Consider the following 72,089-nt stretch of genomic DNA (forward strand, 5'->3'; position numbering starts at 1 on the left):
CAGGGTCTGTAATGGACGCCTCTTGCACTGAGATGCAGTGCTTTAGACCGCTGCGCCACTCGGGAGCCCGGGATATACTTAAATATTCATAGTCTAATTTACAAGTTATTCATAATATCCCCTTTTAGGTGACAGACTCAATGTCACCGTAAGATGTGTAATGTGTTTTAACACTTGGGGCTAAGCCTCCTTAAGTTATCAAGGGGGGTAGGATTCTATGAGAAACATGCACTGCCTGATCATGCATGCTTGAATTGTAATAGATGATTGGTTCTCTGCAATAAATATTTAGAGTGGAACCAGATGATATCTTACATAATGGCTGGCAGTAAATCAATTCACCAAGATCAGCAGCCAGCAGGATAGAGTGACACAAAATGACGAGGAAGCCAATCACATTTCAGGAATCTTGTTTTAATTGAACAAGCAAGGCAGTATATTTACAAACATACACACATGTATTTTGGTGTTGTTGACCATGAGCTTTCTGCCAAACCGTAGAAAAAGTGTGTATCCTACAACAAATTCTTTGGGTTTAGAAATCAAAACATCTAACAATAGTATTTCACCCTGATTTCAGCACTATCCATCTTTTCTGTATGATTAAAATGACTACAATTCGATTAAAATCAGTGTTCAAAAGACAAAAACGATTTTGCTCTGATAAAATAAACAATACTTTCCTGTTTTTCAAGAGAAACTCTTGGTAACACTGCTATGATGTCACAAAAATAGCATTAGCATATTCCGAGTCAGTATTCATGTCATAAGAAGGAATTCCCCTCAACCACGCCACAAATTGGAGAAAACAAACATTCTTTCCCATTGACCCCCACTGTAAAAGAGACAACTTCGTCGTAGATTTTTTTGTTATAAAGAAATAACAAACGTGCCGAAAAGCTGCTGTGTTGTTCGATCAAATTTGATTGTTCACGAACACATATTTGCAGATGTAATCACTGGTGTAGCGAAATTCTTACGTAGAGTGCAGTCGGAAAGTATTCAGACCCCTAGACTTTACCACATTTTGTTATGTTACAGCCTTATTCTAAAATTGATTACTTTTTTCTTTTTTTTATTCTCTACACACAATACCCCATAATGACCAAGTGAAAATCGATTTTTTGAAATTGTTGCAAATATATTTAAAAATTAAAACAGAAATACCTTAAGTATTCAGACTCTTTGCTATGAGACTCGAAATTGCATCCTATTTCCATTGATCATCCTTGAGATGTTTCTACAACTTGGAGTCCACCTGTGGTAAATTCAACTGATTGGACATGATTTGGAAACGCACATATCGGTCTATATAAATGTCCCACAGTTGACAGTGCATGTCAGAGCAAAAACCAAGTCATGAGGTCGAAGGAATTGTCTGTAGAGCTCCGAGGCAGGATTTTGTCGCGGCACAGATCTAGGGAAGTGTACCAAAACATTTCTGCAGCATTGAAGGTCCCCAAGAACACAGTGGCCTTCATCATTCTTAAATGGAAGAAGTTTGAAACCACCAAGACTCTTCTTAGAGCTGGCCGCCAATCGGGGGAGAAGGGCCTTGGACAGGAAGATGACCAAGAACCTGATAGTCACTCTGACACAGCTCCACAGTTTCTCTGTAGACATGGGAGAACCTTACAGAAGGACAATCATCTCTGCAGGACTTCAACAATCAGGCCTTTATGGTAGTGTGGCCAGACGGAAGCCACTCCTCAGTAAAAGGCACATAACAGCCTACTTGGAGTTTGCCATAAGGCACCGAAAGACTCAATCCATGAGAAACAAGATTGTCTGGTCTGATGAAACCAAGATTGAACTCTTTGGGATGAATGCCAAGAGTCACGTCTGGAAGAAACCTGGCACCATCCCTAAGGTGAAGCATGGTGGTGGCAGCATCATGCTGTTGGGATGTTTTTCAGCAGCAGGCACTGGGAGACTAGTCAGGATCGAGGGAAAGATGAACGGAGCTAAGTACAGAGAGATACTTGATGAAAAACTGCTCCAGAACACTCAGTACCTCCGACTAGGATAAAGGTTCACCTTTCAATAGGACACCGACCCTAAGCACACAGCCAAGACAATGCAAGAGTGGCTTCAGGACAGTCTCAATGTCGTTGCGTGGCCCAGCCAGAGCACGGACTTGAACCCGATCGAACATCTCTGGAGAGACCTGAAAATAGCTGTGCAGCGACATTCCTCATCCAACCTGACAGAGCTTGAGAGGATCTGGAGAGGAGAATGGGAGAAACTCCCCAAATACAGGTGTGCCAAGCTTGTAGCGTCATACTCAAGAAGACTTGAGGCTGAAATCGCTGCAAAAGGTGCTTCAACAAAGTACTGAGTAAAGGGTCTGAATACTTACGTAGATTGATGAGGATCAGTTTTATAATAAGGCTGTAACATAAAATGTGGAAAAAGTAAAGGGGTCTGAATACTTTCCGAATGCGCTGTACATGTTTATGTACATGTAACCAGGTAAATCCCGACCTACGGTTTGCAATGGTCCCACGTAGGGAAATAGAGCATGCGAGAAGAGCCCTGTGGCTTCAGACTATTCAGTGTGGGAGTGTGGGAAATTGTGGTGACCCAGTGTCCAAGTAGGCTACACATAGCCATTTGTTTGGAAAACATTTAAATCACAGGTAAGAAAGACATTTAACTAATGTAGTATAGTCCGTGTGTAACTCCAATCACTACTTTATAGTCCGTTTGTTTGTGTTGTTGGTCTTGGCTAGTTTAATGTTCTGGTTGGTAGCTAGCTAGCACTCACGTTGCTAACATTAGCACCTTCATGAAAAGGGGCATGAGGGAAGCCCTACAATATTACAATTTTCTAAGTAGTGAGAACGCTTGGGAGCAGGCAATGTTGAAAATTCATCCTTAGACATATTTTATTTTCCTTAACTGTTATTTTGAAATTGACAAAATCAAGCAGACAACAAGAAAATTGTGTTTGAAAAAAGGTCACGTTTTTGCTGTGAGCCAAGGTTATTTTCCCTACAGGTGGGCAGGGCAACAACGTTCTATTTAATACTGACTGGGACCATAACAATGGTGACCTTAGAACTGGAACCACTCGTCATAAAAGACAGATGGCACAATCATATTGTGACCGTGACAAATTCATCACCTGCCATATCAAACACTTAGTCAAGCCTTGACAGATATTTTGATTATGACGCTAATTCAAGTTCAGTTTCAAGATCAGAGCTGTAGCATTGGCAACATCATGCCCTACTTCTGATACCTTTCCACCCACTCCAGTAAAAGCACTGGAAACGTGCCGATGATACACTCTAACATAGAGCACAGGAGATTACACATTGAATGATAAGAGTGGGCCCATTCACATAATGTCCAAAGCAAGCACTCAACAGGTAGAAAACAAGAAGAATACTTAAATGTACTGAATAATATACAGTATAAAATCCTATTAAATCTGTAAGTATTTTGCAATCTAAAAAGGTTGTGTCGATAAATTGGCATGCGGATCGCGGTATTGGTGGCTGGGAAACAGAAAAAGGAAATGGATTAGAAAATATATTGAAAGCCATTTAGAGCAACTTCCCTTCCAGGGTTTGAGTCAACTCAAATTGAGCCGAATGAGTTTGTTTCACAACCCTCACCCAGTCAAGAGTCTCCGAAAATGGCCTCTATCCATGTCTAGAATATTCTAAAAGTGCACTTCTAGCGAGGAGAGACTGGAAAACGTTTTTTCAAAAAGCACAGAGTTACTGGGATAACAGTCCTGTCAAAATCGGCCACGCGACAGGTTTGCGTCATTCTCCACGACAATCATAAGGCAACCAAAACATGCCAAGCAAGGATTACAACAACAAAAAAATAATTGTTATGAACAGCTTTCGCCAACTTTCAGCTACCAATCTTTTGAAGGTGTAGATAGTGTTAAAGAAAGTAGAAGTAAAAGTATGAGAAGAATGTTGAAGTAAGAATATGGGTAACTTTGGCTGCTTTCAAGTCTCGATCTGAAAATGTACATATGAATGTGGTCTGCAGTAGAGTGTAGAGGAGCTCCAGCCCTATGGATCTCCAGGCTGCAGGGAGACCAGCTGGTCGTGGGACTCGGTTAGGTGGGGTGGTCCAGTAGGGTAGGTCTCCTGGTCCTGGATCAGGAGGGCTGGGTGTGGGTTCTCCTCCTGATGGGTCACTAATGCTAGGAGGTCTGGACGAGGCGTCTGTAGTGTGGCATGACCTCGTTCTCAGGCAGGTGCAGGTTGAACTCCAGGGCCACCAACACAGGGAACTCAAAGGCTATCAGCTCCCTCCTGTTCACACGAAACCTCTCCTCCAGTTTCTACACATCAGAGAAAAAAAGGGAGATGAGAAATGTACAAACTAACCCACTTTATTACTTCCTACATCCTGTAATACACACTGAGTGTACAAAGCATTCAGAACACCTTCCTAATATTGAGTTGCCCCCTCCCCATTCTTGACACACAAGGGAAACTGTTGAGTGTGAAAAACCCAGCAAAGTTGCAGTTCTTGACACAAACCGGTAAACCTGGTACCTACTACCATACCCTGTTCAAAAGGCACTTAAAATCTTTTGTCTTGCCCCTTCACCCTCTGAATGGCAACACATACACAATCCATGTCTCAATTGTCTCAAGGCTTAACAGTCCTTCTTTAACCTGTCTCCTCCCCTTCATCTACACTGATTAGTAGATTTAACAAGTGACATCAGTAAGAGATCGTACAGTGCCATGAGAAGTATTTGCCCCATTTGTCATTTTCTATACTTTTGATACTGAATGTTATCAGATCTTCAACCAAAACCTAATATTAGATAAAGGGAACCTGAGTGAACAAATAACACAACAATTACATACTTATTTAACTTATTTCATAAACAAAAGTTATGCAACACCCACTGCCCCCGTCTGAAAAGTAATTCCTCCCTTACACTCAATAACTGGTTGTGCCAACTTTAGCTGCAATGACTCCAACCAAACGCTTCCTGTAGTTCCTGTAGATCAGTCTCCCACATTGTTGTGGAGGAATTTTGGCAGCGACATTTGTGGCATTTCAATTCAATCAAGTCTACATGAAAATGGCTAAAAAGCAACAAATTTGAAGTTTTGGAATGGCCTAGTCAAAGTCCAGACCTGATCCCAATTGAGATGTTGTGGCAGGACTTGAAACAAGCAGTTCATGCTTGAAACCCACAAATGTCGCTGAGTTAAAGCAGTTCTGTACGTAAGAAAATCGGCCAAAATTCCTCGACAGCAATGTGAGAGACTGATTCAAAAATATACAAAAAAGAGAAAATCAGAAGGGGGCAAATACTTTTTCACGGCACTGTAGCTTTCACCTGGCCAGTCTGTCATGGAAATAGCAGGTGTTCATAATGTTTTGTAAACTCAGTGTAGAGTGACTACAAAAAATATAATTTTGTCTATGATCCCTATGCTAGCCACTTTGCCATCTGTCATGTGGTGCTTTTCTGTCACACAGATAAAAGCAGATTCTACACAGACTACATAACAGCCGATATCTTTACAACATCTGAAAAAGTGTGTAACTTCAAAGGAACCACGTCTAAAGGAATTCATATGATATAACAAATCGTATATTCCGTGCAGAATCGCTGTTTTGTCGGCGTGACAGGAAAGCGCCCATGATTTCCACCAGGCTGCTCAAGAGCCGAAGCCTAATGCACTAAGAGATGACGACGACACTCACATCTATGAGCTGCTTGACCTCATGCTTCTTGAGGTCTCCGCCGATCTTGGCGGCGAGCAGGACGCAGGCGCCGGCACAGAGTTTGCGGTTCTGCTTGTTGAGTTTCCCCTGGAGGACCAGCTTCTCGAAGTAGACGAAGGCCATGGCTACGGTGGGTTCCTCATAGCCACACTCCTCCTGGGCCAACTTACGGATCTCTCTCTTCAGACTGGTGAAGGGATGGAGAGAAAGGTGGTGAAGGCCGGGTTGATAACAGACAAATGCAGAGAGGTCAATGCTAAAGAAAAAAAAAGAAAACCCCAAAAGTACCAGTGTCCACAATGTCTGCCAGGAACTACTGTTGACACGATTAACCACAAGGGGTTCAAATAAGGCTGACACAAAACTGATCTTTTCAACATCATACTGAAACGTATGCGTCGTGTAGACGTCCCTACCTCCGGACTTTGCTGAGGGTCAGCCGTACGTGGGGGAACTTCTCCTTGAATGTTTCGTTCATGTCCTTCTTGAGGTCAGAAGGCTTGACGTACTCTATGACTGTAGTCTGAAAAGAGAGATCAAAGTATTGGTGTCAGAAAGACACGCTCGGATGTTAAGCTCTGCTGTTTGTAAAATTGTGCAAGTGTTACGTCATTGTGTATGTGGAAGAGGACACAGAGAAGCATCAAATCTCACTATGGAAGGTGATGTGACCTTTAGATTCAGGGTTAGGTTTCATTGAGGTGGCGGTTGAGTATCAGAGACGGTGCACGAGATATTGGAGTCAGGCAGAGGAGGCTGGTGGGAGGAGCTATTGGAAGGGAACTAATAGAACGAAGTGAAACGTGGTTTCCAATAGGTTTGATAGGGGTCCATTTATTCCGTTCCAGCCATCACAATGAGCCCTTCCCCTTATAGCTGCTCCAACCAGCCTCCTCTGGACACAGGTAATATTGGGTGGCACACCGTACACGTCCCACAATAAGATAGAATAATATTCCAGAACGTTTACGACACTTTACATTTCCAAGCTTTGTACGTTCCGTTGATGTACTTTAACTGAGCCATTTAACTTTATTTCAGGTCAGAGGTTCATGTCCGTTATTTAGGAAGATAGAAGGAGCACCCCCCCCCCCCCCCCCCCCCCCGAATCGAGGTATGTGATAGGAGAGTGATAATCAAAACATATTGCCCAAGTTGGCTCACGGTAAGTCATTTGCTTTGTTCAAACTTGCATTGCTCCCTATCTGAATCCAAAATATACTAAAGTATTTGCACCAACCAAAATATTTCTAAGTATACTTTGACTACTGCAGCAAATCTGTGGCTACTGTGGGCCCTGGGAAACCTGGAGGGAGCATTTCTAAAATGAAAGGACTGTAAAATGTATAGATTTATCTTTTACCGCAAAGGAAACTAAATGTACTAAAATGATTTCTATCCCACTCTACAGTTAGTAGCAGACTTGAAAGATCAGTTCAAGAAAGATAAAAGGCTTAGATTAGCACAGTGACTGATCGTGCAGTGAAACGTTCAGCATCTACTGGTCACATTCCTCGAGTGAAAACACAATAGCTATTGTTGTTTCGCAATGGGAGGAAGATAAGAGAAAAAAAATAAACTGTCTAGCCTTAACTGAATACTTCACGTCTGGTCTGTCTATTCTACCAGCCCAGATAACACCAACGGAGCCAAATGAGAAATGAACTGGGAGTCTGTTGTTGTTGCTTTGATTCGAACACAAAACGAGCATTCCCTTGCCAAATTCTGGACATGAGAAAGTGATTAAGTAATAGTGAGGTATGTCCACAGGAAAAGGAGTGGAGCGGATAAACAGAGGCGAGTCTGAAATGGCACCCTATTCCCGACTTAGTGCACTACTTTTGAGCAACTCTATAGGCCCTGGTCAAAAGTAGTGCACTATACAGGGAATAGGGTGCCTTGTTATGAAGTGGCTGTTTAAAGCGCTACTGTATAGAGAGACAGGGAGTGTCTTCACACACGTCACAGACAAGTAGGAGTGTGAGCTGAACCAGGGATTGGGCCAATGACCTTTCTGATTAGAATGGTCAGACAGCCTCTTTGGACTCACAGTGAGTTCAGTTGATGCAGTATGAGGTAGAGCCACGCGCAAACGTGTGGCGAGCTGGCATTTGCCTGAGGACTTTTCCAAAAAATATTGATGCAAAAGCGTTCAAAAATAGGAACAAAGTACAGTTTTTTTTAGGCTGATTTGCCTCAATTTGTCAACTCACGCAAAATGGATCTGTCCTTCGCATCGGAGGGCTGCAGGTTCTGTGCGTGTCTTGACCAATCAGATTACGGAGATCACAGGTCGCGGGGGCCGGGGTACAACGCACGTCGAGCAAAGCTCAAAGCGCACTCTCCACTTTCCTCTGAACGACAAAAACTAAAACCCTTTCCATAAAATGTTGTAGCTGCCTACACCTAAATATTAGTGAGCTGACATGCTGTATGGATATAAAACGAGACGATTTCTCAGTCTGATAAACTGTAGGAGTCCTCAACCTTTTCTTGCCCAGTGACCCACTCCCAGGAAAACCGCAGACCCAGGGACCCACTCCCAGAAACACCGCCGACCCAGTGACCCACTCCCAGAAACACCAGTGACCCACACCCGGAAAAACCGCCGACCCAGTGACCCACACCCGGAAACACCGCCGACCCAGAGACCCACACCCAGAAACACCGCCGACCCAGAGACCCACACCCAGAAACACCGCCGACCCAGTGACCCACACCCAGAAACACCGCCGACCCAGTGACCCACACCCAGAAACACCGCCGACCCAGTGACCCACACCCGGAAACACCGCCGACCCAGAGACCCACACCCAGAAACACCGCCGACCCAGAGACCCACACCCAGAAACACCGCCGACCCAGTGACCCACACCCAGAAACACCGCCGACCCAGAGACCCACACCCAGAAACACCGCCGACCCAGTGACCCACACCCGGAAAAACCGCCGACCCAGTGACCCACACCCGGAAACACCGCCGACCCAGAGACCCACACCCAGAAACACCGCCGACCCAGAGACCCACACCCAGAAACACCGCCGACCCAGTGACCCACACCCAGAAACACCGCCGACCCAGTGACCCACACCCAGAAACACCGCCGACCCAGTGACCCACACCCAGAAACACCACCGACCCAGGGACCCACACCCAGAAAAAACGCCGACCCAGGGACCCACACCCAGAAAAACCGCCGACCCAGGGACCCACACCCAGAAAAACCGCCGACCCAGGGACCCACACCCAGAAAAACCGCCGACCCAGGGACCCACTCCAAGAAAAAACGCCGACCCAGGGACCCACTCCCAGAAAAAACGCCGACCCAGGGACCCACTCCCAGAAAAAACGCCGACCCAGGGACCCCTATCATACTTTAGCAAAAAATAAATAAATATTCATGTCTAAATAAAAATATTATTGTTTTACCAGGGGAATTAAGAAGTAATCAACATTTTAAAATAAATAGATTTGGTAGATTTGGTAGATTTGGTATTTTGACCTCCTAGCATTATAATTGGAAGAGGAAGTGAAAACTCTAACATAGTCTATTAGCTAGAAAAGTCACTAAACACATTTTCACTCAAATCTGTTTCGCTGGTTAAATAAGGTGCCCCCGGTTGAATACCTCTGCTGTAGGCTACTAACAGCAGCTGTACACAGCCTACTATGCACCCTGTCCCTCTGGGCAGGGTAAACAAAGTGGTAACATTATGTATTTATAGCTCATCTGTTTGTGATAGGAGAAAATGTGAATGTGATCCAATTAGGTTTAGATTCAAACTTGGACTGGCTAGGCTACCTAGAACTTTTTAATCCAGAATTATTTAAATAATCCAAATCAACACAATAGTGATGACATGGAACCTGTTCACTTTGAATTAGGCCTACAGTTGCGTAGGCATACACGTTGCAAACTTGCATGAAGCAAAGTCAGCCCTGTGAGTTCTATTGTAATTGTTGTCTCTGTGTCGAGGAAACCCCCACGAGTCTGGTTTTAAAATATAATTCACATGAACAAGTACAAGGTTGCTGCAGTTTGACAGGGTTTTCATCCCCCCTTGGGGACAGAAGTTTTTTCAGCAGTTTTTTTTAAAACCATGTGGCCTGATTTTTTTTTTTTTAACTCTGTGGCCATCATAGCCCACATAAAACCTTTTTTGCAACTGACGAATCACTGTCATGTGGTCCAGAGTTTTATCTGGTTAGGTTACCAGATCAGGAAAAACTCTGGGCCCCAGGGAAAAAATTGGAACCTTTGTCGTCACCTCTGGTCTGTGATAATAAATAGGAGCTGGTTCGTTGTTTCTCTTAGGTTGTGTCTCTGACAACTATTTATTTTGAAAAATGTTGATAATAATATGAAAAAACAAGATAGGCCCCAAATCTTTCAAATACTTTAGCTGTGCTTGTTTGAACTTGTCTGGCACAATGGAGTACAATCCCTGTCCATGCGGCACTAAAGGCAGGCTCAATTCAAAATCTCAAAGTATTTTAAAACAAATGCTGTTTGAACTCAGGCCTGGTAAGCAGAGGGATGTCTCACCATGTATGAGGGGAAGATTAGGACTCTCTTGTGCTTCCCACACGGCCACTGGGGATCGTCCAACAGATTAGGGTCGTACTCCCGGATCAAGTCCCCCAGATCGTTCCCTGTAGGGGACAAAATGACAGAGTCACACAATGAGCCAAGGACACAAACAAACACCGGGGACAAGAAAGAAGAACATAGTGTTTTTCCACTTCTTCTAATACATAGTCAAATTAAATCAAATGTTATTTGTCACATGCACCGAATACAACAGGAAATGCTTACTGACAAGCCCTTAACCAACAATGCAGTTAAGAAAATAAATAAAAAGTAACAAAATAACAATAACGAGGCTATATACAGGGGGTACCGGTACCGAGTCAATGTGCGGGGCTACAGGTTAGGCGAGGTCATTCGTACATGTACAGTGCCTTGCGAAAGTATTCGGCCCCCTTGAACTTTGCGACCTTTTGCCACATTTCAGGCTTCAAACATAAAGATATAAAACTGTATTTTTTTGTGAAGAATCAACAACAAGTGGGACACAATCATGAAGTGGAACGACATTTATTGGATATTTCAAACTTTTTTAACAAATCAAAAACTGAAAAATTGGGCGTGCAAAATTATTCAGCCCCCTTAAGTTAATACTTTGTAGCGCCACCTTTTGCTGCGATTACAGCTGTAAGTCGCTTGGGGTATGTCTATCAGTTTTGCACATCGAGAGACTGACATTTTTTCCCATTCCTCCTTGCAAAACAGCTCGAGCTCAGTGAGGTTGGATGGAGAGCATTTGTGAACAGCAGTTTTCAGTTCTTTCCACAGATTCTCGATTGGATTCAGGTCTGGACTTTGACTTGGCCATTCTAACACCTGGATATGTTTATTTTTGAACCATTCCATTGTAGATTTTGCTTTATGTTTTGGATCATTGTCTTGTTGGAAGACAAATCTCCATCCCAGTCTCAGGTCTTTTGCAGACTCCATCAGGTTTTCTTCCAGAATGGTCCTGTATGTGGCTCCATCCATCTTCCCATCAATTTTAACCATCTTCCCTGTCCCTGCTGAAGACAAGCAGGCCCAAACCATGATGCTGCCACCACCATGTTTGACAGTGGGGATGGTGTGTTCAGCTGTGTTGCTTTTACGCCAAACATAACGTTTTGCATTGTTGCCAAAAAGTTCAATTTTGGTTTCATCTGACCAGAGCACCTTCTTCCACATGTTTGGTGTGTCTCCCAGGTGGCTTGTGGCAAACTTTAAACAACACTTTTTATGGATATCTTTAAGAAATGGCTTTCTTCTTGCCACTCTTCCATAAAGGCCAGATTTGTGCAATATACGACTGATTGTTGTCCTATGGACAGAGTCTCCCACCTCAGCTGTAGATCTCTGCAGTTCATCCAGAGTGATCATGGGCCTCTTGGCTGCATCTCTGATCAGTCTTCTCCTTGTATGAGCTGAAAGTTTAGAGGGACGGCCAGGTCTTGGTAGATTTGCAGTGGTCTGATACTCCTTCCATTTCAATATTATCACTTGCACAGTGCTCCTTGGGATGTTTAAAGCTTGGGAAATCTTTTTGTATCCAAATCCGGCTTTAAACTTCTTCACAACAGTATCTCGGACCTGCCTGGTGTGTTCCTTGTTCTTCATGATGCTCTCTGCGCTTTTGACGGATCTCTGAGACTATCACAGTGCAGGTGCATTTATACGGAGACTTGATTACACACAGGTGGATTGTATTTATCATCATTAGTCATTTAGGTCAACATTGGATCATTCAGAGATCCTCACTGAACTTCTGGAGAGAGTTTGCTGCACTGAAAGTAAAGGGGCTGAATAATTTAGCACGCCCAATTTTTCAGTTTCTGATTTGTTAAAAAAGTTTGAAATATCCAATAAATGTCATTCCACTTCATGATTGTGTCCCACTTGTTGTTGATTCTTCACAAAAAAATACAGTTTTATATCTTTATGTTTGAAGCCTGAAATGTGGCAAAAGGTTGCAAAGTTCAAGGGGGCCGAATACTTTCGCAAGGCACTGTAGGTAGGGGTAAAGTGACTATGCATACAAGCCCTCAATGTTGAACATGTAATTGATTCATCTAAAACGTCACACTGCGGATGGTTATGCCTCTGAAAAAGTGATATGTATCACACCCACTCTGACAGGCCTACTCATATTCAGGGGCCTCTCTCTAGCATGGAGGATCCACACACTGACCTGTACGAAACGCTACAACTACTCCAGAGGATCCACACACTCATATGACTGACCCGTGTCGATGCTGCTCTGGTTGCTGTTGGCCCGGGCCAGGCTGAGACTGCGGTGGCTGACGTTACGAGACTGAGTGAAGGACGACACGGAGTCTATGGTGTTCCTGCGTCCGCTGCCCAGGGCGTTGGTGGGGTACAGGAACTGGGTGTACGACACAGTCTGTGGGAGAAAGAGAGAGAGACACACTCACATTTTCAAGAGCATGTTACTGTTAACTAAGGCGCTTGTGTTCAGGCTCTCACACAGGGTTTGTCTCCAGTCCTCTCTCACCTTTCCGTCGGCCCCCAGCTCCACTCCCTCCAGCCCGATCACCATCTCCTTGGCACTGACCCCGCCCGAGGGGTGCCGCTGCCGCCCGCTTTCCAGTTTCACATCCCTGCCAGGGCGCAACACCTTTAGACATCCCTTCCCATAAAAGCCCACACCCCCTGCCAAACAGTCTGCTGTCTAGACTCCACCTCAGCATTTCTAACTCTGTCCATCTAGTGTGCTTGTTATTGATTTGTAGAGCACTGCACTAACCCAATCAGATTCTCCGATTACCTGTATGCGATCTCTGACTGGGTGGGTGATCTTTGCTAGAATTTGGAATCCTAAGATGTATACAGCGAGGGGTTGAAATGAGAGTGTGGATTAATACAGGCATACTGGAGCATTCTGCCAAGTAGGGTTGAAGGAATGCGGGCGGTTGCATCACCAGTACTCTACATTTCATATCAGTGTGTTAGATTTCGAAAATAAAAAAAGCAGGTGACATGCTCGACTAAAGAAGGAAATGTAGCACTGCACTGAGCTGAAACTGTGTCAGTGGTACACAGTCGTTGGAAATGACCCGTCGGGTTACAGATGTTCTAGAAAAAAAACCTTTCAGGGTCCAGTGTTGCTGTAAAACCATCTAGCAACTAAAGGTTTCACATCGACTCATACTAATTAAAAATGCATTATTATTAAAACGTTCATCCCTTCATGGACGTTCACCAGACTGATTTGACAAAAGGGTATGTGGTGGTTACAGTAGCCAGTAGCGATGGCAGGAAAAGGCCACTGGACAAGCATGACTGCTTTACAATGACACACAGATGGCCATCACATGACCATTGTTATTAGGATTAGATGGCAGACTGTCTGAGGTGGAGCTGTGATGAAAATAGCATTGTCTGGCACATGGGAAAATCTTGTTGACAGATGCATCACACACACACACACACACACACACACACAAAGATCCCAAGGCAGAAAACCTTAAGGAAGGGAGATAAGAAGAGAGGAAACTAAGCAAGCCAGGAAAGCCAGGGGTTGCAGTCTGTCAAAGGATGAAACAGAGAACACAGTAGTGGAAGGAAACAAAAGAGGATCTTGTCAAGAGGCTGAGGGATCAATTCATAAGAAACGAGGGGCAACAAAAATAAAATAGATCTGCCTTTTCACAGAGATTAACAATCTAAACAAGCAGAATCAGACCTAAATGTATTAAAATGTTTTTTTAAATTATTATTAACAATTATCAAGGTTACAAAGAGACCTCCAGTTCAGGAGTGAGCAATGAAAACGATGTTCTTTTTAATATTAACAACAGGAGACGGCTCTAAAGAAAGGAATGTGGAATTGGACCAGATAGAGAACATACGAGAAGCCAAACACATTCTAGGTTCCCAGAATTCTACGGTGCCATAAATAGTTATTATGAACACTGTCGTCAATAACAACTCTTAATTGGGGCAAGAAAGGGAGAAAATACAAGAAAAAGTCATACCAGACAGAAGCTTGGACTTGTTCCTAGTCTAGTTCTACAGTGCATTCAGACTGCTTGACTTTTTCCACATTTTGTTACATTACAGCCTTATTCTAAAATGGATTAAATAAATAAAAATCCTCAATCTACACACAATACCCCTAAATGACAGTGAAAACCGGTTTTAAGAAATGTCGGCACATTTATGAAAAATTAAAAAACAGAAATACCTTATTTACATAAGTATTCAGACCCTTTGCTATGAGACTCAAAATTGAGCACAGGATTCCTGTTTCCCTTGATCATCCTTGAGATGTTTTGACAACTTGATTGGAGTCCACCTGTGGTAAATTCAATTTATTGGACATGATTTGGAAAGGCACACAAACACACCTGTCTATATAATGTCCCACAGTTGACAGTGCACGTCAGAGCAAAAACCAAGCCAATGTGGTCAAAGGAATTGTCCGTAGAGCTCCGAGACAGAATTTTGTCGAGCCACAGATCTGGGGAAAGGTACCAAAACATTTCTGCAGCATTGAAGGTCCCCAAGAACACAGTGGCCTCCATTATTCTTAAATGGAAGAAGTTTAAACCACCAAGACTCTTCTTAGAGCTGGCCGCCATGCCAAACTGAGCAACCGGGGGAGAAGAGCCTTGGTCAGGGAGAAGACCAAGAACCCGATGGTTACTCTGACAGAACTCAAGAGTTCCTCTGTAGAGATGGGAGAACCTTCAAGAAGGACAAGCATCTCTGCAGCACTTCAACAATCAAGCCTTTATGGTAGAGTGGCCAGACGGAAGTCACTCTTCAGTAAAAGGCACATAACAGCCCACTTGGAGATTGCCAAACGTCACGTTTCACCTGGCACCATCCCTACGGTGAAGCATGGTGGTGGCAGCATCATGCTGTGGGGATGTTGTTCAGAGGCAGGGACTGGGAGACTAGCCAAGCTTATAGTGTCATACTCAAGAAGACTCAAGGCTGAAATCGCTGCCAAAGGTGCTCCAACAAAGTACTGAGTACTGGGAAACTAATCAGGATCGAGGATCGAGGGAAAGATGAACGGAGCTACAGTTGAAGTCGGAAGATTCCTTTCACCTTAGCCAAATACATTTAAACTCAGTTTCACAACTACTGACATTTAATCCTAGTAAAAATTCCCTGTCTTAGGTCAGTTAGGATCCCCACTTTATTTTAAGAAAGTGAAAATGTCAGAATAATAGTAGAGAATGATTTATTTCAGCTTTTATTTCTTTCATCACATTCCCAGTGGGTCAGAAGTTTACATACACTCAATTAGTATTTGGTAGCATTGCCTTTAAATTGTTTAAACTTGGGTCAAATGTTTCAGGTAACCTTCCACAAGCTTCCCACAATAAGTTGGGTGAATTTTGGCCCATTCCTCCTGACAGAGCTGGTGTAAATGAGTCAGGTTTGTAGGCCTCCGTGCTCGCACACGCTTTGTCAGTTCTGCTCACAAATTTTCTATAGGATTGAGGTCAGGGCTTTGTGAAGTGCGACTCCAAAACCTCGACTTTGTTGTCCTTAAGCCATTTTGCCACAACTTTGGAAGTATGCTTGGGGTCATTGTCCATTTGGAAGACCCATTTGCAACCAAGCTTTAACTTCCGGACAGATGCCTTGAGATATTGCTTTAATATATCCACATAATTTTCCTACCTCATGATGCCATCTATTTTGTGACGTGGACCAGTCCCTACTGCAGCAAAGCACCCCCACAACATGATGCTGCCACCCCCGTGCTTCACGGTTGGGATGGTGTTCTTCGGCTTGCAAGCCTCTCAATTTTTCCTCCAAACATAATGATGGTCATTAAGGACAAACAGTTCTATTTTTGTTTCATCAGACCAGAGGACATTCCTCTAAAAAGTTTGATCTTTGTCCCCATGTGCAGTTGCAAACCGTAGTCTGGCTTTATGGCGGTTATGGAGCAGTGGCTCCTTCCTTTGCTGAGCGGCCATTCAGATTATGTCGATATAGGACTCATTTTACTGTGTATATAGATATTTTTGTACCGGTTTCCTCCAGCATCTTCACAAGGTCCTTTGCTGTTGTTCTGGGATTGATTTGCATTTTTCGCACCAAAGTATGTTCATCTCCAGGAGACAGAACGCGTCTCCTTCCTGAGCGGTATGAAGGCTGCGTGGTCCCATGGTGTGTATACTTGCGTACTATTGTTTGTACAGATGAATGTGGTACCTTCAGGCGTTTGGAAATAGCTCCCAAGGATGAACCAGATTTGTGGAGGTCAACAATATTTGGCTGATTTCTTTTGATTTTCCCATGATGTCAAGCAAAGAGGCACTGAGTTTGAAGGTAGGCCTTGAAATACATCCACAGGTACACCTCTAATTGACTCAAATGATGTCAATTAGCCTATCAGAAGCTTCTAAAGCCATGACATCATTTTCTGGAATTTTCCAAGCCGTTTAAAGGCACAGTCAAATGAGGAATTGTGATACACTGAATTATAAGTGAAATAATCTGTCCGTAAACAATTGTTTGAAAAATTACTTGTGTCATGCACAAAGTAGATGTCCTAACAGACTTGCCAAAACTATAGTTTGCTAACAAGAAATATGTGGAGTGGTTGAAAAACAAGTTTTAATGACTCCAACCCAAGTGTATGCATGTAATCTTCCGACTTCAACTGTAAGTACAGAGATATCCTTGAAAACCTGTTCCAGAGTGCTCAGTTCCTCAGACTGGGGCGAAGGTTCACCTTCCAACAGAACAACGACCCTAAGCACACAGCCAAGACAATGCAGGAGTGGCTTTAGGACAAGTCTCTGAATGTCGTTAAGTGGCCAGAGCCCGGACTTCATCCCGATTGAACATCCCTGGAGAGACCTGAAAATCGCTGTGCAGACACACTCCCCATTCAACCTGACAAAGCTTGAGAAGATCTGCTGAGAAGAATGGGAGAAACTCCCAAAATACAGGTGTGCCAAGCTTGTAGTGTCATACCCAAGAAGACTCGAGGCTGTAATCGCTGCCAAAGGTGCTTCAACAAAGACATGAGTAAAGGGTCTGAATACTTAGTGGACTCCAAAATTACTGGCACCCCTGACGGGCAATGCACATACAATACTTGTAAAAATATAAACAATATAATTGTAGAGATAAAACTCAAAATACCAACATGTGAGAAATACTGTCCTTTATTAATGTTTCAATGGAACCCACCAAAATCATTTATTGATTTAATTCAAATTCAATGTCCTCCAAATCGAGGTTTCACAATTAATGGCACCCTTAAAGATTATTGTAAATAACATCTACCAAATTTAAACCAGGAATTAAATTGAACGTATTTAAGTTTATCTAAGTCTTAAGGAACTGTATTGAGCCATTAGGGTATAAAAATGAAGTAAAAGGCATGCAATATCTCTTTGCCATCCAACACCATGAAGAAAACAAAATAACTGGAGGTTCAAAAGAGACAGATGGTCGTAGACCTTCATAAATCTGGTTAATGGCTACAAGAAGATCAACAAATGATTGAATATACCACTGAGCACTGTCAGGGCAATAATTTAAAAATTCAAACGATATGGAACAGTTAAACCTCACAGGTAGAGGACGCAAATACATTTTGCCCCCCAGGAGAGGGAGGAGGATGGTGAGAGAACCAACATAATCCCCAAGAATCACTGTGAAAGAATTGCAGGCCTTGATGGCTACTTGGGGTCACCAGGTTTCAAAAAGCACCATCCGACGCCACTTCCACAACCACAGGCTCTTTGGAAGGGTTGCCAGAAGAAAGCCTTTTCTGACCCCAAGACACAATCACTTGAAGTTTGCAAACGTCGTTTAAATTATGACTGGAAGAAGGTGCTCTGGTCAGATGAGCCCAACATTGAACATTTTGGTCAGGTACAGCATGTTTGGCGTTGAAACAGAGATGCATACTAGGAGAGGCACCTCATATCCACTGTGAAATATGGTGGTGGGTCAGTGATGTTTTGGGGCTGTTTTAATTCCCAGAGGTCCAGGGGCACTGGTTAAGATTGATGGCATAAGGAATTCCACGAAGTATCAGGCAATTTTGGCTGACAATCTGGTTGCCTCTGCCAGAAGGCTGGGACTTGGCCGTAGGTGGACTTTCCAACAAGACAACGATCCAAAACATACCTCAAGATCCACACAGAAATGGTTCTGTGACAACAAAATCAATGTTCTGCCATGGCCATCTCAGTCGCCGGACCTCAATCCAATCGTACACCTGTGGGCTGAGTGGAAGAGGGCAGTTGATAAGCGCAAACCCAAGAATGTGAAAGGATCTTGAAAGGACCTGCATAGAGGAATGGTCCAAAATCCGTCCAAATGGGTTCCTTAACCTTGTCAAATATTACAGGAAAAGACTCCATGCTGTTATCCTTGCCAGAGGTGGTTGCACTAAGTACTAAATGAGGATTGCCAATAATTATGAAGCCTTGATTTTGGTGAAATGTATTTTGTATTAAAGAATTGTATGATTCTGGTTGGTTCCATTGAAACATTAATAAAGTCCATTATTTCTCACATTTTGGTATTTTGAATTTCTCTATAATTATATTGTTTAAAGTATTGTTTGTGCATTGCCAGTCAGGGGTGCCAGTAATTGTGGAGCCCACTGTATGTAAAAGTGATATTTCAGTTTTTAATTTGTAATAAACTTTCTCAAAATGTGTTTTTCCTTCGTCATTATGGGGTAGTGTGTGTGTGTGTGTAGATTGACAAGAGGAAAAACTATTTCATACATTTTAGAATAAATCTGTAATGTAACAAAATGTCGAAAAAGTCAAGTGGTCTGAATACTTTCCGAATGCACCGTGTGTCTCGTGGACATAATGTCAGTGATCATAATTGTACATGGCACAATTATATGGAGTATTTCCATTTTAGGACAGGCATGTTATTTTAGCTTGGGCAGTTCTATACATAGTCAAAGTGTATTTTGCTGTAGTGACACTCCCAAGACCCATCCAAAGACGTTATTTAACTGTCAACGGTCAATTACAGGTGTAGGCTGTTGCATGAGAACATTCCTGCAATGCAGGAAATCTAAAACTTGTGGTAGATTTGAGGTTTAAGAAAAAAGGAAAAAAAAGTCTGCTGAAGTTTGTAATTTCCACTTTGAAATTTCAGACTGGATTTTCCCTTACAACATTTTTTTTAGCAACCTCAACAAAAATGTCCATTCATTACAATCCACATAATAATTCACATTTCCTTTTGATGCTGTCGAAAAACCTCTGTGGCAGCGTTAGGTCAGGGCTCAGCTATTGGATATAACTAGGGGCTCTTTACAACCCCTTGATGTCTTAGGAAGACTACACCACATCAACAAAGAGGTCACGACCCTGGAAAGGCTCCTTCTTTCGCTCTGTCCATTGTATTCTCTGTGTTGATCAGTTCCTTTTCTCTTACTCCTCCTCCAAAACGAGAAGCTCTTTCTTGAGGGGCACTAAGACCTAGGTCACAACAACACCGCCACTATCCCCATAGACAGGCAGGCAGGCCAGGTGGGAGGATACCAGTCCGGAGAGTGTTCAGGACTACTATGGGTTCCCATAACATGTAGGAGTCTGAACCTTGTGTTGCAATGAGGACGATGACTACTGATAAGCCAGGGTTTCTCTTCCAAGGGCCAGAAAATATCTCCTCTAACCACACAGGGAGGATAAAAAACACATCATATCAGGTGTAAACTCCAAACAGAAACTCCAAAATGCTCTGTTATGGATGGTTCATTTGGGTCCACTCCGAAAATGTTGTGATGCGTGTTATGCAGTTGCAGCAAAGCGCATGCAAAGTTCAGAGTGAGTGCTGAGATAAAAGCATGCTACGGAATCTTTGACGGCAGCAATGACTTGAGGAAAGGTGCAGTCTACATGATAACAGCAAAGCCAGAAACGGTTGCAACGGGCAAGACAGTGTTTTATTAGAATGAAACTAACTGAACTTCATGACTTCTTCCAAAGAGATCTCGAGACACAGCCAACAGCAACCTATAGGCCAGAGGACTGGTAGGGGAAGCTATATGAATAAAGGGCTCGTTGGAATGGCTGGAATGGAATTAATGGAACGCAGTCAAACACATAGAAACCACATTTGACTCCGTTCCATTTATTCCATTCCAGCCATTACAATGAGCGCATCCTCCTATACCTCCTCACACCAGCCTCCTCCGCTATAGAACTATATGAAAACATAGGGAAATGGATACAAGCCTTAAAAAGGGAAAATCCACCCAAAAACTATTTGTTGGTATTTTTTTTCAGTACTCCACTTTTGATACAGTCCCAAAATGTATTTTATGTCAGCAGTCAAGGTTCTCCAGATATTAGACTTCATGATGATGCAAAATGTATAATTTGAGTGGATTTTCCCTTGAAAATGGGTGTGATTAATTACTTGTTCATCACTCTTAAAAAAAAAAGTATCTACCAAAGCCAACACGTTCAGGAAATTGTTCAATCTAACAATGGTCAACCCTCCCAATGTAATAAAGTACCCGTTATAGGAGATTATATCTGCAGAAACAAAAGGAACTAGGATCGTTTCACGAAAAGAGTGCCTTTTATTTTAAGTAGGAATTGTGCACCAAAATAGAATCAGAAGCCTGTTATATTAAATGTGCCATTTAAAATAAGCCATAAAAAATTAAATAAATCTGAGAATTTGTTTATAAAAAAGTGATTTGTTGTTATAACAAAGTTGTTAACAACATGCGAAAATCAGTGTGGAAATCTGTTGCAGTGCAAAGTGAACTACAAAACCCACAATGCAATGCTCTCTCTCTGGGCTGGCTGGCTAGCTAGCTAGCAAACATAGCTACACACAATAATTCCAAAGTCAAGATCAGCAAGTTAAGTGGCTGTAAAAATCGCCTGAACAATTTAGGAATCCATCTCACAGAGTTCAACTTGGAGTTGGTCTCCGCCAAGGTGAGTGCAGAGTACATTGCTATGGCAACAACGGCCCTTTCCCCACAGACACACAGGGTTTAGGTAGCCTAGCGATTAAGAGCGTTGGGCCAGTAACCGGAAGGTGGCTGGTTCGAATCACGAGCAGGCGAGGTGGAAAAATCTGCCGTTCCGCCCATGAGCAAGGCAGTTAACCCCCATACACAACTGCTCCCCGGGCGCCAATGACATGGACGTCGATTAAGGCAGCTTCCCGCTCCTCTTTGATTCAGAGAGTTTGGGTTAAATGTGGAAGACACATTTCAGTTGAATGCAACTGACTAGGTCTTCCCTTTCCATTGCGAGATGGTATTTGAAGGAGAAACTGAGTAAAAAAAAAATAATTGGTACTTGCTTATAAATAATGGCTTATATTGAGCACATCTAAGCGAAATACATACTTTGCCATGAAGATATACTGTAAACAGATTGATGTGTTTTTGCTAATTTTTTTTAACCTCTTTCTCCCCAATTTCATGGTATCCAATTGGTAGTTACAGTCTTGACCCATCCCGTACGGACTAGGGAGAGGCGAAGGTCGAGAGCCGTGCGTCCTCCGAAACACGACCCAGCCGAGCCGCACTGCTTCTTGACACAATGCCCGCTTAACCCGGAAGCCAGCAGCACCAATGTGTCGGAGGAAACACCATACAAACCCTCCCCTAACCCTCTTTCGGACAATGCTGGACCAATTGTGAGCTGCCCCATGGGTCTCCCGGTCACGGCCGACTGCAACACAGCCTGAGACTCGAACCAGGATCTCTAGTGGCACAGCAAGCACTTAGACCACTGCGCCACTCAGGAGGCCGGATGTGTTCGAGACAAGTAAGCCCATACAATCTATTGGCTGATTTGGCGATCTGGAGTGCAGGTAATTGTTTCATCCCCTATATTATCCCCGATATTATTATTGTTATTGTGTTATCCCCTATATTCAGTGGCAAGAACCATGTAGCTTCTCAAAAGGCACCGAATTGGTGGAATGAACCCATGAGAGAATGGAGAGAAAGCAGGGAACGAAGTTACAAAGGTTAGAAGGATGGCATGCTGTAGGATACATACCCTGCTTGGCTACAATCTCGATAGGGCAGGACAGAAAATACACTATAAAGGGATCTTCTGCCACTGATTAGGACTATCCTATAAAAACAAAAATAATAAATATGCTAATTAGGAAGTAACTCTGAAAAAGACACTCAGATCTACAGGTTAAAAGATGGAGGGAAAAAAAAAGTGTGCAGTAAAACAATCAAGATTTAGAAAACTAAATGAAATCCTGTATTTATTTACATGTATATGTGTTGTGTGAGAGTTGTGTAGTCAGTGGTTTGGGGACAAAATTATGCATTTTTTTTGTATATTGATCTTTTAAAATGAGGCTACTAGCAATGTCTAAAGAGACTAAATAAAAGACCAAACTTGTTCTTAAAATATCAGAATATCAGCTGCACATAAAGACATTGAACGATAGAACAGTACAGTTGAATCACTCCTGAAAGAAGTGGTTTGCATAACTACTGCTTCATAGACGTTGGTCACTGATTTATACCTTCGGAGTTGACATCCCAATGAGAGGCCTACTCATTGATTAATATCAATGTCACAGGCAGAATGTAACTTGTGGCAATGTGTTACTACTGTATATGGCACACTGATAAGCTAGATACGAGTAAGTTAAAATAACAACAGTAGCATAGATGTACTTCTATTTTCTTCCTGGGACAGAAATATATATAATAAATAAGAAATGGGTTCGGTACACCCAAGTGTAAAAAAAGCTTGAGGCTTGTAGCTCAAAAATTCCAGAATAAAAAGCTACTCGAGTGATCGGTGTAATACGAATTGAAGTGCCGTGGAAATAGTTTAGCTGTCCATTTCCTTTTAGATTCCAGAAAACAGCCACAAAAAGGTGATAGTATTCATTACTGAGAGAAGCTGAACAATAGCTACATATAACTGTGTGCATATATATATAAAAATAAATCGGTGTGCTAAAATGTCCTCAGTGCTCTGGAATTTAAGTCAGCATGCACGCACCATTGTAAACGTGAGAGAGTGACGTGTTGCATGACTCATTTGTGATTCAGCGGTGTGATCCTTAATATATAGCCTGAACGAAATATTCAAAACAAGATCTAAAACTCAATTTGAGAATATTTCAGTGAAAACTAACCGGGCTCCCAATGAACTGCTGAGCAGTCTGACACATCAATAAGATCAGTTACTAACCAATAGCACATTAATTGATACAGTACTTCTAAGCTATAAGGAATAACCTTCAATTAACAACCTACATCTCTTGTCCAAGATGTAGGCTAAAGTTGGGTAACCTGATAGACATTCAAACTGCTGAGTGTTCATTGGGGGGCATCCTGACATTTTCCATTAAAACTTTGTATGGAATTAGGACTGGAGTTGTTTTCATTCATACCTTCCATTGCGTATATCATGTTGCCTCATGTTCTTGATGAAGTGAACCTTCTTGAAGCTCTTTGGTCGGGGTGAACCTGAGAGGGTTCTGCATCTACAAACACACCAAATAGATAAGACTGATCAAAACAAAAATGTGATTAAGTGGGATCCATTTGAGCCGTGAAGACCACATATATTTTTACAACTAAAACAGAGAGACGGCGCCAGACCAATACATTACCGCAGCAGCATGACGTTCCTACCATCACTACCCCACAGGACATAAAAGTACTCCACAAATCAAACTGAAGTGAAATTATAGTCCCCCCCAATGTCATTATCTACCTAAATACTTCCCCGGCTAAAGCTGTTCTTGACAAGTACAGCTCTAACATGAGAGGAAAATATGAGCAAGCCAAACGTATGTTTCGGGGCGGTGTGCCGTGTTGTGCGGTCTGTGACAGTTGTTGCTGTACAGTACCTGCGTAGAGGGGCGTTCTCCTCAATGTCTTCCAGTGTCTCCAAGGAGGAACGCTGAGAGATGAGCCTCCGTCTGTGGAGAAAAGGATAGAAGAAGAAGAGAGGGCAGGGGGAGGAGAGAAATAAAGAGGCAGTTGTTAGGAAAGATGCTGGTATGGAATTTACAAGCAAATTGCAGTGCTGCTAAACAGCTCTTACCTGGCCATGGAGGGGGAAAGGCTGGACACAATAAGAATTAGGCCTATTTCTAATATTTTATTCTGCATTGCAAGATTTTTTTTGCGAAATATGAATATGATTTTAAAATGTTTATTCTTTGACCAAATTTAGCAAAGACCATTATATGAGTATTGGACAACCTTGCAGAAATCGTCAACACGGTCCTGTTCTGAACGCAAATATTGAAGATCTAAAAGCAACAGTGATCAGCAACGACAATCATTTTCATAGTTCTTTAACGGTCTGGAGAATGAATGAGTAGCCTAAACTAACTAGACCTCATGTGCCTCCAAGTCAGATTTGAGGCATAGCTAAAACCTCCACAGCTGTGTGCTGTGCTGCCTCTTACAAAGCAGAGCTCTCGTCACTGAATCAAGTAATCACCGACATCAACACTGCCTGGCTGCCGTCGTCAATGACCACTGTTGTGCTCGAAATTCTGACCGGCAGCCTCTGTGTGAGATCATGTAGAATGGTTAGAACAATCTAGAGTCAGGCACTGGTTTGGTCGGTAACTGAGAGGATAAAGACAAGGGATGATTCTGAAAGCATTTTCTCATGTAGAACGGTTTCCTCACAGACAGGCCTTTCTTTCACACTTGGGTTGCGTGACTCAACAGGCAGAGCCACATCTATTAGGCTATTGCTGCATTTATTTTTTTATTGAACTAGGCAAATCAGTTAAGATCAAATTCTTATTTACAATGACGGCCTAGGAACGGTGGGTTAACTGCCTTGGTCAGGGGCAGAACTGCAGATTCTTACCTTGTCAGCTCGGGGATTCGATCTAGCAACCTTTCAGTTACTGGCCCTCGAAACTCTACTACCTACCGCCCCTATATAATCAGCTGACAGTCTTAGAAGTAGGCAGCCAGCCCTACTGAACATGTGAGATTAAGCCTATACAAGCTCGAGAAATGTAATCTGGACTTTTCTAGATTAAGTCATAACCTTACATATAAAGGACAAAACAAGAATTACAATCCATCTCATGAACCATGGATTTAAATTCACGGTGGAAGAAAAATAACCAGTATACCAGTATTTCCAGCATTATCCACTAGTGTTGCTGCAGGAAATCCTAGGAAATGTTCTGATTATGGATAAACTGATAAGATTACTTGTCTCTCCGTCCCTAACAACGGGAGTCGTTGTCCACAAAGCGGCATGGCAGGCTGTCTAGCTCCAGCCTATCCTTTCTTTGGAATGATGGATACATGTAATTATATTAATACTTTTCGGAATATTCGATGAGGGTTGTTGACGTCAACTGCCTGTATTCAATGGAGAGAAATGCTATGCTACTTAGCCCCATGCCATGAATATGCATAGCCATCTCGAGACAACTCCGATATAAAGTATTTTTTCTCAAAGTTGCGGGGATGTCACATTCTACTTATTTCGGTACTCGTAAGAACCTAAGCATTATGAAATGCCGTCACTGACGCTCGTTTAATGCGAGTGGGTCAGAGGCGCAATCATCAATGCCGGGCGTACACTACATCACTTTCAAAATCCTAACATTGTGTAACGGTTAAGGTGTTGGCTTGTAATCGCTGGACCTGGGTTTGAGTCCAGCTTAAGCAAAGTGAGGTGTAGAATCAATGATGTACAAAAAAGTATTCCCGCCCAAATAATAGGCTTTCACTACACTTTGTAACCATAATTTACTCAAGTGTTTCCTTTATTTTGGCAGTTACTTGTATGTCTCTCCACCTTCTCCCTGGAGAACATATTAACACGAACAGCTAGGCAATAGCAGTCAGCTGAACAAATACAGGCCTGGTTCCAGGTACTCCATGACAAATGATTAGGTTCACTCAATTACAGATGGCCTACTACACCATCGCTGTTTTTGAGTAGAGGACAAATAAAGTCTTATAACTCGGAGACATCTTTCCTTTTTTTAATGTTTTTGGACAGAATACAAGTTTTCCTTTGACTAAGAGGTTTTCTTTCACAGTTCGTACGGTACACAACTGAGGAACTGAGCTCTCTGAAAATCCAGCTGGCATGAAAACTAGTTTCCACAGTTCAGCGGGACACTAGGATTTTGATCCAGCCACTGTAGATGAGCAACGGCAGGCCAGACAGGACATGGTTTTTGGCAAAGGACAGTTTCCACACCAGTGTAAACTGTGGACACAATAACACACAGACCAGACCACTCATTCACTTCAGACAAAACTTCAGACGCGACCAGCTATTGGATGTTAAACTGAGGGTAAGGTTGGATGTTGGATCAATAGAATCCAATGGTCTGGTCAGACTCAGAAGCTTCAACGTAGAGCACAGGCTACTTTGGATTCTAGCCTCCTTCAATGTTGAAAGAACAATGGCATCTGTTAGTAAGAGCTGCCAATTGTCTCTTTGTTGCCTCAAGTGGTTGTTTTCAATCCCTGTTCAAATTAACAACGAATCATTTCAAGCAAGGTCAATGATCAATCTTCACAATAAACGTAAAAATAAAACCCATATTTAACCTGTTTAGGTTACGGCGCAGTAGTGCTCTAGAATATTACAATAGTTTCACATGCACGCCCATTGGCAGCCTGCCATGGACATTGCCTTCCCGTTCCACTGTCGGGTGACGGAGTGGAATTAAATAGGTCGTTCCACAAATCCGGTGCCTTTTGAAAAAGTGTAACTTGGTCAAAATAACATTTGATTTCACCAAATTGGAACAGAATGTGAAAAAGAGCAGATGTTCAACTTCATAAGAAACACAAAAGATAAAAGGAGGACCAAGGCACTCCTCATATAACTAATTCAAATGCCTTTATTTGTATGGCATGTTCAATGGAACCAAGATTTTTAAAAACTCACTCGCTTCGGCATTAAGGCCTTAATCAGGGAGTATGAACACATTTTTCCCATCAAGAGGTTAAATAAAAACATTACTATAGTAAGTGCCTATTAAAGGCCCAGTGCAGTCCCCACAAATATTTGACTGTGTTTTATATACATTTCCACACTGAGGGTGGAATAGTACTGTGAAATTGTAAAAAATTATGATGATGCCCTTTTAGTGTAAGAGATGTTTGAAAAAGAATGCCTGAAATTTTAGCCTGTTGTGGTGGGATGGAATTTTGGCCTGCCTGGTGACATCACCTCTTTCCCAATAACAGCAAATGATCCGTTTCCCCCTCCCCAGTCAGTCCTATCAAAAGTCTTTGCTAAGAAGCTATTTGTTTCTTTTTTACAATTTTAATTGAAAACAATCACAGTAAAGTAATTCATTGTTACCCAGAAATTATTTGGATACTGAGGTAAAAACGTCTGCATTAGACATTTAAGTGCAAAATAAAGTAACAGGGTTGATGATTTCATCTTAAATCAGCTATAAATCCCCTTGTGACAGGGGGAATGGAAGCTTGTTGTGTGCAACCGGGAGGCGCAATTGAATGCTTCACAAAAATGCTTAATAAAATGTTTTAAAAAAGAGTCTAACCTGTCTATCTATGGGTAACAGGGTTGATGTGTTAGCCTGTCTATCTATGGGTAACAGGGTTGATGTGTTAGCCTGTCTATCTATGGGTAACAGGGTTGATGTGTTATGCTCGACCCGCTCATTTTCCCACCACAAAACACCAGAAAATGGCCAGACATCCTCACCATATTAAAACGAGAGTTCAGTTCACTTAATAGGGTTGACCTTAAAAACGAGGGCGGACGTAAATGAATCACGTGAAATAAATCATCTTCAGAAATGACTGTCACACCAACAAAATAACTATGGCTTTATAATGATAGAGAGAAATGTTGGGGTTAAGTAGCTAGTAGTGCATAAGTAACAGACCCTCTCAAAGACAATAAGCTAGCTAGCTAACTTTAGCCTGACGCTACAACGTTACCGACAGTATTGGACATTTTGAAGACTTCTGTTTGCAAGTCCATAACTATGGATGTTATTGTTACACTTTCTGATCTAGACTCTTTTGTTGGATCTTACTTTCTTTCAACCAGGAGAGTGTTCAAAAGGGTGCCAATAAACCCAACTGTATATTGTTCAAGACACAGAACCGTGTGGTTAGTTGCCCCCCGCACCTACCTGATTCAGAGGAGTCGGGTTAAATGCGAAACACACATTTCAGTTGAATACATTCAGTTGTACAACTGACTAGGTATCCCCCTTTCCCAGTGGCTTAACATAAAGTAAAAACGCTGAATCCATTTCGTCCTCCATCCCTTAAAATAGCATGTAGTCTAGGGTGAGAAACAGTGCAACTAGCATTGTGGAACTTGAACTAGTGAACTTGTATTCAGAGATCCATTTTGGAACTAAGGAGTAATCCATTCTGACGAGCTGGTCTCAAGACTCATCCCCAGTAATGTCTCGATTACGGTGGCGTTTTTAACCATAATCTCTACAGCTGCTTGGAGCTTTTGCGTACAGTTCAAGTCTCAAGGGTTTCAGAGGAAAACTAGCCTAAGTATGCTGCTTACATAAACATGTGATTATGCCAGCTATGACATCACCGAACAATCAACCTCCTAACCTAAAGGATATGACTCAATCATACAAAACTGCAAAAGGACCAGACCATTGTAATGGCTTTTATACCGCATGTGGTTTCTCTAGTATGGCTTCCCTTGGCTTCATAGTCTCCTCATAGTAGGCTTCTGAAAAACTGGTTTAAAACATGGAGAGACTTTGCAATGCACAATTTAATTAACTGCCTTAAAAACTGTCAATCAACAACCATTTCTATGAAATAGATTTTGTGCCAACAATGCTCACTACGCTAAATATACATTTACATTTAAACCGGTGCAAACAGATCAACAGCTCAGGCGGACACACCTTTAGCAGCAAGACGGAGTGGGTGTCTTACACAATGCCTTTTCCATTCCAGCCTAATTTATGAGTCTAGGTTGAGCAGTAGAATACTGCAGCCTGGGCCTCCCGGGTGGCGCAGTGGTTAAGGGTGCTGTACTGCAGCGCCAGCTGTGCCATCAGAGTTCCTGGGTTCGCGCCCAGCCGCAAAAAAAAAATTTTTTTTAAGAATACTGCAGCCTATGTAGACCCAGCCATCATCTGCATGCATTCAAACCAGGGCACACCGAACAAGAGGATGGTTTTAAGCAGCCCTGAGCTCTGGCCTAGTATCTTTCGGCACTTGATCTGAGGGTTGGGGGCTGGGGATTGCTGGCTGGGAGCAGAAGCAGGACTGGAGGCCAAAAGAGAGAGAGAGGGAAGGGGGAAATAAATTTCTTTTTTTTAATTAAAAAATAAACATATGTTGACTCCAATGCTTCCCACACTTGGCTGGATGTCCTTTGAGTGGTAGACCATTCTTGATACACACTGGAAACTGTTGAGCGTGGAAAAACCCAGCAACGTTGCAGTTCTAGAAAAACTGGTGCACCTGGCACATACTACTATAACCCGTTCAAAGGCACTTAAATATTTTGTCTTGCCCATTTACCCTCTGAATGGCACACAAATACAATCCATGTCTCAAGTCTTAAAAATCCTGGTTTCACTTGTCTCCTTCCCTTCATCTACAATGATTGAAGTAGATATAACAAGTGACATCAATAAGGGATCATAGACTGACCAGGTGGAAGCTATGTCATGGAAAGAGCAGGTGTTCTTAATGTTTTGTACACACACACACACACACACACTACCGTTCAAAAGTTTGGGGTCACTTAGAAATGTCCTTGTTTTTTAAAGAGAAAATGTGCTTTTGTCCATTAAAATAACATCAAATTGATCAGAAATACAGTATATACATTGTTAATGTTGTAAATTACTATTGTAGCTGGAAACAGCTGATTTTTAATGGAATATCTACATAGGCGTACAGAGACCCATTATCAGCAACCATCACTCCTGTGTTCCAATGGCACATTATGTTAGCTAATCCAGATTTATCATTTTAAAAGGCTAATTGATCATTAGAAAACCCTTTTGCAATTATGTTAGAACAGCTGAAAACTGTTGTCCTGATTAAAGAAGCAATACAACTGTCCTTTAGACTAGTTGAGTAGCTTCAGAAAATTATCACCCTATTCTTGTTCTGAGAAATGAAGGCTATTCCATGCGAGAAATTGCCAAGAAACTGAAGATCTCATACAATTCTGTGTACTACTCCCTTCACAGAACAGCGCAAACTGGCTCTAAGCAGAACAGATAGAGGAGTGAGAGGCCCCAGTGAGCAAGAGGACAAGTACATTAGTGTCTAGTTCGAGAAACAGACGCGTCACAAGTCCTCAACTGGCAGCTACCCGAAAAAAACCCACCAGTCTCAACGTCAACAGTGAAGAGGCGACTCCAGGATGCTGGCCTTCTAGGCAAAGTTCCTCTGTCCAGTGTCTGTGCTCTTTTGCCCATCTTAATCTTTTATTTTTCTTGGCCAGTTTGAGATATGGCTTTTTCTTTGCAACTCTGCCATTGGAAAAGAACCAAAAAACAAAGCAAACTGGAATGCTATCTGGCCTTAAACAGAGTCTATGTACAGACTCAGGGAGCATAGCCTTACTATTGAGAGAGGCCGCCGTAGGCAGACCTGGCTCTCGAAAGAAGGCAGGCTATGTGCCAATCAGATCAGGTGAAAACTGAGCTGCACTTCCTAACCTCCTGGCAAATGTATAACCCTATTAGAGAGACATATGAAGCACAAACACAATTGTAAATACAAACTATATTTATTGGTCTATTTATTTTCCCTTTCATACTTCAACTATTTGCACATTGTTACAAAACTGTACATAGCCCGGAATATAACATTTCAAATGTCTATATTATTTGAAACTTTTGTGAGCATTGGGGTGGCAGGTAGCCTAGAGGTTAAGAGCGCTGGGCCAGTAACTTGGATATTATTATTTTTCCACTTTTGTTTATTATCTAGAGAGAGAGAGAGAGACAGAGAGATGAAAGCGAAAGAATGTCTAGTCTGGTGCCCTTGGGAGAGGAAGTGGAGGATAGAAAACGAGAGAAAGGAGAGCCTGGCCGGGCAGCGTCTCTGAAAGCCTGGGCATCCTGCCTTTCCTTTCCCAGCCAGGGTTCTCTGAACCTGGCCACGTTTCCACCAAGCTGCTGCCCTGAGAAAACAAACCAGCCACTGTGGGACTCCCGTCTATGGTATGCCTGTGGAAAATGTGGCCAGGGTCTATCAACAGGTCGCCCTAGTTAGCTTATAATTCAGTTTACATGGGCTTCCTTCTCCGACTTACCGCATTCCATAACCTGTGGGGGTTTAGCTAATAAATCATGGTACTGTAACTCAGGCTCACTGCATGGCTAACTAATGCAATGAGAAGACCCCTATGCAAACTTTAATCATCATAACACCTTCAAGATAAATATATTGCAGTAGGCTAATGAATTCAACTTTGTGTAAAACACTGTTGGGGTTGATAAAAACACATGAATTCTGCTTTTAAAAACATTTTTAACAAAACATATACCGTCTTGTAAGCTCTTTGTTAATATAACAACTTCATAACACATTCATTACCAAATGGCATGATTTACGCTACATGTACTTTTCACCATTACGATATGGCATTAGCTCATGACAGATTTCAGGGGCAGTTTGACTAATGTCACTTCGAGGAAGTCAAAAGGTGAACTAAACGCATCACGATGGCTTCATGAATGCGTTGTCCTGTGAAGTCTGGCAGCTGCAAGACGCGGAGTGTCTCCGTCGCGGAGTGTCTCCATCGCGGAGTGTCTCCATCGCGGAGTGTCTCCATCGCGGAGTGTCTCCATCGCGGAGTGTCTCCATCGCGGAGTGTCTCCATCGTGGAGTAGCCTGAGAGTGTAGTGTATCTAACAGCATTTTCTGACACAGTGAGAGAAAGAGAAGACTGTTACTGACAGCTCTCCTGCAGTGGCGAGAGCGAGCGAGAGAGAACTGTTACTGACAGCTCTCCTGCAGTGGCGAGAGAAAGAGTCAGCCTCATATTTCCCTGTGCTCTGGTCTACTTTACAGAGTAAACAACGGTATGGAATAAAAGGCATCCGTGGTACGGTGTATTTGGGAGTGTTGGGTTACAGGATGTTTATATCGCATAGGAGAGGGCAAGGCGGCAGGTGCTGGGCCGCTTTAGAAAGATATACACATCCAATGGATTATGGGGAGAAAATACCCATACCCTCAGCTCCAGAATAAACAATCCAGAACTAACAATAGGCCTACCTGGGCAGCATTAGCTCTATATACTGTACTGTGCAAACCAATAGGCTATATTGTCAGTTAGCCCTCACTTAATTGGCCATGTGAGGTAGCAAGTAGATTACCAGTCCTCGAGATAGGAAACATTTGTCTGAAGTGATGAGGTCTGTGAAAGGAACTAGGCCACAGCTTGATCCATATAGGCCTTCATCTCCATGCCTGTCAAGTAGTCATGGTGGGACTGAATCTGCATGGGGGAGAAAAAGTCACCCCTTTCTTCCTTCTGGACATGCCTTTAATTGTTTGACCTCACATGGTTTCAGTGCTATCCCGAACATGTTTTACAAATTCTGTTTAAAAGGACGTGCATCATACTGTTAAGGCAGGCTAATCGAAATGATGGCACAACGGTTAACCGTTTCCACCTCATCTGGTTGATATGCAACATTGATTCCACTTGAATCAATGGGCCACCGCATGTGTATTGGTGTATTAATGAATCTCGGCACACAAGTGTATAAGTCGCTCATTGAGGAGATACGGTTTCACAAATCTGAGGGCACTTTGTCTTTGCTGTCTGTCTCTTTCTTTTTATTTAACATGTCTTTAGCAGTACACTGACTAAGACTTATGATGACCTTTGAGCAACCATGCTACAAAATGTGACAGGACGAACCCGTTCTGTTGTTTAAATTATCTCTGTTGATAAACGTTAACCTAGCCTAGCCCAGCCCAGATCTGTGGATCACGTTTCTTGGCTTCACTCAACAAAGACCTTCATCAAGATAACACTTACCTGTTGCAATACTGTAGCCTGTAGTGTAGTGTTGACTACTGGGTTGCAATATTGTCGCATACGACATAATGCCTAATTTGTGAGAGTGCAGTGTAAACACTGCCTGTGTGGGCTTCTGTGCCAGTAGTCTACCCAACATAGGCAACATTGATATACATAACAGTCAGTGTAAACTCCTTCACAACTCAATGAATGTAAACACTAACGCTACATGATGCAGAGATCTACAGTTACCTTGATCTCTGCAGTTCCAGTCCCGAGTTGGCGATCTGTCCTCCCTCTAGACAGCAGACCTGGGAAGCCTGCCTAGGGTGGGCAGCAGGCACGACTCCCTGAGTGTAGGTCTGGAGCCTGCTTCTAGTCGCGGCTGGTACTACAGAGAAGGACGAACTGAAAATCGAAGGACCGAAAGCATCCCCTTCCGGATCTGTACATGCTGGAGCTGCAGCGGTGGGACCAATCCCAAAACTGGCTCGGGTGTTAGCAATCAGAGCCTGGTTTGCAATAGCGAGCGCCTGGGCGGCGGTGGAGGTTGCTACCGCAGCGCCACTGCCAACCGCGTACAGCGGGCGCTCTGCTGTGGAAACCAGGCTCTGTCTAGTCCTGGCCTCAATTGAATTATCCTCTTCGATCTGATTGTCGGCATCATCTTGCACGGGTCGACCATCCAAAGAAATGTTACTGAGAAAAGACAGCGCGGCTTGTCTCCTCCGAGGGTCTATGCGTTTCCGCGTATGCTCGATACTGGAATACTTGATCTGAAGCGTGGATGTGTTGCTGCTCATGGCAGCCGCCATGGTCCGCTTTCAGCTATACGAAGCTGCGAGCAGCGGTTTTGTCAAGATGACATTAAAAGTGTGTAAAGAGTGCTTATGTAGTTAGCAAATGCTTGTCTTTTAAGTGCAAGCGTTACACTGACTAAACACAGGATGGTCACGTGTGTGCAGTATTGTGAATTGTGGCAGCAGACAATTTGGACCAATAAGCTTTCAGGGATACGTATGAAAGGTTTTTTTCCTCCCCTCTTCTATGGAATTACTTTTGTGCCTTTTTAATATCAAACAAACCTTTTGAATTCGTGAATTAAATTCTTAACTTGTGCAAACAAAAATTATACTGAAAGCAAAACATTAACCCACAAGTGTTGAGGTCGAATAAATAACATAGCAAGGAAATCCTTTTGAAAGGCAAGAACAAATACATTGTAAATGAATGCGGATTTTTTTTTTTTTCATTTAAACATTTTCAATGATTGCAAAGAAACGCTTCCCTCTTTGTCTGCAATATGTTCTTTATTTGGTTACGTTACCCTGCCCGCCCTTCGTTATAGCTGCCTTTTTGGGAGGTTTAAAGGGAAGCGTAGAAGATGCGTCTCTATTGGTCAACTGGTTTTGGAATGACAGGTCATCCTTGATTATCATCCTTATTTAACTTTTACATTTTGGATAAAAAAGGTCTCAGTGGCTACTAGATAGCTAGACAGGGTAAAATGTACGACAAGAAGGACATCGGGAAACATCCTAGGTAAGTGTCTTTTTTTAGGTAGTTAAATTAGCATGGTTATATAATTTATATCATCGATAGCTAGCAAGATATGATGCACTGAACATACTCTGAAGTTACTCTAGAGGTACAGTATGTGGCTATTCGAGAACAAGGGCACTACTAACCCCTTTCTAGCATAATAACGGGCTAAAGGAACCTACCATTCATTCCTACTAGTCCAAGGACTTTTTCTGTTTAAAAGGCGAATTGGCTCTGGAAGCCCAAACGGCCAAATACTCCATCTAAACATGAATCGATTCTCAATTGTGGTACGGTTCTAGAAACATAAATCCCTCTACTTTCATAATATCACATCAAAATAATTTCACAAATACAAAATACACACAGAGGAGGAAGGGCTCATTCTAATGGCTCGAATCGAGTCAAACATAATTCCCTTCATTACAATGAGCCCCCATCCTCCTATTGCTTCTCCCACCAGCCTCCTCTGGTGTACACTGCTTTTACCGGTTTTAACAGTTGCAGGAGACAGTATTTTTAAGTGACAACGTGTTTGTGACGTCTGTCTTCTGTTTACAAACCGGTGTTTGGAGACACAGATAGCTAATTAGCTACCACTCTGTCTGTTTTCAGTAAACAAGCCTGTAACATGGAAATATAGCAGCGTGAAAACCCTAACCCTAGAAAAGTGTGGATCAATTTAACCTTTAGTTTATTTTTTACAATTTATTGCCGATATGAAAGATAAGGTCCTAATGCTTCCAAATCCGTACCACAAGTAATGCGTGTTAGTATTCAAACCGAGCGTCGCGGCTCTTAACAAAGCTCTCAACACTGGGGCCCCACAAGGGCGCGTGCTCAGCCCCCTCCTGTACTCCCTGTTCACCCATGACTGTATGGCCATGCACGCCTCCAATTCGATCATCAAGTTTGCAGACGACACAACAGTAGTAGGCTTGATCACCAACACTGACGAGACAGCCTATAGGGAGGAGGTGAGGGCCCTCGGAGTGTGGTGTCAGGAAAACAACCTCGACGTCAACAAAACAAAGGAGATTATCGTGGACTTCAGGAAACAGCAGAGGTTGTTTTCCATAAAAGTTTAATGCTTTTCGACCTGTCCCCAAATTAATGTAATTGGTTCAGAGTTTGTTTTGATATTTTAACTTGCGTATGTGATCGCGTTTGGTGTGGGGAGGACAAAATAAATGTATGCACGATGACGAAGCAGGTTTGGGTTCCGTGTTAGGTTTCTCACAGTACAAACATTGCAATTTTCCCTGGCCAGATCTGCAGTCCTCATGCCTCCTTGCAGCATGCCTAAGGCACGTTCACGCAGATGAGCAGGGACCCTGGGCATCTTTCTTTTGGTGTTTTTCAGAGTCGGTAGAAAGGCCTCTTTAGTTTTCTAAGTCTTCATAACTGTGACCTTAATTGCCTACCGTCTGTAAGCTGTTAGTGTCTTAACCACCGTTCCACAGGTGCATGTTCATTAATTGTTTATGGTTGAACAAGCATGGGAACCGTGTTTAAACCGTTTACAATGAAGATCTGTGAAGTTATTTGCATTTTTACTAATTATCTTTTGAAGGACAGGGTCCTGAAAAAGGGATGTTTCTTTTTTTTGCTGAGTTTATTTTTATATATATATATATATTCTTATTCCTTAGATTTGTGTTTCTTAGGTAGTTGTTGTAGAATTGTTAGATATTGCTGCACTGTCGGAACTAGAAGCACAAGCGTTTCGCCACACTCGCAATGACATGTGTACGTGACCAATAAAATGCTAAACGTGTATGTGGCCAATAAAATTCGATTTTGATTTAGCACTGAGATGCAGTGCCTTAGACCGCTGCGCCACTCGGGAGCCTGACACAAGTAGGTATCCTATATTAGGTAGGTCTACTACTACTACTTGGATAGGTAGGTGGTGGAGGTTGGAAGCCTAGAGGTAGAGAATATCTACATTATGGATGCAAGTCATTACTTTGCACTGATTCTCCCCGGAGGCAGTACCAATATGGATTTAACCTAAAAGTCATGTGACTGTATCCGTTACATCCCGATTCTCCACCCTGCACTTGCACACTTTTCTTGCAAGGATTTAGTCATGCTGGAAACTCCATCCTGCTAATGCTTACACACCTATCCTATGCTTTTAAATCCATGACGAGGTGTGTGCAAGTGCAGACTTCAGGAGAAGGGTAGAGAAGTGGGACGTAGCCCTCGTGTGCTCTCTCAACCACCTCTATGTCTAGCCCTGTAGCTGAAGCCTACAGCAATATTCCGATTTTATGTGCTACTCTACGGCATGGTAGTGTTTACAGTAGAGTTTAAATGGAATTATATTCTTATTGTAGTCCCCCCCCCCCCCCCCCCCCTAACAGTGTTAGGTTTCTATTCATGTTAACCTCTTTGCATAATTTGTGCTCATTTATTCCACAGGCGGTTGTGGCTGATGACCTGTCTCCATAGCTGAGAGAAGCCAAGGAGGAATATCACTTCATTCCCAACAGTACTGCTAATATTTCTAACTGTACCGATGAGAAAGAGTAGGGCAGACTTATACAGTTACAATACAGAAATGTTCTTGCTCTTTAGTGAAGTTCTGCCAATCATATGTTGGAAACCATTTATCAAGGAAAACGAGTTGAACACTTTTTGTGGAAGTTGTAATCTGTTTCTTGAACACCAGTGTTTCATCTAAGGACAATAATAACTATTACCTGTATCAAAATGTACAATAATGGGTATATCCTTAATAAAATAATTGATAGTTAATTGCCATGTCCATACACAATTAACCAACACTTATCTGCTTTATGCTTCTGATTTTCCAGTCAACATTAACAAGGAAAACTGTACACAATAATGCAGCTTTAACAGCATTGAGGCAAGTAACAGTTTTGTCAACTGTCTCCCCAATGACTAGCTCAAAGAATGTTATGTCCATCTATTCTGTCTATTCATATTTGACAAATACACATTATTTGGATCTATTGTTACTGGCCATTTAAGCATGGATTGATGTGTTTAGAAAAATAGTTTTTTATGTTGCAGCTATCTAGCAAAAGTACCACAGTCATATCAAAGATTTGTATAACTAACCCAAGATAGACGACAGCCTGTCGTTTTCAATGGGAGCAAATTAATGATAATGGTCAGAATAAGCAAGGAGGTGAGCAGCTAGGATGTAAACAAACTGGATCATTGGGTGAGGCTGACCAGTCACTCAAAAACCGGATGACCAATAGAGACTCAACATTTTAGGCTCCCTCTTAACCCCGTGGAATGAATGTGCCAAAACTTTGCAACAGCAAAAAAAAAAAGGTAGCGAAAGCACATACAGAACAGCGAGACAGATATTTTACAAGATGTATAAATGTGAAGCATGTGGTTGGCGTTTCCATTCACTACCAAATATGATGGTGAGAGGAAGCCCAGTGGCCGGAAGTAGGAGAAGATGGAGCGATATAGCGTTAGGCTAACATTCTGCAAATTTTCATAGCGATTTTAAACATTTGATCTAAATACAATTTTCTGTTTCCAAAACTAGAATATGTTGCGAACAGAGTGGACAACATTTTGTAGACTTTACCCTTGCCAAAGTAATTGAAAAAAAGGAGCATTGATAAGGAAAGCATAGCGCGTATTGAGTCGTTGCACATATGCACGTCACCGAGTAGGCATTCCCTAACGGAAATGCAGGCTAGAATGCCCCAACAGGCTCTCGATAGCTGGTGATTGGCTCGGTCCACCTCTTTGCTTGTTCTGCCCACTATGATTAATTTGCTCCCATTGGAAATGACAGCCTGTGGTCTGTATTGGGTTAGTTATAAAAATATTTAGCGAAAGCAAAGGTCGGGGTAACGTAAGCAAAGATAGAAAACTTGAAGGCAAAGACGGGAAAGGTTTCACTGAAACCTTTTTTTGGGGGAAAGTATAGTATGCGTTGGTGTCATATTGTGGAAGTAATTGGTTAAATAACCTATACATTCTACCCTAATCCCCTAGGCTACCAAGACTTCAAAGCATAAATATTGAACATTTACTGCATGGAAACCTCTAAAATACCTACATTGAATCTGTAAAACAACAGACCTTGATATTGAAAATAAGTGGGCTGCGCATTTTTTGAGCAAACAGAGAAATATAGAGGACTGATCTATATATCTTTGCCATTATAGCTTCTGCGACAGCATGGTCACCCAGTTGACTACTTTAAAATGGTGGAATCCCTCAATGGCGCTGCCCCTGCTATAAGACTTTTGGCCACTAGAGGCCTCTATCCTTCTCTATGGGTATATTGGGCTTGTGTCATTGCTTCGCCCACCTAGCAATGAGTTTTTGTATGAAGGTCAATGAGAGGTTTATTTGATCGAATAGTGTCGTAATACTTAAGTTGTTACGAGTGTACTGATATAAGTAGGACCCGTGAGACCCCTGCAACTTTTAGAAAAAACACAGTATCGGAGTTGTCTCGAGATGGCTATGCATATTCATGACAGGCTAGTAGCATCGAATCTCTCTCCATTGAATACAGGCGGTTGACGTCAACAACCCTTATACAATATTAAAAAATGATTACAATAATGAGATGTATCCACCAAGCCAGAGAAAGGATAGGTGGGAGCAAGACAGCCCGCCGTGCCGCTTTGTGGACAACGACTTCCATTATTAAGGTGAAGGGACATCTGGTCAGTATATACATAATCTTCGGTTGCATCCGTTTACATGGACCAACATCACATGCGCACTAGCGCTCAGTGCTCACAGAAAGAAGACATTGGATGAAAATAAAATGATAATATCTTCGGCTGTGAGTGACGGGGAAAACATTGGCCTCAGCAACCGTTATTTGAATAATTCAATGGATGTTTTGTGCACAAAGGTGATGACGAAAGTGTCATTAGGAATTTTCAAATCTGACTTCTCTATGGTTGCCGTCTATGGAAGTTGTCTTTTTGGGCCGGGCGTCAGTTAAACTGCAGTACCGAAGCAACACTGTAGGAGCAGTTGAAACAGTGCTCTAGACCAGAACCCTGGCCCCTCGAATGGAACCTGCACTATTTCCAAAATATGAAATTCTGCATTTCTGCAACATTTGCGCCATCTGTCTGCTTTACATGGTTTAGTCTGATTTAGTAGTCAGGTTAGGAAATTTTTAGACTAAATATGCCAATATCACAATACTGCAGTTATACACCAATACAAAATAGTGCTCTTTTCACTGAGTCTGCGTTCACCAATCACCAATGTGTAGTAGGAACCCCCCTGGGTGGCATTAGCGTTTTTGCCTTTCATTCATGAAAGATAGTTCCCTAAAACGCCATCCAGGAAGCTGTGTTATTTAGACAGTTTATGATGAAAAGTCCTCCACTCACCACTGGATGTCCCTGTGGCTCTTCTAATCTCACTGTGTTCATTTTAAACCCACACCGGCTCCCATGTCAGATTCTTGCTGAAAAAATCCTAACCAACTCCTGCAATTGAGGAGTAGACGAGGGCTGCTAGTAGTGTCAAGTTGAACATTCTTTCCCGAGAAGACAAGCAGTCAAAAGCATTGGGGTGATTGATATTACTCTGACCTCTGGTGAGTCAACCACACTGTCCCACTAATACATCCAAATGGAGTTTTAGACTGACTACTGAATAATAGTTGCAGAGGAATGTTAGGGGATGACATTTAATGATTTAATACCTATATTTGGGGCTAGGGGTAATTGGGGCCAGGAGTTTCTCAATTTCTGGTATGGTCAAATGGGCAGGAAAACTCCTGGCCCTAGCTATAGTAACTTCTGTAGTTGTGTGCTGATTTTGAGTAACTCTTGACACTGATCCAAGCCCATGCTGCCCATTTGTTTTATTACTTCCTAACCACAGTAGCGGAACACTACTGTGCAATGCCATACAATGATGTAAAATGAAACCAGTGTGCACTGCAGATCTGAGGCTCAGATGCCTTAGGTTAGATTCTGTCTCTGAACTGCAGGTCCTTTAGCCACCTACCATTAATCTGAGCTGCCCATCAGCGGGGAAAGAGAGAGAGAGAGACGCAGGCTACGGCTCCGACTCCTACTACCCCATCCGTCGCCGTGAAACACTGGACTTCCTGTGTTTGTGTGAAGCTTCCTACAGATGAAGTGCTTTGGCACCTCATTGTGAGCCGCAATGCACATGACTCTGCCATTACTTTAGAGTCGATTAAGGAAAAACATGCCAAGTGTTAGAGCACCATAAATTATTACGAGCACTACTCCTGAAGGGTTATGAGGTGCAGACAATACAGCCTTGTCCAAAATTATTGGCACCCTTGATAAAGATGAGCAAAAATGACTGTATAAAATAAATTATTCAAATACTGAACTATATTGTGTGCTCAAGCAAATGAGTAAATTATATTGTATACTAATACAATTGCTCAGAGAATTATATTTTGTTTAACAAGTAATATGTTTATCCCCTCAAATATACTGTAGGTGTCATAATTATTGGCACACCTAAAAGATTCTTCTAAATAAAATAAAACAAAATAAAATCTGTATTAACATTCTACTTTTTTAAGTTCATTTCAGCTCAATGAACTGTATTGTGGCCTTCCATGGCTTCCTGTTTGACTGGGGTGTAAAAATGAGGAACACGCATGTAAAATCCCTTTGTCATTGGTCACCATGGGAAAAGGCAAAGAGCTCACAAATGAAAAAAGACTAATGGTTGTTGACCTTCATAAATCAGGTAATAGGTGCAAAAGATGGCAAAATAATTACATTTACCACCTACCACTATGAAGGCAACGATTAAGAAGTTTAAAGTAAACATGCCTGGTATTGAATGCAAGTGTTGCTTGTCCCCATGGACAGTGAGGAAGATGGTTTGGGAGGCAAACAAAAATCCAAGGGCTGAATTTGGAGAATTACAGTATGTGGTCGCATCTTCGGGTCACCATGTCTCCAAATCTACAAATAGGCTCTTTGGAAGGGTTGCCAGAAAAAAACTACTTTATTGAGAGCAATAGGCTCTTTGGAAGGGTTGCCAGAAAAAAACTACTTTATTGAGAGCAACAAAAACATGTAAATGCCTGAAGGTTCCTAAACGTCGTTGACACTTGGATTGGAACCGGTGTTATGATCAGATGACAGGAAAATAGAGCTCTTTGGCCATGTACACCAGTGGTGGGTTTGGCCTCAAAAGAAGGATGCATATGCAGAAAACAACTTAATACCTACTGTAAAATACGGTGGGGGATTTTTTATATTATGGGGCGGTTTTGTTTCCACTGGTCCTGGGGCCCTTTTTGAGGTCAAGGGCATCATGAACTCTACCATGTACCAGGACATTTGAACCAAAAACCTGGTTGCCTCAGCCAGGAGGCTGAAACTTGTCCACAAGTGGATCTTCCAGCAAGACAATAACCCGAAGCATACGTCAAAATCCACAATCCTACATTTTGCAATCGCCATCTCAGTCCACCGACTTGAACCCCATTAAAAACCTGTGGTTTGAATTGAAGAAGGCAGTCCTTAAGCACAGAAAAATGATATAGAGGATCTGGAAAGATGGTCTAATGGTCTAAGATCCCTCCCAATGTGTTCTACAATCTCATAAAACATTTTAGAGAAAGGCTCAGTGCTGTTATCCTTGCAAGTTGAGGGTGCAGAAACAGGGGTGCCAATAATGTATCTTTTTGACAATTAGTTTTATGACTGGTTAAACAAAAATCTCTTTCTCTGAACAATTGTATTAGTATAACGTAATATCATTTAGCTCAGTATTTGAATTATTTATTTGATACAGTATTTTTTGCTCATCTTTATCAAGGGTAACTTTGGACCTGACTAGTTTACAGCAAGCAACAAATGGGAGTGGAGGGATGTTGTAGAATGATGGTAATAATGGGGGTAATAAAAAAGAGGAGGATGAGAAACGAAAAAGAGATGAGCCAGGAAAGGGGGACGGTGAGGGTGAAATATCTTAAACGATGCAATTGTTTATTCTTTTTTTTTATCCATTATCTTACTTGGCATGAATCAACGTCAGATACTTTCTTCAGTTTTGAGTCAGGATGGTCGAGGATTTTGTTAATACTAGTGGTGGGAAAGTCTGTATCTTTTTGTTTTTCAACCAGTAATATTCTGAGCTAATGCAGGGTACGGCAATTAAAATGCCTGTCAAGCTAGTATCAGGGGGTGTTATTGTCGCTTACCTTAGTTGGGCTTGCTTGGAGAAGGACACACTTTGTATGCATGCCTAGAACACACACACACACACACACACACACACACACACACTTCCAGAACGCAGCACCCTAGGTCAGCAGCCACATGGAAAAACCCAACAAGACCTTCATCTTTAACACTTCACCGTGGCATGAGCATGGAAAAACAGCCCATCATGACTGCAGAACATTTTATAAATCCCTAACAGCCATAGCAACGAAACCCTTTCTGTAACATGAGAAATAAGATAAGTCGTTTAAATGGCCTTTTAAAGCTTTGATATGCCCTGAGGAGAGCAAAAAAAGATATATCAAAATTAGCCGTGTTCAGATTAGTGGGTGTGTTGATGAAAGATTAAGATAAGAGGGAGAGTGTGAGGAGGGAGAGCAGCACTTCCACTGTGTGAGCGCCTACAGTAATGTAATGGGGAAAAAAGGGTCTTATCAGTAGCTAACAGCTTAAGATCTCCCTGTGGTTCACCTCCATTCATATTCCAGATGCAGCCACGTCAGTATTCGACGTCCATCCATGTCTGAGGGCGTCCACTAGGCGGCCACTAGGGGCAACAATGAGCTCTGTTATCTTCAAGTAGGTTGCGGTTTAGCCAGGGCGATGGGGATGGCGGATGGGCATTTCCCTCTCATTCCAAAGGTTGCAAGTTCGAATCCAGCAATGTTTTCAGCCTATCCCAAACCTCAACCGTTACCTTAACCATTCGGAGTTAATACCGAACCTTAAAATCTTTGAGTTAATGCCTAAACTTAACCCTAACCTTAAATTCCAGAGTTAATGCCTAAACTTCACCTTAAACTCTTTGAAATTTGACGTTTGCAACAACTTCGAAATTTGACGTTTTGGAAAACATACATTAACGTCTAATTTTGACGTGAGACTGTGAGAGCTAGTTGCTGGATGACTCATATACACATAGACCCTCATGAGGAAGGGGTAGCTCTCTGGGTAATCTTAGGAATTTCCCTCTGAACTGGTTTGGATTGCGCTTTTAGGTCAGACTTTACATTGAGTGCATTTTTTCTCCTTTAGTAATTCTGTAATTACAACTTAATGTAAAGTTTTACACACGTAAGAGGATCTTAATTATTAAGAGAGAGAAAATAACAGAAAGAGATTACCATCCTGGTTCTGTATCAAAAATCAAATACAATTGTATTGGTCACATACACATATTTAGCAGATGTTATTGCGGGTGTAGCGAAATGCTTGTGTTCTAGCTCCAACAGTGCAGTAGTATCTAACAATTTACAACAATACACACAAATCTAAAAGTAAAAGAATGAAATTAAGAAATATATAAATATTAGAACGAGCAATGTCGGAGTGGCATTGACTAAAATACAGTAGAATAGAATACAATATATACACATATGAAATAAGTAAAGCAGTATGTAAACATGATTTAAACCGTATTAAAGTGACCAGTGATTCCAAATCTATATAGGGCAGCAGCCTCTAAGGTGCAGGGTAGCGTAACCCGGTGGAAGACAGTTAGTGATGGCTATTTAACAGTCTGATGGCCTTGAGATAGAAGCTGTTCTTCAGTCTCTCGGTCCCAGCTTTGATGCACCTGTACTGACCTCGCCTTCTGGCTGATAGCAGGGTGAACAGGCCGCCCCCGGGTGATACAGCCCGACAGGATGCTCTCAATTGTGCATCTGTAAAAGTTTGTGAGGGTTTTAGGGGCCAAGCAAATTTCTTCAGCCTCCTGAGGTTGAAGAGGCGCTGTTGTGCCTTCTTCTCCACACTGTCTGTGTGGGTGGACCATTTCAGATCGTCAGTGATGTGTACGCCGAGGAACATAAAGCTTTCCACCTTCTCCACTACGGTCCCGTAGATGTGGATAGGGGCGTGCTCCCTCTGTGTGTGCTGAAGTCCACGATCAGCTCCTTTTTTGTTTTGTTGACTTTGAGTGAGAGGTTTTTCCTGGCACCACTCTCCCAGGGTCCTCACCTCCTCCCTGTAGGCTGTCTCGTCATTGTTGGTAATCAGGACTACCACTGTTGTGCCGACTGTAAACGTGATGATTGAGTTGGAGGCTTGCATGGCCACGCAGTCATGGGCGAAAAGGGAATATACAGGAGGGGGCTGAGCATGCACCCTTGTGGGGCCCCTGTGTTGAGGATCACCGAAGTGTAAGTGTTGTTTCCTACCTTTACCACCTGGGGGGCAGCCCGTAAGGAAGTCCAGGACCCAGTTGCACAGGGCGGGTTCAGACCCAGGGCCCTAGCTCAATGATGAGCTTGGAGGGTACTATGGTGTTGAATGCTGAGCTATTGTCAGTGAACAGCATTCTTACATAGGTATTCCTCTTGTCCAGATGGGATGGGGCAGTGTGCGGTGCGATGGCGATTGCATCGTCTGTGAATCTATTGGGGCGGTAAGAAAATTGAAGTGTGTCTAGGGTGTCAGGTAAGATAGAGGTGATAATATCCTTAACTAGCCTCTCAGGATGACAGAAGTGATTTCTACGAGGCTATAGTCATTTAGTTCAGTTACCTTTGCTTTCTTGTGTACAGGAACAATAGTGGAAATCTTGAAACAAGTGTGGACAGCAGACTGGGATAGGGAGAGATTCAATATGTCCGTTAACACTCCAGCCAGCTTTGCGAGGGTTAACACTCTTAAATGTCTTACTCATGTCGGCCACAGAGAAGGAGCGCCCACAGTCCTTGGTAGCAGGCCGCGTCGGTGGCACTGTTATCCTCAAAGTGGGCAAAGAAGGTGTTTAGCTTGTCCGGAAGCAAGATTTCGGTGTCCGCGACGTGGCTGGTTTTCACTTTGTAGTCCGTCATTGTCTGTAGACCCTGCCACACACGTCTCGTGTCTGAGCCGTTGAATTGCTACTCCACTTTTTCTCTGTTTGTATTCGGCCATATTCCCAGCCACTTTGCCATGGTTAAATGCGGTGTTTCGCTCTTTCAGTTTTGCACAAATGCTGCCATCTATCCATGGTTACTGGTGAGGGTAGGTTTTAATATTCACAGTGGGTACAACATCTCCTATACACTTCCTGATGAACTCAGTCTCCGTATTCGTCAATGTTATTCTACGCGGAACATATCCCACTGCCGCGTGTTTGTTTACAGAAATTTGACCATGAAGGCCTGATTCATGCAGTCTCCTTTAAACAGTTGATGTTAAGATGTGTCTGTTACTTGAACTCTGTGAAGCATTTATTTGTGTCACGATCGTCGTCCTCCTCGTCTGAGGAGGAGTAGTTGGAAGGATCGGAGGACCAAAATGCAGCGTGGTATGTGCTCATCGTGAATTTAATGAACACTTGAAGAAACTATACAAAACAATAAACGAATAACGTCCATGAAGTTATAATAAGAACTGTGCTGACTGGATCAGGACAGACTGGCGGCTCTGGCGGCTCAGGACAGACTGGCGGCTCTCGTGGCTCAGGACAGACTGGCAGCTCAGGACAGACTGGCGGCTCAGGACAGACTGGCGGCTCTGGCGGCTCAGGACAGACTGGCGGCTCTGGCGGCTCAGGGCAGACTGGCGGCTCTGGCGGCTCAGGACAGACTGGCGGCTCTGGCGGCTCAGGACAGACTGGCGGCTCAGGACAGACTGGCGGCTCTGGCGGCTCAGGACAGACTGGCGGCTCTGGTGGTTCAGGACAGACTTGCAGCTCTGGCGGCTCAGGTCAGACTGGCGGCTCTGGCGGCTCAGGACAGACTGGAGACTCTGGCGGCTCAGGACAGACTGGAGACTCTGGCGGCTCTGGACAGACGGAAGACTCTAGCGGCTCTGGACAGACGGGAGACTCTAGCGGCTCTGGACAGACGGGAGACTCTGGCGGCTCAGGACAGACGGGAGACTCTGGCAGCACTGGAGAGGAGGAAACACCTGTAGGCAGAAGACGGAGAGACAACCTGGTGCGGGGGGCTGCCACCGGAGGGCTGGTGTGTGGAGGTGGCACTGGATAGACCGGACCGTGCAGGCGCACTGGAGCTCTTGAGCACCGAGCCTGCCCAACCTTACCCCGTTGCATGCTCCCGGTAGCCAGGCCGGTGCGGCGAGGTGGAATAGCCCGCACTGGGCTGTGCTGGCGAACCGGGGACACCATTTGTAAGGCTGGTGCCATGTACACCGGCCCTGGAGACCCGATGCGCAGAGCCGGCTTCATGGCACCTGGCTCGATGCTTACGCTAGCCCGGCCGATACGAGGAGCTGGAATGTACCGCACCGGGCTATGCACCCGCACCGGGTCCCACCGGTCCCTCTCCCTCTCCGGTAAGCACGGGAAGTTGGCGCGAAGCCAAATGCGGCGTGGTATGTGCTCATCGTGAATTTAATGAACAGAGAACACTTGAACAAACTATACAAAACAATAAATGAATAACGACTGTGAAGCTATAATAAGAACTGTGCTGACACAAGCAACTAACATAGACAATCACCCACAACCCACAATGACAAAACAGGCTACCTAAATATGGTTCCCAATCAGAGACAACGACTAACACCTGCCTGATTGAGAACCATATCAGGCCAAACACAGAAACAGACAAATTAGACATCCAACATAGAATGCCCACTCAGATCACACCCTGACCAAACAAAACATAGAAACATACAAAGCAAACTATGGTCAGGGCGTGACAATTTGGGCTGCAATCTGAGGTGCAGTTAACTGTAGTGAATGTATCCTCTGCAGCAGAGGTAACTCTGGGTCTTTCTTTCCTGTGCCGGTTCTCATGAGAGCCAGTTTCATCATAGCGCTTGACGGTTTTTGCGATTGCACTTGAAGAAAACTTTGAAGTTCTTGGAATTTTCTTGAATTGACTGACCTTCATGTCTAAAAGTAATGATGGACTGTCGTTTCTCTTTGCTTATTTGAGTTGTTCTTGCCATAAGATGGACTTGGTCCAAATAAGGTTATCGTCTGTGTAACGAGTGCCCTGAGAGTCGGGAAGCAAGTTCAGGGAGAGAGTGTTTTAACCAGTTGCATCTCTAGGGGCGCTATTTCATTTTTGGATAAAAAACGTTCCCGTTTTAAGCGCGATATTTTGTCACGAAAAGATGCTCGACTATGCATATTCTTGACAGTTTTGGAAATAAAACACTCTGAAGTTTCAGAATCTGCAAAGATTTTGTCTGTAAATGCCCCAGAACTCATTCTACAGGCGAAACCAAGATGATACGTTAAACAGGAAATGAGCAGAATTTCTGAAGCTCTGTTTTCTAATGTCTCCTTATATGGCTGTGAATGCGACAGGAATAAGCTTAGACCTTCTGCCGTTTCCCCAAGATGTCGGCAGCATTGTGACGTATTTGTAGGCATATCATTGGAAGATTGACCATAAGAGACTACATTTTCCAAGTGTCCGCCTGGTGTCCTGCGTCGAAACTGGTGCGTAAAGCCATGTGCAAGTATTTTTCCATTTGATTGAGAGGGGAAACCATGCTTCCACGAACGATATATCATCGAAGAGATATGTGAAAAACACCTTGAGGATTGATTCTAAACAACGTTTGCCATGTTTTCAGTCGATATTATGGAGTTAATTTGGAAAAAAGTTTGCGTTTTGAGGACTGAATTTTCGTTTTTTTTTGGTAGCCAAATGTGATGTACAAAACGGAGCTATTTCTAATACACAAAGAATCTTTTTGGAAAAACTGAGCATCTGCTATCTAACTGAGAGTCTCCTCATTGAAAACATCTGAAGTTCTTCAAAGGTAAATGATTTTATTTGAAGGCTTTTATGTTTTTGTTGAAATGTTGCGTGCTGGATGCTAACGCTAATGCTAATGCTAAATGCTACGCTAGCTAGCTACTTTTACACAAATGATTGTTTTCCTATGGTTGAGAAGCATATTTTGAAAATCTGAGATGACAGTGTTGTTTACAAAAGGCTAAGCTTGAGAGATGGCATATTTATTTCATTTCATTTGCGATTTTCATGAATAGTTAACGTTGTGTTATGCTAATGAGCTTGCTGATAGATTTACACAATCCTGGATACAGGGGTTTTTTCATAGCTAAACGTGACGCAGAAAACGGAGCGATTTGTCCTAAACAAATAATCTTTCAGGAAAAACTGAACATTTGCTATCTGAGAGTCTCCTCATTGAAAACATCTGAAGTTCTTCAAAGGTAAATTATTTTATTTGAATGCTTTTCTGTTTTTTTGTGTAAATGTTGCCAGCTGAATGCTAATGCTAAATGCTATGCTAAATGCTACGTTAGCCATCAATACTGTTACACAAATGCTTGTTTTGCAATGGTTGAGAAGCATATTTTGAAAATCTGAGATGACAGTGTTGTTAACAAAAGGCTAAGCTTGAGAGCTAGCATATTTATTTCATTTCATTTGCGATTTTCATGAATAGTTAACGTTGCGTTATGGTAATGAGCTTGAGTCTGTATTCACGATCCCGGATCCGGGATGGGGAGATCAGAAAGGTTAATAAATAAACGTAACATAAAACAAAACCAGAAAAACACAAACAACACACAGACATGACACAAAAACAATAACGCCTGGGGAAGAAGGGAGTGACATAAATAGGGAAGGTAATCAGGGAGGTGATGGCATTCAGGTGAGTCTGATAACGAGCAGGTGCGCATAATGATGGTGAATGGTGTGCGTCATAACGAGCAGCCTGGTGACCTAGAGGCCAGAGAGAGAGCATACATGACGGTACCCCCTTCCCGGCGCGCAGCTCCAGCCACAGGACACCGACCAAAATGACAATCCCGGGGATCAGGAGCGGACCGGTCATCCCTGCTGATGCGCAAAAACCTGTCGCCGGCTGGAGCACGGGAACCTGACAGACCGGCTGATGCAGGGGACCCTGGCCATCCGCCTGAGGCATGAGAGCCTGACGAGCCAGCTGTGGCATGAGAGCCTGTAGCGGCTCCCGGACCCGACGTCATTCCCACAGAAAAAAAAACACTCCCTGATACTTCCCTTAGGTGAGGCGTTCTTCTGTAACGAGTGCACTGAGAGTCGGGAAGCAAGTTCAGGGAGTGAGTGTTTTAATAAATAAACGTAACATAATACAAAACCAAGAAAACACGAATAACACACAGACATGAAACAGAAACAATAACGCCTGGGGAAAGAACCAAAGGGAGTGACATAAATAGGGAAGGTAATCAGGGAGGTGATGGAGTCCAGGTGAGTCTGATAACGTGCAGGTGTGCATAACGATGGTGACAGGTGTGCACCATAACGAGCAGCCTGGTAACCTCGAGGCCGGAGATGGAGCACACGTGACATTCTGTATACCACCCCTACCTTGTCACAACACAAATGATTGGCTCAAACACATTAAGAAGGAAAGGAATTCCACAAATGAACTTTTAACAAGGCACACCTTTTAATTGAAATGCATTCCAGGTGAAGCTGGTTGAGAGAATGCCAAGAGTGTGCAAAGCTGTCATCAAGGCAAACGGTGGCTACTTTTTGGTAACTACAAGATTCCATATGTGTTATTTAATAGTTTTGATGTCTTCACTATTATTCTACAATGTAAAAATAAAGAAAAACCTTAAAGAGTTGGTGTGTCCAAACTTTTGACTGGCACTGTACACGGCTGTGACTATAACCGATGAGGATTATCCTGGGAGGTATTACGGTCGGTATGGTGTTGGTTGTCTGTGGTCAAGAGAGCAGTAGGAGTGGTTGTGGTGCGTTCTGGTTGTGTGTGTGTCTGGTTTGAAGAGGAGTGGGAGGAGGGGTCTCTGGTCATGCCCCCCCCACCAGCCCCAAGCCCCCTCGTCCCTCTCCAGGCCCACCCGCACTGTCCACCACAGCTCCCCAGTCCAACTTCAAACATGCCGGGTTGTGGTGATCTATGGAGATGGCCAGGCAGCTCTTTCAACTGAGTCAGGCCAGGTCCATCAAAGGATTTATCTCCTCAGAAGATTAAAGGGGGCCAAGGCGTCTGCCAAACAAAGGCTAAGGCTGAGGGTCAACCCAGGCCTCTGCTTGAGAGATTTATACTGAGGCAGCCTTCACATTGTAGACATTGTAGCCCTCTCAGCACCTTGTGACGTCCCCTCACCTAAAGCTCTATATTAACCAGACCTACTCAAATATGCTGAGAATTAACATTGCGATGTATGTCTGCAAATTGTTACCCAAATATGATCAATATCTCAAAATATTTTTGGAAATTATGAGAAAAACATTAAACGTTAAAGCCATTCATCTGAAATTGTTTAATTGAAAAACTTGAGGAGGATTTGGCAAAATGTCGGTGTGGTATATATTGTTCTTTGCGTCACCACGTGCATAGTTACATAAACTAAGTTGTGAGATTCTGAAGTAGATTCTCGGCTAACATCAACTATAAACACATGAGCAAATAGTTTTGAGTCAAACTCCGAGGCAGGGTGTAAGTTACTCAACCCTCCTCTACATTTCTGACATGTTCCTGGCATCACTGAGGATTCCACAGTAATGAGGAAATCACTTTTATGGAGCATTAATAACGGTTAGGGGGGAAAAAACGAATTCGCCCCTTAAACAGTATAAGAGCTATGCATTCTGTGAGTGATCCTATTGGCTGAAGGAGTAGCTCACCTGGTCCGTCATACATATGTAACACTCCCATATAGCCTACTAGTACATCAAAAAACATTTTCGTTATAGAGCATGCCCTCTCAATGACTCTATGACCAAAACACTGAATCAAGCTCTCTCTGTCCTCAGCTCCAGTCATTAAGGGACATTAGAAGCAATTTGATCACAATACGATTGCATTTTCAAGAGTTCCACCGCGTCATACACTCTTAGGAAAAAGGGTTCCAAAAGGGATCTTTGGCTGTCCCCATAAGAGAACCCTTTTTGGTTCCAGGTAGAACTTCTTGGGGGTTTCATGTAGAACCCTCTGGGTGCTCCTATGAGAACAGCCGAATAACCCTTTTAGGTTCGAGATACTCTTAGAAAAAAAGGTGCTATGTATTGTCCCCCACAATGAAATTGGGGAGGGAACTATGGATCTGTGTCCGTCCGTTCGTCAGACACATTGGTGTGATTTTGATTAAACTTGGGTGAATTGTGCGTCTTGCCATAGAGATCCGGCATTTACTAAATGACACTGATTGACCCAAGGTGGGAGCTATAGTAACTGAAACGTATTACTCACACTCACATATCTCAATTGTCCCAAAGGGGGGCGCTGCATCATTCGTGGGGGACAATATGTTTTCCTGTTGCCTTGTTTTTCTTGGGGATGAGATTGGTTCGTTTTAAGAGTAGGAACGCAGGCTTGTGATAACATAGTTTGCCGTCTAGCTCAGAATGAAAACACTAATTTGTATTCATTTGCGGGCGGCTGGGTGTGGGTAAGACAGAGTGAGTGAGGGAGTTGAGGCCTGTGGCTAGATAGGACCAGGCACCGTTATGACTAGGGGGGGAACGATATGGGTTCACTCAGACCATCTGGAATACCAGGGGACGTCTCATTAAGAGCGAGCAGAGACAGTCGAACCAGAATCATATCATTCAGAGAGGTCTTCCATAATGAGTTGTTGTCTTTCAGACACAGCCTTATTGATGAAACATACCAGCGAATTCCATAGTAAAGAACATTGGGCCACGTAGAGGAAGGATGCGGGAGGTAGTAGAATATACATTTCCACTAGATTCCAATAGTAAGGGGGGTGATGCTGAATGGACAATATTCAATGGTGTATATTCAATGGTGTCAAAGTCAGAGATACCTCATTTCTGGATCATGATCCTCTAGTTTGGTTTTCACCTGTGCTGATGAATTCCAAGGCAATACATGTGTCTCCCTTCTACTCCAACTTCTCCGTTGCCCTTGGTGTATCACTGTGTGTTTTCAGGTGTATTCATTTGTCTGCTTTTTTTAAGCGCCTGTGTGTGTGTGTGTGTGTGTGTGTGTGTGTGTCTACTGTACATGCAGTGTGGAGCCTCGCCCAGGGTAGTAGTAGGAGGAGTATTCATCACCATGTACTCAGACTGTACAGGGTCAACACTGGTCTGGAGGAGACGCTCACTTCACTGTGCCTGGCACCAGCCGGCACCTCACGCATGCACGCGCACACGCACACACACACACTATTCAGGCAGCCTTGAGAAATGCAGCCAGGACAGAATGTACATTAAAACAGGAGGGAGGCTCTTCTGTCTATCCTCCCCTCTTGCCCTTACTTTCTCACTCCACCTCTCCTCCTCTATTTCTTCTCACAGTTTCGTCCCGATCGTAGTGCGAGGTAACCTTCTTCGGCTTTGCCCCCTCCTCCGTACGCAGAAAACAACATCCCGTTTGTGCGGAGCTGGATACAAATGGCATTCTCCCTCATACCTCTGTCTCCTCTTATTATGTTTACAGTGATGTCAACGGGAACAAAGTGGATAATATGACCCCTGGAAAGCGGAGAATGGAGCACAACACTCAGCTCCGAGCATGACTACACCTCTCTGCTCTAGCCCTGCCAGTAGAGCTGCTATTGTCCCAGGTGTCTTACTTCCAATTCAAATAAGACTGGGGAGATAAGACTGGGCACCTTAATTGGGGAGAGTGGGCTTGTGGTAACGAGCTGTTCTCCCCTCAGCTGCCTCCTGTGCGTTGTAATGTAACAGTAATATCTAGACTTAGGGTTGCCACACCCGTTTGATCAAATACAGAACGGTTCTGTATTTCACTGAAACATGGATTTGACCATATTAATGACCAAAGGCTCGTATTTCTGTGTGTTTATTATATTATAATTAAGTATATAATTTGTTATTTGATAGAGCCGTCTGACTGAGCGGTGGTAGGCAGCAGCAGGCTCGTAAGCATTCATTCAAACAGCAGCTCTTAGCAATGCTGGGAAAAGGTGTTTATGACTAATCTCGGGAGTTGATAGGCTTGGCAATACTAAAGCTCCTATAAGAACATCCAATAGTCAAAGGTATATGAAATACAAATGGTATAGAGAGAAATAGTCCTATAATTCCTAATAATAACTACAACCTAAAACTTCTTACCTGGGAATATTGAAGACTCATGTTCAAACTTTCTTCTCCAACACTGTTTTTGCATTACACACACACACACACACACTCTCTCTCTCTCTCTCTCTCTCTCTCTCTCTCTCTCTCTCTCTCTCTCTCTCTCTCTCTCTCTCTCTCTCTCTCAATACAAGAGGTCATGAGATGCTATTTTGTCTTGTAAACACTCCGAGCACGGGTTTACCTCTGTAGCTCCAGTGCTAAAGGTCTGACTGGAACAGGGCTCCCAACAAGGAGCAGATGAGGAGAGCTGTGCTCTAGAGGTTTATGGCTGTGCATGTGTCAGTGTCGGGTAGACTGTCAGAGACGGCTTAGCAAAATCTACAACAGGTCCTAGAACTGCTGGATTACTATGGCATATACCAGCATCGTCAACCCCCTGTTTTTCAGCCCCAAAAATGTGAAACTGAGACATACCTTTGTCCTAAGACTAAAATACAGTCTGAAGAACCCCCGAAAGGAGAAATAAAATAATTTAAGTAACTTTTAGAAATCAGATTTACTACAGAACTAATGCACCGTTGAACATATCTAACTCAACCTTATTTGTCAATTGTATATGGTGTCCTTGGGACATATAACATGCCTCTAATATAGTTCAATCATTTTTATGATACCCCTATTTAAAATAAATCACTTCTCAATGATCTGAGGTACTTGACCCTGGCAGTTCTAACCAGCAGACAGACAAGCACTGCTCTCCATCATAATATCCAATTTAATTTATCTCCACTTCGTCAGTCTGTCAGAACCACTCAAATACAACCGCAATTTTTCTGTCAGAATGATTCAAATGTAACTTCCATTTTCCCCCCATGTAGAGTCTGTCATGGCTCTCTTGTTCTGTTGACGATGGAGTGGAGTGGATTACAGCGATAACATAATGAGCACCGTTCAGGAATAGATGCGGTAAAGAGGTAAGTCGAACTCGAACAAAACAATGAAGTTCCCATGGAAACACGTGGGGGGGAAAGATCCCGTCTCCTCATTTCCCCTCAGCTAAATTTGTCTACGTTTAGGCAGTGGTGTAAAGTACTTAAGTAAAAATACTTTAAAGTACCACTTAAGTAGTTTATTTGCATATCTATACTTTACTAATTATATTTTGGACTACTTTTACTTCACTACATTCCTTAAGAATTTATTGTACTTTTTACTCCAAACATTTCCTTTGACACCCAAAAGTACTCGTTATATTTTGAATGCTTTAGCAGGACAGGAAAATAGTCAAATTCACGCACTTATCAACCCCCTGGTCATCCCTACTGCCTCTGATCTGACGGACTCACTAAACACAAATGCTTTGTTTGTAAATGATGTCTGACTGTTGGAGTGTGCCCCTGGCTTTCCGTAAATAAATAAAAACAAGAAAAAAGGTGTCATCTGGTTTGCTTAATATAAGGAATGTGAAATAATTTATACTTTTTACTTTTGATACTGAAGTATATTTTAAACCAAATACTTTTAGACTTTTACTCAAGAGGGATTTTACTGGGTGACTTTTACTTGAGTCATTTTCTATCAAGGTATCTTTACTTTATCTTTACTAAGTCTGACAGTTGGGTACTTTTTTCCACCACTGCATTTAGGCTACCGTTTCTATGTGTATTTCACACTATGTTGAGGTAAACATCTGTGTATAATGCTTGTATGGACGTCAACCGCAACACATGTTCATGTCATCCTTACCAATCGTCTGTATTACAGTTAAAAAACGACTTTGACGACCACCGCCGACTTCTGTATGCTAGCTATGCTAACCAGCTTCTACGAATGGGAGTTAGCATTAAGGAGTCAACTCTTCTAAATCTGAAAAGAGACAACTTCTACATGTTATGCAGCGAAAACAGCCAGATACAGTGCCTTGCGAAAGTATTCGGCCCCCTTGAACTTTGCGACCTTTTGCCACATTTCAGGCTTCAAACATAAAGATTTAAAACTGTATTTTTTTGTGAAGAATCATCAACAAGTGGGACACAATCATGAAGTGGAACGACATTTATTGGATATTTCAAACTTTTTTAACAAATCAAAAACTGAAAAATTGCGCGTGCAAAATTATTCAGCCCCCTTAAGTTAATACTTTGTAGCGCCACCTTTTGCTGCGATTACAGCTGTAAGTCGCTTGGGGTATGTCTCTATCAGTTTTGCACATCGAGAGACTGACATTTTTTCCCATTCCTCCTTGCAAAACAGCTCGAGCTCAGTGAGGTTGGATGGAGAGCATTTGTGAACAGCAGTTTTCAGTTCTTTCCACAGATTCTCGATTGGATTCAGGTCTGGACTTTGACTTGGCCATTCTAACACCTGGATATGTTTATTTTTGAACCATTCCATTGTAGATTTTGCTTTATGTTTTGGATCATTGTCTTGTTGGAAGACAAATCTCCGTCCCAGTCTCAGGTCTTTTGCAGACTCCATCAGGTTTTCTTCCAGAATGGTCCTGTATTTGGCTCCATCCATCTTCCCATCAATTTTAACCATCTTCCCTGTCCCTGCTGAAGAAAAGCAGGCCCAAACCATGATGCTGCCACCACCATGTTTGACAGTGGGGATGGTGTGTTCAGCTGTGTTGCTTTTACGCCAAACATAACGTTTTGCATTGTTGCCAAAAAGTTCAATTTTGGTTTCATCTGACCAGAGCACCTTCTTCCACATGTTTGGTGTGTCTCCCAGGTGGCTTGTGACAAACTTTAAACGACACTTTTTATGGATATCTTTAAGAAATGGCTTTCTTCTTGCCACTCTTCCATAAAGGCCAGATTTGTGCAATATATGACTGATTGTTGTCCTATGGACAGAGTCTCCCACCTCAGCTGTAGATCTCTGCAGTTCATCCAGAGTGATCATGGGCCTCTTGGCTGCATCTCTGATCAGTCTTCTCCTTGTATGAGCTGACAGTTTAGAGGGACGGCCAGGTCTTGGTAGATTTGCAGTGGTCTGATACTCCTTCCATTTCAATATTATCGCTTGCACAGTGCTCCTTGGGATGTTTAAAGCTTGGGAAATCTTTTTGTATCCAAATCCGGCTTTAAACTTCTTCACAACAGTATCTCGGACCTGCCTGGTGTGTTCCTTGTTCTTCATGATGCTCTCTGCGCTTTTAACGGACCTCTGAGACTATCACAGTGCAGGTGCATTTATACGGAGACTTGATTACACACAGGTGGATTGTATTTATCATCATTAGTCATTTAGGTCAACATTGGATCATTCAGAGATCCTCACTGAACTTCTGGAGAGAGTTTGCTGCACTGAAAGTAAAGGGGCTGAATAATTTTGCACGCCCAATTTTTCAGTTTTTGATTTGTTAAAAAAGTTTGAAATATCCAATAAATGTCGTTCCACTTCATGATTGTGTCCCACTTGTTGTTGATTCTTCACAAAAAAATACAGTTTTATATCTTTATGTTTGAAGCCTGAAATGTGGCAAAAGGTCGCAAAGTTCAAGGGGGCCGAATACTTTCGCAAGGCACTGTATATCCAAATCGGACTTAAGTAACCACATTGTGGGCCTGTTACAATACATAAATCATGATGTCTTTGACAAATGTCCACTTTGTTACATCAGATTTGTTGAATGTGGGCCAATATGGTCAATTGTAACGTCTGCATTCCATTGACTCCTTTACCGCAATTATCCTACAACGCATTAGGTCATGAGAATTGGAGCGCATTCTGCACGAATGATGAAATGACTCACCAATGGGACCTGAATCAGTCCACAGAAAGAAGGAATGATATATACATAGGGCTCCACTGGAATTATTACATTTCATTCTGGTTTTTCTCCCTCCTTTTCTTAACGGAAGAGCAAAGGAGCTGTTCTCACAGGCGGCTCAGGTCTGAAAATTAGCTTGTTACACGCGTGGGAATTTTAAGTGACAGACAGACAGAAAGAATGGGTCAATAGCCAGCCAGTCGTCAGAGCTATTTTTGTTTGTCCAAAATTCAGAAGTGCAAGAGTTTGCCTGTTACTCAGGAGGGGGCTGGTGTTTTCATTATGGCTCAGCTCAGTTTCCCATTGAACCCCCTCCCCTCCTACCCACTCTCTCTCTGCCATCCCGTCTCCCCCCTCCCCCGAGCAGGAAAACCTTGCAGGCCGCCTTGGAGACAGGCTGGCTGCGCAGGAGGCCTGGGCAGATGCACTGCAGATATGTTTGCGTGTGTGTATGTGTGTGTGTGAGAGAGAGAGAGTGTGTGTGTGTGTAAGCTCTGGGCCGCGACCCTCAGCGGCAGGACATTGACCAGATCCTGTCAGAGACAGGGCAAGAGCCGGCCCAGCGCCTCCTCTCTCTCTGTCTCCGTCTCTCTCTCTCTCTATTCCTCCCACCCCTTTCTGTCTGTCCTCGTTCCCTCCCTCTATCTCCAGCCCCATCCTCTGCCTGCCTGTCTCACCACCAGCCCAGAGGGGAGCCATGGGGGGAGGACTGGACAGGCCCCCTGGAGCCATTGCGTTAATCTGGAGCCACACACATGCACACAATAAGACCCCTGGATCACTTCCTCTCTCCAACAGAAGCTAATGGATAGCTGAGGCAGGGTGACAGGGCAGCTTTTGTGACAGCAGCAATGCCGGACCACTTATGAAAACAGCCTCTTTCGAGCAGCATCAGCACTTTTCCCTTTCTTTTGTCTGTTGTGGCGGAGCGGAGGAAACGCATCGGGTGGAAATATGAATAATTTGTCATGTGAAAGGATGGTGGATGGCACATGGAGTGTCAGTTTGTGTTGTGGGGAGACAACAGAGGGGGCTTCTTTCCCTGATTTATAGAGCTACTAAAGGCCTTCTACTTCAGTAATATTCAAACTTTTTCCTGACTTGTGTTCAACACCAAGTCATTTAACCTGCGAGCATAGCTGCAGCATCCCCTGATAAATACAAATAAAATACAAATGCATATTTTTTCGAGTAGGAGACTATTCCAAACAACAACAAAGAAATATGGTGTTGTGATGATTGACCTTATAGACTAGCCAACAGGACCAACTCTCTCTCATGGTCCTCCACTATCCCAGCATGCCAGGCAATACCAATGACTTCCTGACTCCGTCTAAGTGGCAGACCCTGGGGGGGATGAGATGAAAGAACTGGCACAAGTTGAAATGCCAGCAGGGATGTATTGAAAATGCTGCAGCCGCTTTGATGTCAAGCTAATTAAGCTTTCACTAGTTTGATCTTTTCTAGAGAGAGGAGGGTATTTACAGCACCCCCGAGGGGGTGTGGTATACGGTCTCATATACCACGGCTGTCAGCCAATCAGCATTCAGGGCTGGAACCACCCAGTTTATATTTAGAGCATAGTGTACAGGCTATGGTCAGATATTGAGGTGGTGTGGACGACTGGGTTTGAACTCGGGTCTCAGGCTACAAAACTGTATTGGCCTGCTGAGCTAAAGCCTATACGGATTATCTTGGGGAGCTAATGAAAGTCTTCAGGTCGCAAGCAAGGTTACTCATCATCTTTGCATGGTTGCTTACGAGAGGCAAATGCTGTGAAAAAAAAAAATGTGTTAATTGAATTCCCGGCCTTACTTTTCTGAACCATTTGTCTTCCGAGCAAGTAGTGGGGGGCGTCGTCCACCACCCCTCTCTTCCTATTATACAGTGTTCACATGAGTCATCATCTCACAGTCCTGGACTTTCATACCTCCTTTCCCTCCCTTTGCTCTGAAACATAACCTACAGAGGCTACTACAGAACGGTACACTACCGATCCATCTCTCGCTGGAATATACAACTCCCACGCCCTGGAGCATTAAGGAAGTGGTGGAGTAACACATCCAGCTCCTTGTGGCTGGGAGGTTAAACCTAGTTTGTCATCAGATTCTAGTGGGAGTGAGGTGCTGAAGACATTGTGCAAAGAACAACCAGGCTTGATCATGAGCAGGGGACGACTCCTCACTCCATCGACTATTTCCAGGATTTCTCAGTGCCACTCTTTGAAACTGGAATCTTATATTTCAGTGGCCCGTTGCAGTGTTTTTGAAACGGGAGGGATTCTGTTATTGTAGCCACCCATGCAAAAACCATCTTTATTCACCTTTCATTTTCAGGGTTCTTCTTCTTTTTTTTCCTGTTGCTGTGTTTGTATTTGGCCAAATTCCTCATTTTCCTAGTATTTTGCCTTCAATTGAGGCACAGCACTTGTAAGCTATAAGGGCTCTCTCCTCAGGGCAGCAATAGAAAGCTCAAGTCCGTTAACCCTCCACATATAGTGACTAGCCAGTGCTACATATGTCTGACCCAACATGGGCCAACATGTAATCCTAAACATCCCCAACTGAATGTTTCTGTCAACTTTCCACCACCCTCTGATAAATGAGATGCAGCGGAGGAGTGTTTAACGAGTCATAAACTACCATTGTTTAACATTATAAACAGATCCATTTATCATTTGTTACCATATGAAAATAAACCGTGAAAATGTAGCCACCATTTCAGGCCAGCAATAGAAGGGCCTTGTAGTTTGTAAGCAGTGAACAGATTTGGGAGTGAAGTGGAGATGGGAATGTTGAGTAGAAAAGCTCTCTCGGGATCTTTCCAAACTCTACCCTACATATTCTATTATGCTAATAGCTCATGTTGCATATTCCCTTATGTGATGTATGGCAGCTTCATTTTGCTTGGCTAGAAACTATATGAATATGACAAGTGGCATAACAAACTTGATACAGTGTATGGTGTGTTTCTTTTGACTTTCCCAGGTTCTGTTGCTGCCCCTTTGTGATTCAATATGATTATTGTTAGAAATGTGTCATAACAATTTTGCCACAGGCTATGGCACTACATTTCGCTTCTGCATTATAAATGGTTTATGATGCCTGTATTCATCCTTAGAAGTGATGTTCCATTTAAAGATATGTTCCGTTTAAAGTGGAACTGAGGTTAGTTTAGGAACCTGGAGCTGGAGGCCCACTTACTGAACACCAGGAAGACTGTGACATGGAGACACAGAGAGTTCAAAGTTCACAGGTCAGACTGCTCGTAGTCCTCACTGGTCTGGATAAGAGAAGTTCTAAGTGAAGACTCTGGAATCATCTCTTCTGGGGATGTTCATTTGTTGTCATTATTTATGTTTTCCTGCAGGGAAATATCTATTGGAATGTTTTATTTTATATTTGGAGTACCGTATTATTATAATTAATGGGGTCTTTTTAAGGGAAATATGTATATTTCTTTATAAAAAGCTATGTATCATATGTCAGATTCAATTAGCAAATATGAATGACTATGTTCTGGAGGGAGTGTCTTGTTTCAATTTAGACTTAAACAATAGCATGGCCTGAACTTGATACCCCGCAATTTTGTCTTGTACTTTTGAACATGTCTTTCCACATGAGTACAGTTTTGTAACAAAGAAATGCACAATAGAATAAATATTAAGGCAAAACCTTGGGATGTTTCCCAGATTAAATGATCAATGATTAAAATGTTCATTTTCACTCTCGTCCTCAGAGACTGAGAGCGCTCCACTATGACACGTAGGGAGAATTCACTGTTGGGCTTTTCACATTCCTTTGGTGGGACGATTCAAGTTCCAGGTCGACCTAGTAGGTATCAAAGAGCCAAGTGGATACATTTCATTCACAACACATTTCTGGCAGCGATCCAACGCAAAGCAACCACCAACGTCTGTTCTGTACTGTTCTGTCTAGCCAACCCCGTTCCTATACCTCAAGTGAAAATGTAAACGTCAAATTCAAAGTAGGCCGCTCGACGCAAACATCCGCTGTACTGGGACAGCAGGTAAAATACAGTTCTGTCATATTTACCTCCTATATTTACCTCCTATATTTACCTCACACTAGCCGTTCTTTAATCTCTAATCCAAGGCTCAGGCTTCAGACAACACAAGGCTAACAGACCCATTGTATGGCTCACACAGCGAGGGAGGCAGCAAAGGTGTGTGTGGGGGGGGGGGGGGGGTGAGTAAGCCCTACTTTACATAGTCAGAAATGCAAACACTGGATCAGAAGAGGGCAGGGGGCATCTGCAGGTGAATGGTCAAAGAGAGGTGAAAGGTCAGACTAAGGAAAGGAGGGAAAGTAGAAAAGGAGGGAGGGAGCTTTGAGGAGGAGATAAAGGGTGATGGAGGAAGAAACTGAGGGAGGTAGGGAGGGAATAAAGAAGTGGAAGAGGGATACAGGGAAGGAGGTAGGGAGGGAGGGATTCAGACCGGTCAAGGTTTTAGTGCCCTACCTGCACATAGGTTAACCTGGCGCCATGCAGTGAAGCCAAACAGTCCCTCCGTGGGTTGATGAAAAATGGCAATGCAAACACCGCTGCGCCGCTCGTTATGTGACTAACTGAACAAAACACTTCTAGCAATCCTTGTCTCGCTGTAGGAGGGAATGTGCATGGAGGCACTGTTTCTGAAGCATGGCTACACTCAGATGCTTAGAAATGGTATTTAAAAGCGTTTATGACATAAACACATGGATAATTTCACTAAGCATGCTGAGGTCAGAGGAATCCACTAGGCTTTAGGCTATTAGGTGTTGGGCTTCCATGTGAGATGTGGTTGTGAGGTGTTCCCATGGATGCTGTGACACTTTATAAACAATAATGAGAACAGGGTGTGCTCAAATACAAGCACACACGCACACACCCACAAACACTCACACACACACACACACACCTTGCCCCACCAGGAGTCGTCCCACCAACAGAGTCAACTACAGGACCACACAGTGGGTATTTACGCCTCACACTTCTCTGCATAAACACCTCTGTGTATGAATTGGTCTTGGGCAGCTTACCAACACTCTGCTCTGGCCTCAGGGTAGGTAAATTATGGGAACAGAATGGATTGAACAGTAGGGCTTCTTTCCTCCCCCTTCACCCCTCTCCCCCGTTTTATGTGTGTGTGTGTGTCTACGTTCTCCCAGCCAGCCACCTAGGGCCAATCAGTCAATGGTTCCCCTGGGGCCATTTTGAGAAGAAAAAAAATCACTCTCTAGTCAAGTAGTCAAGAGATGCCACGGCTAATTCTAAACAAACTATTGATGTTCCAGAGGCCCAGTAAATGTTTGGCAGTGTGTGTGTTTACATGTTCTACTATCCTCGTGGGGACCTGCAATCCCTAAATGTTCCCACAAGGATTGTAAAACAAGGAAAATTATCCGTCGTGGGGACATTTCCTACGTCCCCATTAGGACAAAGTCTATTTTAAGCTTAGAGGTTAGGGTTGCAATTAGGGTTAAAGTTGGAATTAGGGTTAGGCGTCAGGGTTAGGTTTAGGATTTAGTGTGTGTGTGCGTGCATGCGTGTGTGTGTGTGTGTGAGGGTCACAGAACGGTTCTGCTTGACAGAATGTTCAATTGGCCATTTTAGCAGACTTCACCTGAAGTGGGGCGGCATCAAGATAGCCTCAAACTAAGTGGCAGGTGCCTATGGGCTCCCCATTGTAGGTGTAGGGAGAAGTTACCTCTTATTTCATGGTCTAAGTCCCTAAACCATAACTTACCAGGATCAGGTGAACCACTGCTTGTTGAGGGCCAGTGGTATACAACTCCCTAACTTCTTCTGTGGCGAACTAACAGCAATTACAAGACATATGTTGGCTGTAGCCACTACTGTGTTCTCTCAGTGGAATCCCTAGGATAAGCCACTGACACGATTCTCACATTTGTTTTTATCCTCTGATGTTTAGCTCTTGGACATCCAATACTGTAATGTACTGCAATGTCAACAACAGTTGCTGCTAGGGTAGGGTCCCATTTGTAAGTGGTGTATTGGGGGGGTAAATCAACTGATAAGACTGTCACAATAGACCCTGGGCCTGCTGGGCTGAGTGAAAAAGGTCTGTGACAGAGTGACAGACACACTCCAGAGCCAGATAGAATTCCATCCACCTCCGGTTAAAACAACATTGCATTCTGGTGATTCTAGCTATCGCACTAACTCTAAAACACAGTCTCATCCACCAAAAGAGACTTGTGTATTTATTTTGGTATGTGCTGCCTTTCTTTCCCCTGAATAATGAATTAGAAAAACACGAGGCCTGGACGGCCTGGCCACCTCAATGCCTGGTGTGGGAGAGAGATGTATAAAACAACAATTGATTTGATTTGAGAGAGTTGTGTGTTCAGTCCCAACGCTAGAGTGATGGACGGATGGAGGGGGAGAGGAGAAGGGATGGAGGAAGGGAGGCCTCTAGAGACCCCCCCCCCCTCCCCACCACCACCACCTTACAGTGATGAAGTCATATCCTAAGTACACCAGAGGAGGCTGGAGGGAGGAGATATAGGAGGACGGGCTCATTGTAATGGCTGGAATGGAATAAATGGAACAGAGTCAAACATGTGGTTTCGATATGTTTGAAACCTTCCATTTATTCCATTCCAGGCATTACAATGAGCCCGTCCTCCTATATCTCCTCCCACCAGCCTCTACTGCAGTACACAGTCTCAGAGAGACAGGCAAACAGAGGACAGAGAGAGGGGAGATGGAAATGGACAGGGCGGAGTTCTGTGGGTGACGGTGACAGTGATGCTGTTATAATGTAGGAGTTGGCTGGGTGTTTGTGGGTGTCTAGGGAGTTACCATTGTAAAAGTTAACTTCGGAAATACAGTGGATGGGGTGATGGTTGTAGTACTGTCAGGAAAGGGGATACTGTAGTTGTGCCAGAGAGATTGAGCAACCAGCAACCAGCCTCCCCCTCAACCCTCCCCTTCCCCCTCTAAACACCTTATTTCTCTTTGTGTCCTCTCTCTGTGCGGTGCTGGAGAGAAGGGTTAAATCAATGTTAGTGATGTGATAACCGGCCTGTTTATGGAGGGGCCTCCGGCCAGCGGGACGCTGCTACGAGAGCTTCCGGCTTTAGCTACTCACTGATGATGTCATGATGTCATATCAACTTCACCCCTTCCACCCCCACCAAGCCCTGTCCCTCAGGAAACCCCTATTGTCCCCATCATCACTACCCCATACAGTGGTGTAAAGTACTTAAGTGAAAATACTTTAAAGTACTACTTAAGTCTTTTTTTGGGGGGTACCATATATTTTCCTTGACACCCAAAAGTACTAGTTACATTTTGACAGGAAAATGGTCCAACTCACACAAATAATCAAGAGAACTTCTCTGGTCATCCATACCGCCTCCGATCTGGCGGACTCACTAAACACAAATGCTTCATTTGTAAATGATGTCTGAGTGTTGGAGTGTGGCCCTGGCTATGCATCAATAAAATAAAATGTTTTATACTTGCACTTTTACTTTTGATGCTTAAGTATATTTAAAACCAAATACTTTTAGACTTTTACTCAAGTAGTATTTTACTGGGTGACTTTTGCTTTAACCTGAGTAATTTTCTATGAAGGTATATTTCGTTTTACTCAAGTATGATAATTGAGTACTTTTCCCACATCTGTCCCCATACCATCCCCGTGCTCTATGACATATATAGTGACATGGTCTCGGCTGTTTTACATCTGTTAAGATCCATGACGTCACGTCCTTTCTTACAACCTCCATGCCTGACTTGTAAAGTGGCTGTACACAGCATTTACCTCTCCCTTTTAATTTACTTTCACCACACAATCCAGCAGATCTGCGGCACAGATATCATTAGGCCAAAAACAATAGAGAGGATTTATCTGATGTCGAGCCTGAAAGACTGTGTCACCCCCTGCTGTAGAACTCACATGTGAATTAGCTCAAGATACAGACTTTCTGAAGCTTAAATCCTCCATTAAAGCCTGTTTTACTGGCCCTGCCCGGGTTGGTGCACTTTAAGTCTACACTTTCTCCTCCTTTCCGGTTTCCCTGTGAAAAACAGAGGGTGAGGCAGACTAGAGGTGAGTTTCAGTTCAGAGTTGAAAAGGGCAACTTTGGAAAACACTCCCAGGTATTCAGCGGGCAAATACAGAGCTTTGTATGATAACAGTCGAGTTGACTTGTTGCTCTTGAACACTACACTGTAGATTTTGTGTAATTAGGAGTGTTGCAGCAGAAAGGGGGGAGAGGAAGATAAAGTGTGTCAAGGTCGATTTGTCAGGTGGTGGTGGATGGGGGGGGGGGGGGGGGTGCTTTGTGCAACAGCTCACTTGGCAGCTAATCCTACAGTACAGCAGAATGTGTTGCAAATACCAGGCTAAGGCAACGTATCTCTTGGTATTAGCTGAAGTCATGTTGTGGAGCTGCACGGTGTTAATGCAGTGAGTAAGAGCCAGCTAGTCATCCCGCCTGCCTAAGGATAATACTGGACAAATTCACTGGAATTTTGTTTTCATAAAAGAGGACGGGGAAAGCTTAATAGGGAGCGAATAAATCAATAGCCTTTTTTTATTCTCCCTGAATAAGTGACTGCAGGAGTGTAATAATAAACATCTTAGCCAGAGATTGATGGTGGATGATGGGCCTGACTAAGGGCACGTAGCGGTTAACCCTGGCATAGGGGCAGTGGGCAGCGCCCATCTTGAACCCGCCTGACCAGCCTTTTCCTCCAAAATTCCCACATTACGCAGGCCAGAAACAGGAAGAAATGACAGACATAATTTCCCTGCGATCAAACATTGTTGATCTTTACATTAACACGACCTGATGCAATCTGCTTTCAGACCGGGTAGCACAAAATAATTGAATGTGCTGAAATTAGAGACTATTTTGAGGTTATTTCCTCTGTTTCCAGTGCTGGGGCAGATTGGCCTTAATTGAAGAGAGAAAAACAGGAAGCTTTAAAGTCACGTCTATAATTAATTGGCGGTCCCAGCCAAAGGGTCTGCGCTGGTCAGTCTGTCCAGGGATCAAGGGGAGGTTTGAGATGTGTTCTCTGCGGCCAGAGTAGACACTGCTGTGTTCACATCATAGAAAAAGAATTACAGAGCTTTGGCTTGAATGGGAATGTCCGTTGTGGTAATGCTATTGTATTCCTATGAGTCCTGGGCTGCCCAGAGCTCCTTTCTCCTCTCAGAGGCCCAACAACATCCTACATGTTATCCTCATTATGCGCCTCCACAGCTATCTGGAACTCCAAATGAAAATGTATAGCGTTTTCAAGACTTCAATGAGCCAAATAATGTTTACACAGCCATACCAGAGAGGAGAGAAGGGGAGAGAGAGGGAGAGCGAGAGAGAGGGAGGGACAGAGAGGGAGGGAGAGACCCTGGCCCTGCATTGCCTTCATAGCAGGAAGGAGGGGCTGGTATCCCACTAGACTACATAGCCTGTACTTGACCTGAGTGACTAGGGCTGTAACTCTATGCAGAATCTCTGAAGAGTGAGCCATGGAGCCAGAGGACTGATACCAGCCAGAGGGATGGATGTGTTTTCCACCCATGCAGGCACGCACACACAATATGTTGGAATGGGGTGACCATCCTTCTCCTCCTCACATTGTTCTCTGTCTGTCTCCCACCAGACATTGTGTTTGTACTGCTGCCGGTGGGACCGGAGGAAGATAAGATGCATATATTTACATATCAGAAGTGAACGCATGGGGAAGCCATGATGCTGTGCAGTAATATAGTAAGAGCATGGCAGTTTGTGTAACAGTTGGCAGGATTAAAGGAGATCAGCCTTTTATATTCATAACGGAAATAACTTAACGGTTATAACAGTCTATGAACACAGGCAAAGATGACAGTGTTATACATTCTTGTAGGCCAATATAGTTTACCTCAAAGATTATGATTGACACCTGCTCATACGTCACCACACTATAATTCGTCTCCCCGTTAAAAGAATGACTAGCATGTTGTTTGTTGACACAGTTAATTGATTAAAATGTGTCCGCTGTGATTTCACATTGTTTTGTTTTTGAAAGGCCTGGACTTTGACGGAAATACTCGGGAATTATTGCATTTGGCTGCGAGCTGGGTTTCCCATACACACAAGTGCTGAATTTAATTCAAAACCCCTTTGGACGCCAGGCTGACTGTTGAGCTAGTGGGAGAGGAGAGATAGCTATGACCGGACTCTGAACTCACAAGAATCTTGGATTATGCCTTCCTTGGAAAGACTAGGAGAGAAAATACTTAAATGAGTTACATGATTTACTAGGTAGATTTCAAAGTACGAGCTCGGGTTCTTTATTGAAAGAGAGAAGAGAAGACAGTCGGTCAGAGAGCTCGAGACATAGTAGTGGTGCGTTTCCCATTAGGAACAGTAGAACAATAGCTCGACGACAAACCTGTCTCATCGTCATGGGGGAATAAATGATCATTTGACAGTCAAATTTTGTCAGGCTTTTGTGTATTCAGAGGCCAGAGAACCCTCTCACTTTCTTAACTACGGAGCCTTGGCTGGTATTTTCATATCCTAGTAATACCAAAGAATGTTTCTGGGTTGGAAGCTGCATCATATGCTGTATATATATATATTTATATATATATACAGTTGAAGTCAGAAGTTTAGATACACCTTAGCCAAATACATTTAAACACAGTTTTTCACATTTCCTGACATTTAATCTGAGTAAAAATTCCCTGTCTTAGGTCAGTTAGGATCACCACTTTATTTTAAGAATGTGAAATGTCAGAAGAGAGTGATTTATTTCAGATTTTATTTCTTTCATCACATTCCCAGTGGGTCAGAAGTTTACATACACTCAATTAGTGTTTGGTAGTATTGCCTTTAAATTGTTTAACTTGGGTCAAGTGTTTCGGGTAGCCTTCCACAAACTTCCCACAATAAGTTGGGTGATTTTTGCCCATTCCTCCTGACAGAGCTGATGTAACTGAGTCAGGTTTGTAGGCCTCCTTGCTCGCACACGCTTTTTCAGTTCTGCCCACAAATTTTCTATAGGATTGAGGTCAGGGCTTTGTGATGACCACTCCTATAGCTTGACTTTGTTGTCCTTAAGCCATTTTCCCACAACTTTATAAGTATGCTTGGGGTCATTGTCCATTTGGAAGACCCATTTGCGACGAAGCTGATTTCTTGAGATGTTGCTTCAATATATCCACATAATTTTCCTGACATCTATTTTGTGAAGTGCACCAGTACCTCCTGCAGCAACTCACCCCCACAACATGATGCTGCCACCCCCGTGCCTCACGTTTGGGATGCTGTTCTTCGGCTTGCAAGCCTCCCCTATTTTCCTCCAAACATAACAATGGTCATAATGGCCAAACAGGTTTATTTTTGTTTCATCAGACCAGAGGACATTTCTCCAAAAAGTACAACCTTTGTCCTCACGTGCAGTTGCAAACCGTAGTCTGGCCATTTTATGGCAGTTTTGGAACAGTGGCTTCTTCCTTGCTGAGCAGCCTTTCAGGTTATGTCGATATTGGACTCGTTTTACTGTGGATATAGATACTTTTGTACCCGTTTCCTCCAGCATCGCCACAAGGTCCTTTGCTGTTGTCCTGTGATTGATTTGCACTTTTTGCACCAAAGTGCATTCATCTCTAGGAGACAGAACGCGTCTCCTTCCTGAGCGGTATGACGACTGTGTGGTCCCATGGTGTTTATTCTTGTGTACTATTTTTTTGTACAGATGAACGTGGTACATTCAGGCGTTTGGAAATTGCTCCCAAGGATGAACCTTGAATTTATTTTCCGCGGTCGTGGCTGATTTCTTTTGATTTTCCCATGATGTCAAGCAAAGAAGCACTGAGTTTGAAGGTAGGCCTTGAAATATATCCACAGGTACACCTCCATGACATCATTTTCTGCTGTTTTAAGGCACAGTCAACTTAGTGTATGTAAGCTTCTGTGTTTATTTGATTGAATATGTTTTATATATACAGTATATATACTGTATACATAAATAAATATGTATTTCTCTGTGCTTCTGTGTTTATTTTATTGAATATGTTTTTAAAAATCACATAAAAAAATGATAAAGAGTCAGTTGGCCAAACGTCTGGTGACAGGACATACCTTTACATGCAAATTAAATAACGGCAGGTTCCTAATCTGCCCATGTCTACTCGACATTGGACCATTTTATGTCATGTTCATTAGAAGTAGTTAGGAAAGCTATATCACGCACAATTAAGTCAGTCTTCCGCATGCAGTGTGTTGTGTCCAGGAAGTAAAGTCCCCTTCCCAGTAACCTGCCGTGGTCAACTGTGGAATGCCAGGTGAACGAACAAAGGGGTTGGTGTTGAACAAACACTTGGTAAGCATGACCGATACGTTCCCAGCTGGCGTAGGAGTTAATCTTTACATCTTATTATGTTCCTCAAACAGAACAAGCCTTTTACCTGCTTACTGCAGCACAGGATAGAAAAGAAACACCTTCTAATCTACTGTACTGCACCTACTGTAACAGATATTAATGAAGCACGTTATATTTAGGTGTTACAGTATAACCTTCAGAATGTTACATCAGCAAAGGACCTTTTGTTTATGAAAAAAAGAAAACAAATATTTATAAAAAATATTGAATTTTATTTTGTAAATATTTTTTCACAAAAGTAGTGCACTGGGTTTTTACTAGTTTTAGCGGACGGATATAGACGTCTGTAGCGTCAGCTTGGCAAAAAAAAGTAGTTGTATTAAAAGACCAGATTCAAAAGTTGGAATGTTTGTTCTGTCCCTTTCCCTGCAATTGTCATTCTAGTGGAATCCAGGACCAACAAAACCCTGTCCTCAAACATCTACATCAAAAGGTGCAACGTTATGGTCAAAGACACAAAACATTCACATCAAATTCAACATTTTTCTTGATCAAATAACATGGAAAACTATCACTGCAATGTTAATTGACTGTCCTTTACAAACTACTTACTGTAAATGTACATTACTGTATTGTACATAGGCTGGTCATCTAGGTTTGTACCTGTAGACTTTCCATCACCATGAAGAAAAACAATGACCAATACAGTAATTGAGTACATTGAGACATCAAGTGGTTTGTGATGATGTTGCTCAGTTGGTAGAGCATGACACTTGCAATGCTAAGGTTGTGGGTTCGATTCCCAGAGGGGGCCATCAGGAATATGTATGCACTCACTACTGTAAGTTTCTATGGATAAGAGTGTCTACGGAAAGGAAATGAATAGACCTTTTCAGTTTTCACATAGAAATAAGTTGCATTTGCAAAGTATTTTTAAGAAACTAGAAAACATATATCTAAGCAAGTTTTTTTTTTATTCCACAAGTATTATCAGATGAAGTGTTTAGTACAGATAACTATCAAACTCAAATTACAAATGCTGGTAAACCCTCAAATACATTTAGCTGTTAATTAAGAAATGCAGCAGACTGAAGCCAAATGAGAGATGTGTTGGGTGGGTATTTTAATGTGGTTGTCTCTTTTGTATATATGTTTCCACGTGGCAAGCGTTTGTACAGTCACTCTGCCAAAACAGTACACAGTTACAGTAACTCACCCTTCTAGATAACTTGAAATTGTCTAACCAGGTCTTGTGGTGTCTTGAAGTCCCTTAGGCTAGCTATTGCTAGCCAAATTATTTAGCCAATTAACTTGTGCCAGCTGGTGTGCAACCTTGGCAAAGTTGTTTTGACATTGGATAGCCTTTCTCTTGGGCTAGTTAGGGACCGTCAATAAATTACATAATGTAAATGGGAAAATATTTTCATGTTGCACAACTGTCACAAGCTCATTAAATGCTTTAACTATTTGTATGGGAATTTCTACAGTGCATTCGGGAGGTATTCAGACCCCTTGACTTTTTCCACATTTTGTTAAGTTACAGCCTTATTCTCATCAATATACACAAAATACCCCATAATTACACAGCTGAATACTGCAAATGTATACAAAATAAAAAACAAGACACCTTATTCATACCCTTTGCTATGAGACTCGAAATTGAGCTCAGGTGCATCCTGTTTCCATTGATCATCTTTGAGATGTTTCTACAATTTGATTGGAGTTCACCTGTGGAAAATTCAACTGATTGGACATGATTTGGAAAGGAACACACCTGCCTATATAAGGTCCCACAGTTGACATTGCATGTCAGAGCTAAAACCAAGCCATGAGGTTGAAGGAATTGTCCGTAGAGCGCCGAGGCAGGATTGTGTCGAGGCACAGATCTGGAGAAGGGTACCAAAACATTTCTGCAACATTGAAGATCCCCAAGAACAAAGTGGCCTCCATCCTTCTTAAATGGAAGAAGTTTGAAACGACCAAGACTCTTTCTAGAGCTGGCAAACCAGCTAACCAGC

The 72,089-nt window shown here is 43.0% G+C and overlaps 1 protein-coding gene and 1 long non-coding RNA gene across 4 annotated transcripts; one reads left to right on the top strand and one right to left on the bottom strand.

Moving 5' to 3' along the window:
• Positions 1-393: 393 nt before the first annotated feature.
• Positions 394-34,211, bottom strand: LOC110508552 (CDK5 and ABL1 enzyme substrate 1). 2 transcript variants are annotated; one of them, XM_021589136.3, is made up of 10 exons: positions 33,509-34,200; positions 24,135-24,206; positions 23,673-23,765; positions 22,304-22,381; positions 12,805-12,910; positions 12,534-12,693; positions 10,272-10,378; positions 6,141-6,247; positions 5,704-5,911; positions 394-4,312 (listed from the first exon to the last, which is right to left on the bottom strand). In XM_021589136.3, the coding sequence occupies exons 1-10, from the start codon at positions 34,069-34,071 to the stop codon at positions 4,172-4,174; spliced, it is 1,635 nt and encodes a 544-aa protein (XP_021444811.2). In that variant the 5' UTR covers positions 34,072-34,200; the 3' UTR covers positions 394-4,171. The 2 variants fall into 2 exon arrangements, with proteins under 2 accessions (XP_021444811.2, XP_021444812.2); XM_021589137.3 differs by lacking the exon at positions 22,304-22,381 and having other exon boundaries at positions 33,509-34,211.
• On the top strand, positions 33,535-37,736 carry LOC149970722 (uncharacterized). Of its 2 annotated transcripts, XR_016492834.1 has the most exons (3): positions 34,670-34,798; positions 37,226-37,295; positions 37,621-37,736. It is a non-coding gene; the product is annotated as an uncharacterized LOC149970722 (long non-coding RNA). The 2 variants fall into 2 exon arrangements; XR_016492833.1 differs by lacking the exon at positions 37,621-37,736 and having other exon boundaries at positions 33,535-34,798; positions 37,226-37,561.
• The last annotated feature ends 34,353 nt before the right edge of the window (positions 37,737-72,089 follow it).

Source organism: Oncorhynchus mykiss, chromosome 28 (assembly GCF_057628025.1).
Source record: "Oncorhynchus mykiss isolate SJ-2025 chromosome 28, ASM5762802v1, whole genome shotgun sequence".
Lineage (NCBI taxonomy): Eukaryota > Metazoa > Chordata > Actinopteri > Salmoniformes > Salmonidae > Oncorhynchus > Oncorhynchus mykiss.

What these genes read in the sequence shown, in the direction of transcription:
- LOC110508552 (XM_021589136.3), bottom strand. Translation starts at nt 34,071, where the DNA reads ATGGCGGCTGCCATGAGCAGCAACACATCCACGCTTCAGATCAAGTAT. An exon ending in GAGAACGCCCCTCTACGCAG is followed by an intron (nt 23,766 to 24,134) that starts GTACTGTACAGC and finishes GTGTGTTTGTAG; the next exon opens with ATGCAGAACCCTCTCAGGTT. An exon ending in CGAGATTGTAGCCAAGCAGG is followed by an intron (nt 12,911 to 22,303) that starts GTATGTATCCTA and finishes GCGCCCTGGCAG; the next exon opens with GGATGTGAAACTGGAAAGCG.